The following is a 71,727-nucleotide window of genomic DNA, read 5'->3' on the forward strand; positions in this document are numbered from 1 at the left end:
AGGTCATCACCCACCAGGATCTGTCAGGACCAGCACCTGGCTGTTGGACACTAGGTCCCCTCTGAGGCAGTGTGGACCTGGAATGCTACAGGCAGGCTCTTCACGTCGGAGTCTCAGGACACACAGCCCAGGGTTTCCGCTGGGACCTTGTGGAAACCCTTGTGGTCAGTTGAGCACATCATCTTGTTGAGATACAAGATTCCTATTTCCTAGCTGTGATAGAAGTCTTTTTGCTTCGTGGGCTCATCCCCAAATTGCTTTGTGCTTCTTCTCCCCCATGCAACCTCCCATTGTTCCTTTTTCTCTGTACCATATGGAACCTCCATACCATGGCAAATACACTCCCTTCCTCCAGTTTGGTGTCTGGATTGAATCCTAGTTCCCTGATGCTTCTCTTCCAGGTGCTCATTTGCACACATAGACCTCAAGGAAGTGGGTCAGGGCACCATCCACTATCCCCCTCAATGCCACGTCCAGGTCATTGCTCCTATAACACAGAATAAGAAGCCATGCTCCTGGGAAGGCTTGTGCCATCTGGCTGTTCCTCCAACTATATGCTTGATTGCTCCACAAATGGTAGGAGGAACTAATTTTAGCACTTCTGTCATTTAACAAGCCACAGAATTTGCAGCATGAATTAATCCCATTTAATCTAGACTGGAATCCTTGCTGTGTCTCTTACTAGCTCTGTGACCTTAGAAAAAGTTATTTAACCTTTCTGAGCTTTGATATCTTCAAGAAAGTAGATGACTATGTAAATTGAGTGCCACAATATGTATGCAATCATCATAATGGCATAAAATATGAATTTAGTTTGAACAGAAAAATTTTAGTAATATGGATATAATTTACCCTAAGGTGGTTAGGGATTATTCATAGCTATTTTCTTAATATAAAAAACCCATTTGATAAAACTATTCTGGATGATATGGTGATAGTATATATGTGTCATCAAATATTTATTAAAATTCCTAGAATGTGCAAGACAAAAAGTGAGCCCAGATTTGAACTATGGACTTTGGTTAGTAATAGCGCATTACTATTAGCTTATTAATTGTAACCAATGTACTACATTGGGGAAAGATGTTATTAATAGGGGCAACTGAAGGAGAGAGGAAACACTGTACTTGCTTACTCAATGGCTCAAAATCTAGTCTATTTAAACATAGAAACAACAACAACCAAAAAAAAACCCACAACTATTTGCATGAATATGTTTGTCCATGAGTTGACACTTCTGGAAGCTGGTGGTAAGTATGTAGGGATTAACTATACTCCTAATAAATTTTTTAAATGAATTTCCTTAAACTGAGCCTCTTAGTTAATCAACCAGAATTTTAATTCCAAATAAAGGGCAGACAATGCTAAAAAGCATTCGGTAGGATCTCATCCTTACATTGAAAATACGGAAAAGCTGGAGCAATAGAAAGCAGCTTTGCAGCTGAGCCAGCCCCAGAAGTGGGCTGGATATTGTCTTTGGAGCAGAGACTAGACAACAGCAATCGAGCTGTTGATGAAATTCAGGTAGTTCAGGAATGCTACTGTGGACTCTGGGAAGCATTCAAGTAAAGGGGAGCATTTTTAAAAGACTAGCTAAACATAACATGTTTATATGCATATATGTTTTATAAATTTATTTTGACCTTTGTGAAGATCATTGAGACCTTATAGCGTAACCACAGTGAATTTTGCTTCATAGGAAAATTAAATGATGCATAAGATTGTACTGCTGATTCTCATTGTATGTGTGTATGTGTGTAAATACGTATATTTTACATATATATTATATATATGTATGGATATATATATATATATATCTCAAGTGATGTAGCAAAACAGGAACAAAAGATTTTGTATTGAGATTTTCAAAGAGAAGTGCTGAGATTACTCCGCAGGAGCCAGGACCATGCGGGACTCTGAGCAGGGCCATTTATTATTCTAAAATTTGATCTCCAAATCAGATTTCCTGAAACATAACATCAAGGGAGTTGGAAACTTCAAATCTTGGCAGCCTGTGCAGCACACAGGTATCTCTCAATGACTTCTAATTTACATCTTGGACAAGGGGAGTAGGGATTTGCGTATAATTAATCTCTCTCTCTTTAACTTGCAGTGTTTTGAATAGTAAATAATGTTTTGAGAAGAGGAGGAGGAGGGGACAGAGGAGGAAGAACAGGAGGAGAAGGAGGACAGACTATCTTCACTCTGTAATTGCTTTCTTTGGCTTCTCATGAGAGCTCTAAATCATTCCCTGTGTTTCTAAGTGCTGCCAATTCCTAGAAATTTATCTGGTTCTAAGAAATAAATCCAAGCAGCCACAGCCTCAATCTGAAGAGCAGAAAGGGAGGTATCTGTGATGAAGCCACTTTGCACAGGGGCGCAGCTGCAGGGGTCAGGGAACACGGCGTGCTGTGGTGGGTGCTCCACCTGTCCCGACCCATTTGATCCTGCCCTACTCTGCCAAGGACCAGGCTCTATTTTCGGAGGAAGGAACTGGCGCTCAGCTTGGGATGTACCGAAGGACGCACAGCTCGTACGTGGCTGAGCGTTTGAATCTGGATCTGTCTGACCCCAAGGCCCTCGCTTCCCATCATGGGGCTTTCATCTTTTACCTTGGCCTTTACACTCTGGGTCACCAAATGAAGCAGAGGGAAAAAATGAGATTCTTGTCCCATTCTCTGAAGCCAGTCAAGTTAGTATGAAAAGGAGCCTTTGTGCACACAGCAAAGATGTGAATCCCCCTTGGGATAATTTCAAGGACACCCTCTCCTGGCTTGTTTCCTTTCATTTCTCTTCTCTCCCTCAGTCTATCAAAGTGCTGCACACACACAATAGTAGACATTCCACCATTACATATTCAATCCTTTGGTTCTTCTTTTCAAAAGGAAAGCACATCCAAGTAAGAGATGGCATATGGCATATGAATCGTTAAGACTGCTGTCTTAATAGTGAGTGCACGCCTTTTCCTCCTCAGAAGAGGTTGGATCTTCAAGAGCCCAGAAAAGGAAAGAGACGCTCGGAGGGTTCTTAATGTGGGGATGTGGACGGTGAGCTGGGAAGTTAGTAACAGAGGAGAAGGAGGTTAGAAAGCCAGTCTTGATGCTGAAGCAGAAGTTGTATGTTCATCAGAAAAGGCTGTCACACTTTCGGAAAAGGCCTAGAGTTACTGTCTAGGCTTACAGTGAAATAACAGCATAAGGCAGTTGTGTCCTGGGATCCCAGGGGTGACGCCAGGCACCCACTCACTGAGGCAAGCAGGGGGCGGAAAGGCCTGCACCTGTCGTGAGCTCAGGCTGCCTGGGCACCCTGCCTGGGGCCATACAGACTCCACAGCACCCTGTCCCCCCAAGCTGCAGGAAAGAGAGGCTGCCAGACACACCGTGCCTGCATTACAAATAGGAGTCATAAACGTGCTTTGTTTCATTTTAGTTTTTAAAGATTTATTTATTTGAAAGAAAGAATTACAGAGAGAAAAAGAGGGATTTTTCCATCCACTGGGTCACTCCCAAATGGCCAGGGTTGGACCAGGCTGAAGTCAGATGGAGCTTCAGCCAGGTCTCCCACAAGGTTCCCAGGGATCCAAGCACTTGGGCCATACTCTGCTGCCTTCCCAGGTGCATTAGCAGGGAGCTGGATGGGAAGTGGAGCAACCAGGACTTGAACCAGTGTCCCTATGATTTGCTGGTGTTGCAGGTGGTGGCTTAACCCGATGCACTGCAACATTAGCTCCAACATCTTTGAAGAGACACAAAAGCTAATTATTCCTTAAGTATAGATGATTTCACAGACAAAAATAAACCCAGTGTTGGTTTGGGTTGGGAAGAGGTCAAAGCACTGGATAGTGAAAGATGCAGCCTGCTTGCAAGCCCTATATTTGCCATGAAAAAGTGTGAAATGCTCAGCAAGGCATCCTGATTGAGGCATCTGTTTACTCACCTATAAAAATGTTATTAGGGGCCGGCACCGTGGCACAGTGGATTAATCCCCCACCTGCGGTGCCAACATCTCATATGGGCACCGGTTCTAGTCCTGGCTGCTCCTCTTCCAAACCAGCTCTCTGCTGTGGCCTGGGAAGGCAGTGGAGGATGGCCCAAGTGCTTCAGCCCCTGCACCCGCATGGGAGACCAGGAAGAAGCACCTGGCTCCTGGCTTCGGATCGGCACAGCTCGGCAGTTGCGGCCATCTGGGGAATGAACCAGTTGATGGAAGACCTTTCTCTCTCTTTCTCCCTCTTACTGTCTGTAACTCTACCTCTCAAATAAATAAATAAATAAAATCTTTAAAAAAATTTTTTAAAAGTGTTATTAATAACTTATCTTCCCCCACCTCCCTGACTTGTCAAATGAATCAGTGAATGCAGTTTGTCTGGGGTAAGGACCCCAGGAGAAGAGGCAAGGAAGGGGAGGGGAAGGTGTAATGTGAAAATTGAGCCTCAAAAGAAATTCTCGGCCGGTGCCGTAGCTCAACAGGCTAATCCTCCGCCTAGTGGCGCCAGCACACCAGGTTCTAGACCCGGTCGGGGCGCCGGATTCTGTCCCGGTTGCCCCTCTTCCAGGCCAGCTCTCTGCTGTGGCCCGGGAGTGCAGTGGAGGATGGCCCAGGTGCTTGGGCCCTGCACCCCATGGGAGACCAGGAGAAGCACCTGGCTCCTGCCATCGGATCAGCCCAGAGTGCCATCGGATCAGCGGGGTGTCTCGACGGCCATTGGAGGGTGAACCAACGGCAAAGGAAGACCTTTCTCTCTGTCTCTCTCTCTCACTGTCCACTCTCCCTGTCAAAAAAAAAAAAAAAAAAAAAAGAAAGAAAAGAAAAGAAAGAAATTCTTGATCCCCTAACTGTTCTGTTCAGAGCTGCCTCCTCCCCCTGCGTTTCTTCTTTATCTTATATACAGCTTGGTCAGGTTTCTGTAAAACTGCTATCAGTTACACAATTAGAAAAAGAAGAAAAGCTTACATTCTTAGCATCAAAGATCTCTAAAGAGTGTGTGTGTCAGTTTTTATCAACAATGAGAAAATTACAGTATCTTTGGATTAGCTGCAGGGAGCATCAGGTAAATGCAAGCAAAACACCTGTGAACAGAAATCAAAACCCTTCATTTCAGTATGCTCAGTAAGTCCATTGCACTGAGTAGCTTGATTTCTTACCAAAGAAAAACTGAACAAAAAGAGATAACCAAAAAGGACATGCTGCAAGATCAGCCCAGGGCAGGATTTTCCTACAGATACTAAATGTTTGATGCTCTTTATAAGCAATGGCAAGGATTGTTTTAGCACTCCTGAGTTCTTAGAGCTTGAAGTTGGGGTAGGTATCTGACTAAAGGGTTAAGATGCCAATGATGACACCCGTATCCGGTATCGTCAGAGTGCCTGGTTTCGATTCCTGGTTCTGATTCCAGGTTCCTGCCGACGCAAACCTGGGAGGCAGCAGGTGATGGCTCAAGTAGTTGAGATCCTGTCACCTGTGAAGGAGACCTAGATTAAGTTCCTGCCTGCAGGCCTTCAGCCTGGCCCAGCCCTAGCTATTGCGGGCATTTGAGGAGTAAACCAACGGATGATCATGTTCTATCTCTATGTCTCTTTTAAAAAAAAAAAAAGTTTATAGCTAGAATCCTCTTCTCCACATCTTCCATGTGGTAAACAGAGAGGTAGATTTTTCTTGTTTCCCTACCTGCGGCTCACAACAAGCTGTTCTCAGAGGTTGGGGTGGCTGCAGTGACACGGAGTTGCCCCTTTGAAGCAGACCTGGTGATTCTAAAAGGCAGTTTAGAATGTGAGTATGTAACTCATCAGCTCCAATCCCAGTGTCAGCTGGGGCAGCAGCTACACGAGGCTTAACTAGGGCTGGCAGACCCACTCGTGTACTGAGTCACGTGATGGCTGGGTCATAGTCCAGATTCAGTATGGGCCGATTCTATTAAAAGCACCTAGGAAGGTAAGTGATTTCCCGGCTAGGCTAGGAGTTTAAAGGAAAATGGAGCTCCTGCTGCCTCTCCCGTTAGGGATCACATAATCGTGGCAGCACCGTGTCTCCTTGTGACCTTGTGTGCTCTGATGTGTGGAGGGTCTTGCAGGACTGGTGTGGGGTCTGTACATTCAGGCCTTCATGCCCTGAATGAAGGAGGCTGAATGTCTGTGTGACAAAACCTCACAGCCATCCAACAAGACTGAGGACTGTAAAACAGAACAGCACATGTGCGTCAGGTGTTCCAAGTCCTGGGAGAGAAGTGTTTCGGCAAAATGCTTCGAAGCACCAAACGGATGAGAAGCCATCTTGGGAGAAAAGAAGTGCTCACCTGGGGGTGCTAAGGCAACGCTTTTAGAAAATTACTTTTGCAGAGAGCCAAGCACCAGTCCCAGAGGTGTTAATGTGGCTGGTTTCAAGAGACTACTCAGAATTCCCACTTTTATAATCAGCAGGTTTTTGAGACACACTTTACCTGCATACCAATTTGAGCTCCTGGGAACATAGCATGTTTTGTGGGGAGGTTTTGGATAATTTGGGAATTCAGTTTGTACATGGGTCACTAAGGTGGAAAAAGCTAAGCCAGCTGTGGAATGAGAATTCCCAAGAGAAGGAGGACCTACTAGGGTTGCTTCGAACTCATCGAATACAGCTGCCTCATGACAAAATGCTGACTTCCCGGTAGCAAGAGTAGAGACTTAATTGGGGGTAAAAAGCACATATTCTTAAAATAACAAATAACTGGTTTTTTTTCCTAGTAATAAAATTAAAATTCTTGCTTTTACAAAACTAAAAAGAGAGGGTACTATTATTTATATAAAGGCAGGCTATCAATGAGTCAAATAATCAGAAGAATGGAAAACCAAACTGAAGAGACAATGGTGTCCTCCTTCTTCTAGGACTTGACCAGATCCACACAGAATTGCAAATTGCCACCTTTTCTCTTCCACACTTCTTATAAGGTGGCCTGTAGGTGTATGAAAATCAGTGTCTTATGCATATAGTTCTTCTCCTTGTTGATATTTACTTGAATTATTTATCCTGTGCATCTGTTCCTCAGTGATGGCATGTTAAAGAAAACCTATATTTTCTTAAGATTTTATTTATTTATTTGAGAGGTAGAGTTACAGACAGTGAGAGAGAGAGAGAGAGAGAAAGAAAGAAAGAAAGAAAGAAAGAAAGAAAGAAAGAAAGAAAGAAAGAAAGAAAGAAAGAAAGAAAGGTCTTCCTTCCTTTGGTTCACTTCCCAAATGGTCACAACAGCCGGAGCTGTGCCGATCCAAAGCCAGGAGCCAGGTGCTTCTTCCCAGTCTCCCACATGGGTGCAGGGGCCTAAGCACTTGTGCCATCCTCTTCTGCTTTCCCAGGCCTTAGCAGAGAGCTGGTTTGGAAGAGGAGCAGCCAGGACCAGAACCAGTGTCCACATGGGATGCCAGCACTGCAGGTGAAGGATTAACCTACTGTGCCATGTAGAGTCAACTTTATTAATAATTTGGTTCAGATTAAAATACTCTACACTTACCACTAAATAGACTCTTATTAATTCATTTTACCCCGGTAAGCTAAATAGCAAACTAATGGCATTTATTAGGCATCTAGAAAATTGGTAGTTGTCTTCTGTTAAGATGTTTGGTCTATATTGTATCCCTCTATCCACTTGGTGCCACTGAGTAGATCAAAAAGATTTTCTCATTTGTTTTAACTACCAAGCTAGACACTGAATATATTTTTGTTTTATTCAAAAATAATTTTGAAAGGTTATATGCAGAAAATATTAAACGATTTATATATTCAAATAATTTAATTTCAGATTGAACAATAATATAAAAATAAAATAACAGAAAAGCACTAGAAATAATGGAAAATAATACAAATGTAGAAAATCATTGCAAATATTATATATTGCTATTTATTATAAGAGCTAAGCATAAACGTGTTAGAAAAAATAAAGCCCTACACCCTCACTGTTCAAAGATTCACTGTCATCAAGTTGGCAGATTTCCACCTGGCCTTTGTTTCCTTCACATATTTGTAAATGGCTGAGACCACGTGTCTGAACCTTGTTTTTTCTGCATCAAACACATCGTATTTTTTCATATCATTTCTTCTTGAATATTTAACATTGTATAATATTTATTAAATGTATTTAAACTATTTTGTTTGGGGTAGGCCATGGGCAGGTTAAGCTGCCCCCTTGGGACAACTGTAAGTGCCCTGTTCAAGTCCCAGTTACTCCCTGCTGCTTTGATCCAGCTTCCTGCTGATGCACAGGCTGAGAGCAGCAAATGACAGCTCAAGTGCTTGACTCCCTGTTCCTAGCTTCCAGCATTTGGGGAGTGAGCCTATAGATAGAAGATTCATATCTCTCTCTCTCTCTCTCTCTCTCTGTCTCTCTGTCTCTCTCTCTAATACATAAATATAAATATTTTAAATAAAATAGCCTGGGGGCTGGCTCTGTGGCTTAACTAAGCCACTGCCTGGGCCATTAGCATCCCATGTGGACAATGGTTCGAGTCCCAGCTGCTCCACTTCCGATCCAGCTCTCTGCTATGGCCTGGGAAAGCAGAAGATGGTCCAAGTACTTGGGCCCCTGTACCCATGTCGGGACCCAGAGGAGGCTTTTGGCTCTTGGTTTTAGATCATCAGCCCCACTCCAGCCATTGCAGCATTTGGGGAGTGAACCAGAGGATGGTTCTTTCTCTCCGTCTCTCTGTCTGTAGCACTGCCTCTCAAAAATAATAATAATAATAATAAATAAAAATTTGTTTAACCCTTCTTTTATTGGAAGATATATGTTTTCTCTATTTAAAATAATGCTACAGTATTTAAAGTAATTCTTTTTTTATTCCCTAAATTTTCCCAGCAGTACAACTACAGAGCCAAAATACGTGATCTTTTGTAAGGTTTATAACTCACAGTGTGGCACTGCTTATTTCATCCACTGCAAGCATCAATAAGGTGAGAACTTTCCTATTCCCTTTCACAAGCAGTTTAAGGTTGTATCTTACTAAACTCATATATTCTCACCCAAATATCCTAATATTCTTCACTTTTCCTTTTTCTCTCCTTGAAATTCATTTTAAATATATAACTACTGATTTGCATTTCTTTGGTCATCATTCCAGTGAAAACATTTTTACCAGATTTACTAGTCATTTATAGTCTTCTTATGCAAAATATTTCCTCTAGTTTACTTTTGAAATAGCTTCTCTGTGACTTTTCATGTTGGCTGGTGCCAAAACCTTTCTAGAGTAAATTCCAATAAATTGATACATCCCCTTTGGATTTGGAAAAAAACTAACAAGAACCCAGAAATGATGATTTTGCAAATGTTGGGATTGTTCCAAAGGTTCACACCTGGTATTTGATTCAAAGGTGCAGGAACATTTCACAGGACCTTTGTATAGATGTGATTATAAATTCTTGTACCGCATCCTAGACCATATGCCCATGTTATAAGAAATTATTTGAAATAATACTCAAACAAGGATTAAAATCACATTTTTTTTCTTGATTCCATCTTAGGACAATGTCCTAAAATTTCTCTTGCCTGTGAATTTTTGGAAAGTCCTAGCCACAAGCCATAAAGTTCCTGTGTGCCAAGATCTCTTGGCTGAGAAATATTGGATAAGATTCAAATGTATAGGACAATACTTTTCACTTGACACAAAATTGGCTACACAAGAAAATGTGCAAGGAACATGAAGGAGGAAACTATCAATTAAGAAAGATCAATTTCTTGCTTACTAAAATAGAGTTTATGCCCCCAGATAGTGCTTACACATTCAAAATATAAGCCAAGTCATGTAACCCTTGTGCCCATGGTCCAGCACTGGCTCTATTTCACTTGCAGTAGAACTTATACCCTCTATCATTCCCTCAGAACACCCAACTCTGTCATTTCCTCCCTGCCTTCTCCCTCTATTCCATCATCTTCATTCACTATTTCCAGACACTCTGATCTCTGGACTGTTCCTGGAAGAAGCTAAGCCTTGGCATTAGCTGTTTGGTCTGCCTGGGTGTTCTTCCACTAAGACATCAATGGGGTGAACTTGCTTACTCCTTCAAATACTTAATCAAACATCACCCTTCAGTGTGGCTCCTCTGACTCCCTGACTTAAAATCATAACCTGAACACTATCCTGCCTAAAAAGTAAGAAATAACAATCGTCAGACTGTTTGCTCCTACTATAATATCAATACAGATCACTTTTTGTCACCAAAATTTATGGAGTTTCTCTCCATACCAAGCAATTCTTCAGCATATTCCAGCTGGCTATACTACAATTTAATTCAATTCTGACCCTACCTGTAGGCAGTGCAGACCTCATTGGTTAAGTGCTCAGTACCACAAGACCATTCCCCAATTCAAATGCCAATCACAAGTCTCAGATTGCGACCTGTGCCTCTGACCACTACTGGGAGTACCTGTGACCAGCTCTTGCATCTGATATTTGCTGTGGTGGCCCATAGAACTCAGAGAAATATATTACTTATGCTTATCCATTTATCATAAAGGAAATTACAAGGGTACAGATGAACAGCTGGGTGAAGAGGGCTATAGTGCAAGGTTTGTGGTAAAGGGTGTGGAGCTTCCATGCCCCCTCTCTGAACATGCCACCTTCTCAGCACCTCCTCCTCATGTTCAGCATTCCAAACCTATCTTTCAGGGATGTTTATGGAGGTGTGGTTGTTAATAACTCAATCTTCAGCCCAGCTTCTCCTTTCTGGTGATTGGGGGATAGGGATGAAAAGTTCCAGGCTTCTAACCATGACTTACTCTTTCTGGTGGCCAACTGCCATTCAGAGACATCTAAAGTAACCTCACTTGAACAAAAGATTCTCCTGGCATCCCTACTACTTAGGAAATTACAGGAGTTTTAAGAGCTTTATAGTAGATACTGGGGGGCAGATATATTATATCATATATGTACTCTATTGTTTCAGTTTCTCTGGAGAATACAGGCTAATAAACCCCTAATAATATAGATGTTTGCACTGAGTGGTTCTAGAAGAATAGAATTTTAAGTTGTTTAAATTGATCCTGAATTCGAATTACTAGAATTGGCTTTCTAACCTGTTTAGGTTTAAAAATGCTAAAGACTATTTCCTGTAGTAAAGATTCTACTGGCACAGTGGTTAAGATTCTGCCATTGGCATGTCTGGTTTGAATTCTGGCTATCCCATTTATGATCCTGCTTCTTTCTGCTATTGCACACTCTAGGAGATAGAAGATGATGGTTCAAATACTTGGGTCCCTGCCACATAGTGGGAGATTGGATTGAGTTCCAGGTTCCTGGCTTTGGCCTGGTCCTGCACTGTCTGTTGTGGGCATCTGGGGAGTGTTAGGAGACAGAAGATCCCTTTCTCTTGCTCTGCCTCTCTGTTGCTTTGCCTTTCAAGTAAATAAAAATAAATAAAGAAATAAATAAAGCTTCTTTTTGAAAAAACAATAGTCACTGAGTGATTGTTTATAGATATGCAAGCTATTGGCATTGAATAGTCCTAATCAGCCATTTAGGATCCCATGCTTTCTTATAAATCAGCCATTTATAAGAAGCAAGGAGCTAGGTAGCTGTATATGATATTGCCAAACACTTTTTTGGAAAATTAATGAATATAGTGACATTGGTCAACTGCATCTAATATTACTGGACAAATTCCCAGCACAAATACTACATCTGTGACCTAAGAGCTTCTATGTGTGCCCTAAAGGAGCCTGTGTCTCCTGGAGCTGTGGAGCTGACATTTCTGAAAATCAGATGCAGAACTTCATCTTACAACTGACCAAACTACAACACAAGCAGAATCCCCAGCCTTGCAGGGGGTTTTCTGTTGGAGTGGGAACATGGGCATGGAAAGCATGGGGTCCTATTAGTCAGAATGGGGACTTAGGGGAAGATACTTAGAGAAACTGGGGACATTGGGGTGAGGCTTCTTTGCCCAGGGGAGGAATTTCCCCCCAACTCCAGTGGTTCTGGCTGGCCTCTCCTCTCTCAGTGGTATCAGACTTTCAACCTCCTTCTGAGGGGATTAACCCCACACAGCCTGGGGAAACTGTAATGATATCCACTGAGACAGTTGCCATGCAAAATAATGCTGATCCTCTTTAGTACCTGCCAAAGGCAAAAACAGACACTAATGGACAAGAGTCAAAGCATCGATTAGAAGTCTGTGATGTTGGCTGGTTAATGACAGTATTCCTAGGAGTAAAATAGATAAAAACCCTACTAAATGCTTACTTGTTCTGTTTATGCAGGAAAAATTTAGGGTAAGTGAAAGAAAGCCTAACTCAAATCAAAAAAACTGTCACAGCCTCTTAACCAATTCCAGGAGACTCTGAATGTCACTGTGGACCACTATCAGAGGAGGACTGAATGTCACTATGGACCACTGTCAGAGGACTTCATAGGTCAGGCAGTCAAAGGCTCAGGCCCATCTGACAATGGGTCCACTGGGTCCTCAAATCTATCTTGTGGTTATTTTCCACTTCTAGAATGCATAATTTTATAAATGTACTGAGCAGCTAGCCAAAGTCCCCACACTGGTTCACCAGCCTGTGGAGTGAAAGCCATCATAGTAGGAATGGCCAAGTGGAAACCATCAGCACTATCTCTCCCTAGGAAAATAATAAATCAAAACCAATTCTGTATGCGTGGAAGGATGGCAGAGATTAGCCACAAGGACTTGAAAGATACAGGGATTGTGACTCCCACTGTGTCCCAATATAACTTTATAAATTGACCTGTACGGAAGACAGTTATACCTTGAAGAATGACAGTGTGTTATTGTAAGCTTAACCAGGTGGTGACTCCAACTGTAGCTGCTTTACCAGATCTGGTTTCATTGCTTGAGCAAATTAATGCATCCCCTGGCACCTGGTATGCAGTTATTGATCTGGAAAATGACTCTTTTCTCTATACCTGTCCATTAAAGTCCATCAGAAGCAGTTTCCTTTCAGCTAGCAATGCCAGCAATAGACTTTCACTGTCCTACCTTAGGGGTGTACCAACTTTCTAGACCTATGTTATAATTTAGCTTATAACTTAGAGATCTCGACTGTCTTTCCCTTATACGTATATGACACTGGTCCATTACACTGATAATATTACGTTGACTGGATCCACTGAGCAAGCATTAGTAGCTACTGAGCACATATTTGTAAGACATTTGCATATCAAAGAGTGGGAAATCAAATCAACTAAAATTCAGGAACCTTATACATCAGTGAAATTTCTAGCACCCCATTGGGGTGGGGCATGTGAAGACATTCCTTTGTGTACTGGAACTGTCCATCAGGAACTTGTGTTATTTGACCCCAAAAAACCATAAAGCTGGGCAAGCACAGTAGCATCCGTTCTCAAATGGAAGCGGAATGTACATGATCAGGGTCAGGCATGTCCTGAAGACACAAATAAGTTACATGAAGAAGCAGTCCAAATGTTTGCGTCTCCTCACTCCTGTGACATTGCCTTCTCTCTGCCAGCTCTTTACCTGTAGCCTCAGGGGAGTTCCCATTCATCAGTTGACAGAGAAAGTGGAGACTATGACCTAATTACAGATGGCTGTACTCAATATGCAGGTAATACCCCAAAATGGACAGCAACAGCACTACAGTCCCTCCCTGGAACATCTATGAGGAAAATCTCAATGGATAGGACTTTGGACAGTGTGCCTGATTATCCACTTTGCTTAGAAGCCAATCAACCAGATGAATTATTATTTAACAATTCAGGAGGGGCCAGTGCTGTGGCACAGTGGGTTAATGACCTGGCCTAAAGCGCAGGCATGCCATATGGGCGCTGGTTCCAGTCCCGGCTGCTCCTCACCGATCCAGCTCTCTACTATGGCCTGGAAAAGCAGTAGAAGATGGCCCAAGTCCTTGGGCCCCTGCACCTGCGTGGGAGACCCGGAGGAGACTCCTGGCTCTTGGCTTCGGATCAGAGAAGCACCGGCTATTGCGGTCATCTGGGGAGTGAACCAGCAGATGGAAGACCTCTCTCTCTCTCTCTCTCTCTCTGCCTCTCCTCTCTCTGTATGTAACTCTGACTTTCAAATAAATAAAAAAAATTCATGAGCTATAGTCCATTGTTTGACTGGATGGTCAGGGATTTTAAAGAAATTTGATTGGAAAATTGGTTACAAAACTCTTTGGGGAAGCAGCATGTGGATAGATTTCTTTGGGCAAAAAAGTGAATGTATTTATCTCATGTGACTGCTTACCAAAGTGTGACCCCAGCAGAGGAGGATTTAACAGTCAGGTGGATAGGATGACTCACTCCATGGATACCAGCCAACCTCTTTCCTCAGTCACCCATGCCATCACCCAGTAGGCCCATGAACAAAGTGGTCATCATGACAGAGATGAAGATTATGCTGTTTTCCCAGGTGCATTAACAGGGAGCTGGATGGGAAGTGGATAAGATGGGACTTGAACTGGTGCCTGGATGGAATACCAGCAGTGCAGGTGGTAGCTTTATCCTCTACGCTACAGCACCTGTGATGGTTAATTTTAGACATAAACTTGACTAGGCTAAGGGTTGTCCAAATGGCTGATGAAACATTATTTGAGAGTGTATTCGTGGAGTATTTTTTGAAATAGATGAGTATTTGAATTGGTAGAATGAGTAAAACAAAAAAATCACTAATCAATCTTTTAATTTAATCAATCATCTAATCTACTGAGGGCTCGAGTAAAACACAAAGGCAGAGGAAGGGTCCATTTGCTCTCTCTGAGCTGGGACATGTTTTCTCCAGTCTTCAGACATCAGTGCTCCTGGTTCTCAGACCGTGGCTGGGACTAAGAACTTCACCAGCCTCCAAGTGCTCAGACATTCGGGTTTGGACTGAAACTACACCTTCAGCTTTCCTAGGCCTCTCCATGGCAGATGCAAAGGAAAGGGTTTCTCAGTTTTCCTGGTTGCACCAGCAAGTCCTTCATATTACATCTCTTTCTATGTAGTTATATAAATATCCTATTGATTCTATTTCTCAGGACAGTCCTGTCTAATACAGTATCTAACGCAGTATTGCTAGTCAATGGTCAAGGCAGACTGCAGATGCAGGCGCTTCATGCCTAGACTCAAAGGATAAGTAGGAGGAGACCAGAGGATCATGGAGAGAGGAGGACCCAGTGATCCAGGGAAGGAGCTAGCACGTCCTAAGATTTTGTATGTCATGACTCCTGCTTACCCTAAATTCTATGCAAAGGAAGTTGGACTTTATTCTGAGAGCAGTGGGGATGAGCAGCTTAATATGTTATCCCTCTTAGTATTTTTTTTGTTTATTCTACTTAATACTTTTGGTTGAATACTGTAATCAATACACAATTCTTCTTAAGTGCTGAAACAACTGAAAAGTGACAGCTGTTAAATATAAGAGTGGGAATAAGAGAGGGAAGAGATGTGCAATTCTGGACATGCTCAAGCTGACTTACCTCAAACGGTAGAGTTAGAAACATACCAGGGGATTCCAATTCAATCCCATCGAGGTGGCATGTACCAATGCCATCTCACTAGTCCCAGTGATCAATTTCTGTTCACAATTGATCGTAATGATAGGACCAAGAACCAAAGGGATCACATAAACAAGAATAGTGTCTGCAAATACTAGCTGATAGAATAAAAAAGGGAGAGAATGGTCCAACATGGGAAGTGAGATACACAGCAGACCCATAGAATGGCAAATGTCCTAACAGCACTCTGGCCTCATAATCAGCCCTTAAGGCATGCGGATCTGGCTGAAATGCCCATGAAAGTATTTCAGGCATGGAAAGCCAAGACACTCTGGGGAAAAAAAAAAAAAAAAAAAAACTAAATGAAAGATCTCCGTGAGTGAGATCCCAGTGGAAAGAATGGGTCATCAAAGAAGGAGGTACCTTTCTCTGAAGGGAGGAGAGAACTTCCACTTTGACCATGGCCTTGTCTAAAAATTATCAGAGTCGGTGAACCCAGGGGGCTTCCATAGCCTTGGCAGCTCATGACAAGAGCCTAGGGTGATTACTGATGCCATAAACAAGAGTGTCAATTTGTTAAGTCAACAACAGGAGTCACTGTGCACTTACTCCTCATGTAGGATCTTTGTCCTTAGTGTGCTGTACATTGAGATTAATGCTATAACTAGTACTCAAACAGTATTTTTCACTTTATGTTTCTGTGTGGGAGCAAATTGTTGAAATCTTTACTTAATGTATGCTAAACTGATCTTCTGTATATAAAGAGAATCGAAAATGAATCTTGACATGAATGGAAGGGGAGAGGGAGTGGATAAGGGGAGGGTTGCGGGTTGGAGGGATGTTATGGGGGGGAAGTCATTGTAATCAATATTCTGTACTTTGGAAATTTATATTCATTAAATAAAAGTTAAAAATAAATAAATAAATAAATAAATAAATAAATATAAGTGTAACATGGCCAGATTTACAACCTGATTTTCAAAGTATGTGTTCAATTTAATGAGCTCTTCCTATAAGCAAAAGCTCCTCCATAGTGCTTTGGGAAAAATTAGAATGGTCTATGAAAAAAATTTTTTTTCAGATTTATTTATTTTGAAAGTCAGAGTTACACAGAGAGAGGAGAGGCAGAGAGAGAGAGGTCTCCATCTGCTGGTTCACTCCCCAGTTGGCTGCAACGGCCGGAGCTGCGCCAATCTGAAGCCAGGAGTTTCTTCTGGGTCTCCCACGCGGGTGCAGGGACCCAAGCACTTGGGCCATCTTCTACTGCTTTCTCAGGCCACAGTAGAGAGCTGGATCGGAAGAGGAGCAGCCAGGTCTCAAACTGGTGCCCATATGGGATGCCAGCGCTTCAGGCCAGGGCGTTAGCCCACTGCGCCACAGCGCCAGCCCCTATGAAAAAAAATTTTTTTTAAAGATTTTACTTATTTGACAGGTAGAGTTACAGGCAGAGAGAGAGAGAGAGACAGAGAGAACGGTCTTCCTTCCGTTGGTTGACTCCCCAAATGGTTGCAATGGCCAAAACTGTGCTAATCCAAAGCCAGGAGCCAGGAGCTTTCTCTGGGTCTCCCATGTAGGTGCAGGGACTCAAGCACTTGGGCCATCCTCCACTGCTATCCCAGGCCACAGCTGAGAGCTGGACTGGAAGAGGAGCAACCAGGACTAGAACCTGGCGCCCATATGGGATGCTGGTACCGCAAGCGTAGGATTAACCTAGTGAGCCACAGCACCAGCCCCCCCCCTCCAAATTTTTTAAAACTATATTGTTAACCTATGTTTTTAAGTATGAGTAGTATCTAAAGAGTTTTGTTTTCCTGAAGTCTATCACAATATGTTTATATTGGATGCTAAAGAAAAAAGTATTCAGTGACTTACTGAGAAGGGAAAGAAAAACATTCACAACTTACAACATTGAAAGACTTTGTTGTTGCTTCATAAACATGCAGCAGAAGCAACTTAGCATGTATTCTGAAAACACATTTGATTTTGTTACTAGAATTTTTGAAGAGGCACTGTTCTTTATGAGTTCCTGCCCAGCCTGTTGCTGGTAATCACCGCCTTCAGTTGACGTGTGAAGAGTAACCCCACACTACACTCTTCCATGTGTCCAGTGGTGTCCTTAGTGTCCTGTACTGGCTTCAGCGAAAACTTTCTAGGCAGATGATCCTTTTTCTCATGTTGCATAGTACCAGGTCATTTTTGGGATTTCCTATCAGAAAGTTGGGAATTATAGGGAGATTAAAATCATTCTTAAAAGATTTATGGTGCTTGGGATTAGATTTTTGCATTCTTGAATGGATCTATCTGTTCAAAGTTTGTCAAATTCACAACAGGTCTTTTGATTTTGCAAGTGATAGTTTTTTTATCTTGCATCTCCTGAAGAAATTTTTTTACTGTATTTCAGTAAAATTTCATAAATATATTGAGTTCTCTCTCTCTCTCCTTTCTCTCTCCCTCTCTCTCCTTTCTCTTTCTCTCTCTCTCCTTCCCTCCCTCCCTCCCTCAGTGATTACATACATAAACTGTAGAGCCAGAAAATTTGGGTCCAAGTCAAGCACTGCACCCACCTAGATTTGTGACTTTAGGTAAGCTTTTCACCTCTTCTTGTCTTGGTTTTTTCATTTGTTGATGGAGGGAATGCTCTTCCTCATAGCACTGTAGTGAGTTACTACAGGTAAAGCCTGCATAAAAATGCCCATGTGGAGTGAACACTTCAAAAATTGTCTCACAATGCTTTGGAGAAAAGTCAGCAGGTGGGCATTTGGAGAGTGAACCAGCAGATGGAGTCAGTCTCTCTCTCTCTCTCTCTCTCTCTCTCTATATATATATATATATATATATCTACCCCCCAATTCTGCCTTTCAAATAAATAAAGGAATATAAATAAATGAATAAATCTTTAGACAATTCCCTGAAATGGGTAAATGCAAACTCCAGAATTAATAACTACATTGGACAATTTATCACACCCTATTTTAACACTCTTTGATGGCTCATATCATCAACTGTGACTATATTTTAATAAATCAACAGCTGGTTTAATGTGCCCAATAGATTGTCAATTTTTTGTTTTATAATTTTTCTGCTAAAGTAGCAGGATTTTCTGTGTGCTTTTTAAGTCTTTTTTTTCCTTCAATGTTATTTTTCACAGTTCAGAAGCATGCTGCATTTAACTAACATGGCCTACAAATTGTAATATCTTAACTCATGGGAAAATATAAAACCAACTCAACAGTTAGAGATGCCACTGAATTAACAGAGTGGAACTGAGACCCAGAAACACAACCAACAGCCACAATGGTCTAAGCACAACTCCCTCAAAGGACCTTAATTAAGATACATTAGAATTCTGGATGCAGCTGATAGAAGTGAGCCAAGTCACCCTATCACTGTTGGATCCCTCACCCCTTAGTAGGACGTAACTGAAAACAGTCAACTTTTCTTTATTCCTTATAGAGGTTCCACATGTTTGGAACATAGCAACAGAGCTTAGGTAGGATAAACTAGGATTTGTGGATCATGTCCAAATAATGAAAAAAAGAAATATTTTTCATTTTTTTTGAAGATTGTGTACAAACACAATTGGAAGCATACTTTTTTTTACAGATTTGAATTTTGGAAACAGAAGAGTTTAAATTGATGGCATTTCTACCTACTTCATTTATCAAATATTTATCAAGAAACTCTATGTCCCCAGCACAGTCTGGACATTTAAAACCAGCAGTGAAATAAGAATGGCTAATTCCCTGCTCTCTGACAGTACACGTTTCAGCAGAGGGAGACAGAGAGAAAACAGGTGAGTGAAGAGGTATCCTGCAACAGGTAGTGGTAAGTACGAAGGAGAAATACAGCCAGTGTCTGAGAGGGTGGGATGCAGTTTTAAGTAGAGTGGTTGGGGAAAGCCTCACCAAGAAGGCAGCCCTCTGCAAGACCTGCAGGAAGTGAGGTCCTTCCAAGGGAAGAGCATTTCAAAGAAACCAAGGGAAGCAAAACTCTGTGGTGGGACATGTGTGGCATGTGTGAGGAGCAGCGGCAAGGCCAATGTGGCTGGGGAAAGTGAGCAAGGGAGGGTGGAGCCGGATACGGCATCAGAGAGGCAAAGGGAGAGCACAGAAACCCTACAGGAGCTTGGGCTACCTCAAGGACTTTGGCCTTGACTCTGGCAGATGGGAAACGGCTGGGCAGTGTTGAGAAGGATGACATGATCTTGGCTTGCAAAGAGATCAGCATGGTCACTGTGCAAAGGCTGTTTCTGCAATTCAAGGACGAGATGACGATGGCCGTGACGATGTGAGGGGCAGCAATGAGGAGTGGGTGGAATCTGGATATTTGTCATGTGAAATCAACAAGATTTGCATATAGATGTGAGAGAGATGCAAGAGAATAATCAAAAATGACTCCAAGTGATTGGTCAGAGTGAGAGAAAGCCTGAAGTTACTGAGAGGCTCCGGGAGGCATTTCACACATTCAGCAATGGGTAATCAAATATGAGAAGCTTGCTTCTTGGCTATCTAAGCAGTAGTGGAGAGCAAACAATTTGCTTTAAGATTCATCTCTGTCCTCTGTAGATTCCTTGTACCTGCTTGCTTCTATAGCCGAGGCATTCTTCAACTGCTGTTTTAACCAAGCTTGACTGTGAACGTCTACAAGAGGTCTAGAACCTCAATACTACTTTTAGAAAAAGCAACCAAGTAACAATAAGAATATCCTTTCTGCTTCTAATATCTACAGAGAGTCCCAAAATAGAGCTAAATCTGTCTATAGTTGTGTGGCAGGTCACTGAAGGGCAGCGCATGGCAGGTTTCATTGCAGTTAGTTCTGAAACAGGTAGTGGCTTAAGTGTCTCCACGCTCTTTGGGTCTAAGTATAAACTGACACAAGGGAAAAACAACGATTCTTGCATCAGGTATGCCTTTATGTGCAAAACTACTTCAAAAAGCATGAATATCCAGATGACAACTGAACACTGAAAACCGTGGTAGTAACACCAAGAAATGACACATAGGTGAAAAGAAAGAAGTGTAGGCATGAATGTGGAGCAACAGACTAATGGGAAGAAGGAAATTTCAAGCAATGCAAAACTCACAGTTGAGGTTAAAAAGCCAGATGTCTGCTGGAAGAAGAGTAGGCAATATCAATGGGTAACTCCCGGGCAGCACACACACAATAACAGGAAGTGGTGGGGCCTGCGGTGTCCTGCAGGGCCGGGTGGGTTGGGGGTATGGGTGTGTGTAGGGTTGCGGAATAATGGAAAGTGGCCTGTGGCTGTAACATAGAACTGGGAGGGAATACAGTGTGGCCAGATTTTTGCCTTATTTCCAGGAAAGCCAGAAATCTGGATATTTACATGAAATGGTGGCATTTAGTTCACATTTTCGAAAAGTAGTGTGTAAGCCAAACAAAACCTATCTGTAGGCTGCTTTTGGTCTATATCTTCTAACTTTGCCATTTACAACCAAACACTTAATCATTGACTAAAAGGAGCTATTATATTCCTATCTACTAGGACAATTATTTCTCTTACACAGAAAAAATTGTTCTTTTTTATACAGGACCTGAGGCTTCTGTTTGCGTAGAAAGTCAATGTTCTAATACAAAAGAATAAAATGACTATAAACTAAAAATAATTCCTTACATTTTTAGGTTTTATAAGAATGAAAGTTACCAATGTTTGTTATTGTTCTTGCATAAATCTCAACTGAAAGTTGAGTCTGCACTAAATAAGAATGATGCAGAATAAGGTAGAATTAGGCTCCGCTAATTTGACTTCATTTGACTAAGGCTGTTCATGAGGATCTTCCCTAGTAATTAAGTTTCTCAATGGTTCTATCTAGAAATCTTCACTGAAGCAGTAATGGCACTCGAAGGGATAGATTTGGTGGAACTCAATTCATTCTGATAGCCTAAGCTGACCCTTGAGCGCTGATTTAGGCTCAGTAATGTAAAGTGGCTTTGGGAAGGGCTCTGCCTCCCAGAGAACTTTCCTGTGAGTATCTTGCCCTGTGGGGGCTTTATTTCCACACATACCTGGAGACTTGTGGGAGGTGAAGTCTTCCTTTTTCTCTTCTGATATAACTGAGAGAACAGACATCCTCCAAGTGTGGATCCGTCTTGAAACTCAGACTCACCAATACCTTAGGTAGGAGAGTGAAGTTTTCCTAGCAGGGAAAGGTGCTGAGTGAGAAATACCCTAAAGTAATGGCAGAACTCCTGAAGTCTGGAAAGGGGAGGAGCTGGCAGGGTCAGGGTGTGTCAGTTCTGCCTAGAACAGGAATTCAGATAGAGCCTTCCAATCACTTTGGATAAACTCAGAAGGCAGCTGAGTGCGTTGTGGGATTTGATGTATAGTGGGTTGATGGGCTTATTGAGGACAGGGAGCTGGTTTTGAATGTCTTTTATGTTTTTGTTTTGTTTTTTTTTTTTTTTTTTGCAATGCCAAGAAGAGGGTTAGGCACACATCTTAGATGGAGTCAATACTCAAATAAATGCAGTGTATTCAGTTGGGTTTGTGACCCCCAACATCAGACTACTGTATATTATTATTTGATGTTTCAAATTCATTTATGTTCTACAGTATTGAAAGGTTCACACATACATTTCTTGTCAACATCATTCAACAGGTCTCTACATTTTTTTTTCTAGATCTATCCTAGACACATTAAATACACAGATTAAATGCCAGCAAGTGTTCCTAGATGGCATTTTCAACAGAACTGAAATATGCCCCCTTAGAAGCAGCAAATCAGTTGTTTTAAATATTTTTATGCAAACATGTTTGAGATTCCTATATTACTTTTGCTTTTTTCTTAAATCAGAGCAAATGTAAAAGAGCAAAACTGAACTATTTGTAATCTCCGCAAGTGATCACTTACTGTTGTTGTGTTAACACCTTAAGGGTACTGAAGGATCTAGGACTTCTTGGTTAATGTTCTGTGGCTTGAAACAGCCACAACTGTGCCACGACTTTGATATCCCTTTCTTGCTCTGTTAATTTCTCTGTTTCCTGTGAATTAACAGTGGACCTTTTTCTACCATCCTCCCATCTCTGTTAATTTACTAATTCTAATAAGCAGTGGCTGGGGAAATGAGATTTTTGATTTTCCTGGAAGGGCTTATCGAACAATAATAACACAGACTTATTTGGCACTTTTTGCATGCTAGGCTCTGCCTGTGCGTTTTGAATAATCTTATGTACTTCTCATCTGAGGCCTATGGTGAATATACTATTCTCTGGTTGAGGAAGCTGAGACACAGAAAGGTTGAGCAACTTGCCCAAGATCAAACTATTAGTACGCAGCAGAGCCGCCACTTATACTCTGGCCATCTGACCTTGGTATTGTGCTATGGATTGTTTTTGAGCGAACGGACGATGAATCTTTTAACAGCATGCATGGATTGCAATGCATGGATTTTGTGACAATAATTGTGCTTATCTAGAAACCTTTAAAAAAAAAGTCTCTTCTGGTCCTTGACTGTATTCTGGATTGCCAATACTGCTATGTGAATGACCTCTGAAAAAGTCAGGCTTTCGGTACTTTACATGTAAGAAAGGCATTTACATTTTCCAGCTTAGTCTCTTCTCAAGATGAGTTTTAAAAGCTGAGTGTAGGTCTTGTTTTCATATTGTCCCAGCAGTGATGATTCAAAAGTTCATCAAGGTCTCTAGGGAGTTAAAAATTTATCAGCTGCTTGAAATGAAACTAGAAAATTACTTAGAATTTAGACAGATGAACAATGTTATTTAACTTCACCCCACTGCCATCCATGCATATTCCCAAATCCTTATAGGAAAATTTAATTACCAGGGAAAAGATGCCTGGAGAGCCGTGAAGGAAAAAGTGGGGTGGAAAAGCTTGGCTCACGGGGAAGCTGACCCATGGAGCTTGGCGATCTACTCCTCAATTCAGCACATCTCACTTGGAGAACCTTGGGGGCCATTTGCTGACGTAGGCTAAGAAGTCATAAGATTGAGGTTGAAAGCCACTGTGAAGATTGGGTCCTTCTCGCAAATAAGGAAGTGTCACAAGCCCTGCTGCAGGTGCTAGCGAGCTGTGTGTGTGCGCAGTGATTTCACCGTCACTTTGTAGGACCCTGCAGGGTGTTAGGATACCAGTGCTTCCCCACGACTTAACACAGAGCCCCTCTGGATACTTTTGCTGCCACTTACCTTCACGTGAAACTCTTTTTATTTAAATAAATAAAGAGAAGGATGCCTTTCTCTTTTTGCTGCCTTACCAGACTTGGTTATTCTTGTTAAATAACTGGGTTATGGTTGTTTAGTCATCTAATTGAGCCAATTGGATTCTCAACCCACAACAGCATTAGATAAAGGGGAATATTTATCAAAAATGCCTTGTTGACTTTTTAGTTTCAAGGAAGAAAGCTCACCGAGACCATGGTGTTGATACTTTGATGCTGCTCTCTAAGATCTGAAATATACAGTCATTTCTGGGCCTTGGGTAATCTTTCTCTCCCAAGTTAGATTCTTAGTCAACACTTCTGCTTACAAATATGATGGTTTTTGACTGAAGTATATTTAAAAATGTGTCATTTTAGTCCAGTTCACATTCTTGATAGAACACTGCTTTGCATAAATCCTCTAGGCCTTCACTGGTTGCACAGATGCTGTCTTAGTAGCTCAGTAGCTAAAGGAAGCAGTTCTGTTCAACAGATAGGCTCATCAGGGCCAAGCTGCAAAACAGCACCACGAAAACAGGGCTGCAGTCAAAGAGGAAGAGGCCCTAGCTCTGTGAGGGTTAAGCATGCTGAGCCCAGACTTCCATTGAAGGAACTCTTCCATCTTTCCACTCCCTAGCTGTTGAGAGGTGGTGTACAAGTACTACCTGAGAAGCTGAAGGTGCCACTGTGTGGTCCAGTGAAAATGTGTAGACAGAGAGTGGAAGGTCAGGGTCTGGCCTGCCTCCATATCCACACAGCGTATACGCAGTCTGTGCTGAGTGGGGAAGGGTAAGCTTGGGCATCAGAGTTCCCTGAACCCATCTCCATCCATTGCCAACTACTTACAAGTGCCCTGACTATTCCGTCTCCTTGTCTCCGAAGTCAGGACAAATACCTGGGTTGTTGTGAGGACTCTAGGAGATGGTTCAGGCAGAACACTTAGCATAAGCCTGACTGAGCTCAGGAGTAAAGCAACAGGAGGAATTCTTTTCTCCAACACATACATTTATTATGTGAAAAGTTTGGCAGCTTCATCATTCCCTGGGAATGAGGCAATGGAGAAGGAATCGCAGGCATTGGCATGAGAGGAGACAGAAAGTGTACGGGATGCAACAGCTAGTGAGATGGAGAACACAGAGACAAAGAGGCAGAGAGAATGCGTAGCTGAGGCACGTTCCAGTGCAACAGTGTCGACTGTAAGACAGTAGTTTGACTCCAGCATCAGAGCTGTGTCTTTCTAGGATTTGTTTTCTAATGCAGGTCCTCACCTCATTACACATCATCATGGACCTCTTCTTCCTTATAAAGACTTCTAGAAAGTTTCTCCCATCTCCTCCTTTCTCATTCTTGCCCTTTCCTTACATCAATTTGTTGTCCCTCCCTCTCAGCAAGACCCCCACCGTGATTTACTGATCCTATCTTGTTTTCTTCAACCATCCCTCTTTTTAGCCTGCCAGTTACTTGATTTTTGCACCTCCCAGGTCATAAGGAAACTATTTTTGTTTTCTTTCTCTGGAAAGCAATCCTCTTTTTACTGGCCACTTAACAAGCCCCCTTCTAATCTCTTCTTCAGATCTATGACTATGTGCCTTACTGATAGTTCATTATTTCTTGGCTATGTTTTTTATTATTTCTGCCAGTTGGTGATGTTGACCAAGGGCCATTCAACAACACATGTGCTCAGTGTAAATGTTTGCTTTACAGATCTCTAGTTTTTGTATTTCAAAACCTTTGTTACAGAATGTTTTGTCTGAACAATAGATCTGTCCCATAGCATCTTGTGAGAGCAAAATAACACACCCAATTTGCTGTCTGTAATGATATCTAATGCAGCTTTTCATCTGTTAAGGATATTTTAGAAAATAAAAGTGTTAAAAAGTAACCAAGAGGGGCCGCCGTTATGACATAGTGGGCTAAAGCTCCACTTGTAGTGCCGGCGTCCCATTTGAGTGCTGGTTCGTGTCCCAGCTGCTCCTCTTCTGATCCAGCTCAATGTTATGGCCTGGGAAAGCAGTAAAAGATGGCCCAAGTGCTTGGTCCCCTACACCTGTGTGGGAGACCCGGAAGAAGCTCCTGGCTCCTGGCTCCTGGCTTCTGATTGGCTTAGCTCTTGCCATTATAGCCATTTGGGAAGTGAACCAGTGAATTGAAGACTTCTCTCTCTATCTGTCTCTCCCTCTCTCTGTCTGTAATTCTACCTCTTAAATAAATAAATAAAATCTTAAAAAAAAAAAAAAAAAAGCAGCCAAGAGCTATTTAACAAATTATCCAATCACCTTAAAATGATTTTTCTTGCTTTGGCTCAACTAGTTGAAGACAAAAAAAGTGGATTTTTTTTTTTTTTGCTTAGATTATTCATTGATTGTTCATTCTATCTAAATGAGCCAGCCCATTGTTTACTCAGACTTCAACTTGAATAACAGTTGTAGACAGGGAGCCTCTGCGGGGTGGCCATGTTGACAGAACACTTCCTTCTACTGCCTTAGACTCCTCCCTTGTTCCATTCACTTGAGACAGTTGGGGCAGATTTGCTTCCCTAAGACAAAGAGGAAATAATTGACTTGTGTTTGGACTTTTTGTGAATTGAACAAGGTTGAATTTTTTTTTTTTGATTGCTTATTTATTTTAGAGGTAGAGTTACAGACAGAGAGAGGGAGGAACAGAGAGAAAGGTCTTTCCTTTGCTGGTTCACTCTTCAAATGGCCGCAATGGCTGGAGCTGGGCTGATCCAGAGCCAGGAGCCATAAGCCAGGAGCCAGGAGCTTCTTCTAGGTCTCCCACATGACTGCAGGGATCCAAGGACTTGGGCCATCTTCTACTGCTTTCCCAGGCTGTAGCAGAGAGCTGGATCAGAAGAGGAGCAGCTCAGGCATGAACCAGCGCCCATATGGGATACTGGTACCTCAAGCAGATGTTTAGCCCACTATGCCACAGTGCCGGCCCCGGCAAAGTTTATTCTTAAAGAATAGACTCAAATCATTCTTGGGGCCATAGGAATTTTTTTCTGCAAAGTTCCAACATGTCAGTCTTGTCCAATTTATGGCATATGCTTTTAGGAGTACTTGGAACTAATCTCATAATAATTTGATTTGGAAAGTGGTCAAAACTTAGTTCTTACGTTACTGCCTCCTCTACTCCTACCTGTGGCTCAGTTTTGTTCATCTCACTGTTCTCACTGTTCTCATTTAGATAGGAAGCTTGCCTTGGCCAGCAGGTGACTGGAGAGCAGCAGAAAGCACATAGCCACTTAAGCATGGGAAGAGTCACTGAACTGTTCGTTTTAATAATGTTCTTAATGGTAATAATGAGATTGAGATGCTCATGGCAGCCACCTGCTCAGATCTCTACCTAGTGCTGAAAATAGCAACTGCACAGACTTAAGAGCTAGGCTATTTGCCTTTGTATTCGTTTCCTGTGTCGTAACCTGAGGAATGTTAGTTAGCTTGAGAGATGCTCAACTAGGTGAAGTATATTCAAATGTTCCCAAATTTGAAAAACTCTGAAACCTGAAATCCTTCTGGTCCCAAGCCTGTTGGATATGGGATACTCAGCCTATGCCTCATTTTCTGCCCCAGAGTGATGGGCAAATTCTTTTTATAGACCACTGGGAAAGAATATGCTAGAGCAATCTTTTTGGATTCTTAGCTTTCTCGAACTGTTATCTCTGAATTATACGTCATTCCAGCTGCCCATTTAATGAGCCTTGTTACAAGACATCTAGATAAGCAGCTTTAAAATCTGTGTATGCTTCTGAAACCTACAGGTAACAGGGAAAATGCCTGATCTTTCTATAACCTTGGCCTCTCTTTGCTTCGAAATCAGAGCCTGCTCTTGGGCTCTAGAGGAAGCTGTCCAGACTCCCTTTAGCACCACCCTTAGCTACTCCTGGAAAGCACCTTCCAGACAGCTTCTTTGCTGCAGTCTTTCTCACCCTCTGTAGCCACGTGGGTGCACATACCTGGCCTTGAACTTCCCTCGGGTCAGATCCCTGCTCGCAAGTCTCAGTGCTCTCTTGCCTCCATCTGCACCACACGTGAGCGTCTCTCTCCTGCTTTCATTGTAGCCCACAAGGTCCAGATCATAGGCCATTTTCTCCAGAAACCCCACTCTGACTCTTCCAGCAGATTCATAACCTCCTAGCCCTCTGGAGTCACAGGGCATTTAGATTCTGTCACCTGCACTCTTCAGTTCTTAGCTACAGATGTTCCTCCATGTATGATGAGTTACCTGCTCATTAATCCACACTTAGCAGGAAATAACATGAGTTGAAAAGTCACTGAAGGCCCTTAACCTGCCACCCATCACAGCTGAGCAACACAGCCCACTGCAGAGCATCTGTTGTATCCCCCTGTACCTGCAGGGCTGACGGGGAGCTGGATTCGCTGCAGCTCTTTAGCATTGCGAGAGGATCCTATTACATATTGCTAGCCCAGGATAAGATCTAAAACTCTGTATTTGGAGTATGGTTTCTACCCAATTCCTATTGCTTTTGCACTATCATAAAGTCAGGAAATCATTAAGTTGATCCCTCCTAAGTCGGGGACTCTCTGTTTATGTTACCCTCAGTATCAGTTGGGATCTGGCAGAGAAAACATGACATGGTAAGAATTTAATTAAAGGACTATGTACAATAGAATGGGACAGGTGAAGGGAAATTGACAAGGGGAAATGAAGTACCCTGGAGCTTTCAACAACAGGAAACCCTTACTACCTCTAGGTTTGAAAGGGCACCGGGACTGGGTGTTTGCCAGCGACTGCTATAGCACAGTGTTGCCCGACAGGAGCTGAGAACTTCAGGCAAGGGGCTCAGCCAATCTGTGGCAGGTGACATTCCAGGCAGACAAAGGGCCTGACCTCATTGTGCCTGGGCTCTTTGGTCTCTTGCCAGTACCTGCCATTGGCCAAATCCAGCTGGAAGCCAGTGGACAAGGAAGCCCATTGATGCTCTCTGTAAATCCTCCTGTGGCACAGGGCAGGGTAGAAAAAAGCAGGAAGCGGACCTGAGGGGCCAAAGGAAAATACTGCTGTGCAACTCATGCCCTTGGCTGTGCTGTTGAACTGGTTCCTGGCTATGACTTTGTTCTCAAGCTAGACTGAAAGCTCCTTGAGAACAGAGATCGTGGCTTGCAGCTAACTTTTGATCTTCCACAGGGTTTAATGTGATATGCATCTTATAGGGTGTAAAAATATATCGACTGCTATATTGCAGATTGTGAGAAAAGAGTCACTTGCAATCCCCCACCTTGAATTTGATATCCCTTCAAGAATCTAACCCTCAGTTTCTCAACACATGCAACACAAATCTCAAATTCCTTAGCATGGCTTGGTACCTGCCCTTGGTGCCTCTGACTTTATCTGCATGACTTCCTCTCTCACTTACTTCACTGAGTAGTGTCATGTCTTAGTCCATTCTGGCTGCTACAATATAAAGCCATAAACTGCCTAGCTCATAAGGAACAGAAATTGATTTCTCGCAGTTCTGCAAGTGGAAGGTCCAAGATCAAGGCACTGGCAGATCTGATGTGTGGTAAAGGCCCCATTTCCTGGATCACAGCTGATGCCTGCCAGCTATGTCCTCGTGTGGTGAAGACCACTCTCTCCCTGCAGGCTCTTTTGTAAAGGCACCAGACCCAATTGTGAGGGCTCTGCAAGTTTGTTCTAACCACCTTCTAATACCATCACCCTAACGACTAGGATTTCAGCATATGAATTTTAGGGGCACACACACATTCAGACCATAGCCCCACTCCAGATAGTGTCAAGAATATGTTAGCTGTCTGTTGTTTACTGCTTAATTGGATAAAATAATGAGTTCCTAGTAGACTGAAGCTGAACTGCCTACATGTGATGATCTATCTTATCTTTTAGGCCTAGCACACACTAAATTCCTTGTAACTTTCTGGGATTGAATTTTTAATTTTTAAATGCGTGAATATGTTTTGAAAGAAACATTTTCTTATTCATTTTTTTTCTATGAGCAGTAATTTTCCCAGTGACAATTTTCTTCCTTATACAAGACTCACTTTTGAGCTCCTGGTAAATCCTACCTACCTACTTTTTATTTATAAACATACAAAGCAGAATTTTTATAATGGGCAATAGCCAAAGTGCACATTCTTACAAACTGAATGGAGCCCTAGAGCAGGACAATGTTATTAAAGTCATATCTACTCTGGTTGAGTTATAAGTTATGAAAATTAAACATGCTACTGTTTGTGAAAGAATTTCATACAGAGAGCAGCATAGAGGTGCGTGTTGTGGTACAGTGGGTTAAGCCACTGCTTGCGACTCTGGCATCCCATATGCAAGTGCTGGCTTGAGTTCCAGCTGCTCCACTTCCCATCCAACTCCCTGCTAATGGGCCTGTGAAGGCAACAGATAATGGCCCAAGTACTTGGGCATCTGCCACCCATGTAGGAGACCAGGATGGAGTTTCTAGATCTTGACTTTGGCCTGGCCCACACCTGGCTATGGCAGCCTTTGGGGAGTAAACAAGTAGATGGAAGATCTATTTCTCCTTCTCTCTCTGTGTTACTCTACCTTTTAGATAAATACATAATTAAAAAAAGTACCATATAGTTATACAATATAATAGATAATGATGCATTATAATAACAAAGCCCGAGGAGAGTAACTCCCAGAATTTACCTAGCCCACTCTTTCTAAAACCTCAAGCAGTGTATTTGCCCCTCTATCTCCATGACATTCATTCAAGTTTAGGTCATCAATGCTTAACAGATGAGAGAAATACAAGCAATGGCTAATATTTATGTAGATGGCAGTAAAAATTAATATAATTTCAATGTTATACCATTTATAATCAAGACAGCTAAGGATTAGATTAACCACAAATTTTTCCTTATGTTAAGCAATCAAAAAATATAAAAATGGAATTATACTTGTCAGGTCACAAAACAATATGCTAAGTAAAGTTCCCTAAGCATTTATCTTGTTCTCATTTTGATTAATGATTCCTTGTATTCCTTTGTCAGACAAAAGCCAAAGTGTGTTAGTGCTCCTTTTTCTCTTGTTTAATGTATAAATTATTACTAATTTGGAAATTAGTTAGCATTTTTCTTATTCGTAAGTAAGCAGTATTTAGCACTTATTGAAGTACTATGTAAATAATTTAAACAAAGAATTTTCAGAGTATATTGAAGTTAAATGTTTTACCTCAGATTTTTATGTGAGCATCAGTTTTTTGGAGTACAGCTGTAGTTTGGATATTGATTGGCCCAAAGTAGAGGTTTTTGTCCTCAAGGTCTGTTATTACATGTGTGTGACGAGGGGAATTAAACCACTTAGGATGTGTTTTTTAAAAATATTATGTATGTATGTGTGTATGCTTGTATTTCTCTACTTGAAAAGCTAAGTGGCAAATCTTCCATCTTCTGGTTTACTCTCCAAATGGCTGCAACAGCTGGAACTGGGTCAGGCTGAATCCAGGTGCCAGGAACTCCACCCAGGCCTCTCACATGGATAGCAGGGACCCAAGCACTTGGACCACCTTCTGCTGCTTTCCAAGGTGCATCAGCTGGAAACTGGATGGAAAGCAGAGAGGCTGGGACTTGAACCAGTGCTCCTGTAAGGGATTGCAGTTGGCTGCTTAACCTGTTGAGCCACAACACTGGCTTCCACTGTTTTCAGGTGGGGTCTTAGGGAGGTGATTGGATAGATTTGGGTCACTAGGTCACAGGTGAATCCTGATGCCTTTAGAAGGAAATCTAGACAGATAAGCACAGTCCCCTTTGCTCCTCAGCACTCTGCCAGCAAGAACGCAGTCACCAAAGGCCAAACCAATGGGGCCCAGCGAATCTGGGACTGTGAGCTGCCAAAGCTAAACTGAAATATACACCCTTTCTTTACTAAGTTAGTTGTCTCTCACATTTTGTCATATTGATGCAGACCTAATTCACGGACTTACTTAGAAATGGGAAAATGGTATGAAAATAATTGTTTTGAAAGGAAAGGTTGGTGCAGTGGTTAAGATGCCACTTGGGACACTCACATCCCATATCAGAATGTGTGGGTTCAAGTCCAGACTCCACGTTTTTTAAGATTTATTTTATTTGTATGAAAGAGAGAAAGGGAGCGATACAGAGAGTTTAGAAAGAGAACTTCCGGGCCGGCGCTGTGGCACAGCAGGTTAACGCTCTGGCCCGAAGTGCCGGCATCCCATATGGATGCTGATTCCAGTCCTGGCTGCTCCACTTCCAATCCAGCTCTCTGCTATGGCCTGGGATAGCAGTAGAAGATGGCCCAAGTCCTTGGGCCCCTGCACCCACGTGGGAGACCTGGAAGCAGCTCCTGGCTCCTGGCTTCAGATCAGTGCAGCTCTGGCCGTTGCAGCCAATTAGGGAGTGAACCATCAGATGGAAGACCTCTCTCTCTCTCTCTCTCTCTCTCTCTCTCTCTCTCTGCCTCTCCTCTCTCTCTGCCTCTCCTCTCTCTGTGTAACTCTGAATTTCAAATAAATAATTTAAAAAAAAAAAGAAAAGAAAGAGATCTTCCATCCCCCATATGGCCACACTGCCTGGAGCTGGGTGAGGCAAAAGCCAGGAGCCTGGAACTCCATCAGGGTCACCCAAGGGGTGGCAGAGGCCCCAGCCCTGAGACCCTCATGCCCCTTCCCAGGAGCATTAGCAGGGAGCTGGAGCCAAAGCAGCGCAACTGAGCTTGGAGATGGCACTTGGAGGATGGGGGATGCCAACTTCACAGGCAGAGGCTTAACAGACCACGAAAACACCAGAGTTGCATGTCTAATGTATGTCCTGAGAGGCAGCGAGTGAAGCCTCCAGTGGCCAGGTCCCTGCCACCATGCCAGAGAGCTGGGCATTTTGGAAGTGAACCAGCAGATGCAACAAGATCGTTTATCTGTCTGTTTCTCTGTCTCTCTACCTTTCAAATACAATGAAAAATGAACAAATGAAAGGGGGAGGAAGGAAAAGAACTGTGGACTTTGGTGAAGGTACAAAGTAGTACAATAGAAAGCTGCAATCAGACTGGCAGTCCGAGATGAGTTCAGGCTTGATCTCTGCTACTTGGTAGCACTTTACTTTTGGCTAATTTTGTACTCTTAAAATGTTTCTCCCAGTTGGATTTGAAAGTGTTATTCTCTGAGAACATGCATGGGGAACTTTTTTGGTAGGCCAGTTCAAGTCATGATTCTTCTAAAGGTACAGTACTGCATTGACTATTTAACTGTGGCTCACCTTAATTAGGAGGAAGCTTCAAGAGGATTTTTTTTTTTTTTTTTTTTTTTTGGAGGAGGGGGACGTATTATCGGCCAAATCCGGATTCCCTCTGCCAGGGCTCCAACCCTGAAGCAAGACCTCTGTAGGAGAGGGTCAAGCTGTTACCTTGTCACTCTCGGATCCTGGTATCTATGTGAAGCTGAGGGTGAGCTCTGTGGGAGGTTGCTGTGACAATTGCCAACAGGAGAGGCGAGGCACTCCGCAGGAGGTGGCTCCCTCCCCCTGGGCTTTGCCTGCTAGGTCCAGCCAGGGCCGGAGATGGGGCTGGGCAGAGCAGAAAGCACCCATGTCCCCGGCAGAACCTCAGACACCTGGCATCTCTCAGGAAGGAAGTTCAGGGCGACTTTCTGCCCTCATCCGGGATTTGTCCGGTTCTGCCCCAACCTCCTCCCAGACCGGTGAAGTGGCAAAACTTGGTGACCTTTGGACAAAGGCGCACAGCGCGCCACCCAGGACGGGGGCACGGGTCCGAGGCGGGCGAGCACGTTTTCAGTCCACCAGGGAAAGGGAGGCCGCAGACGGCACAATGCAAGGGCAGACACATTCTGCACGTGCCTTGGAAGCCGGCGGGAGAGCTTGGTCTGCGAGGATGCGAGCAGAGAGGCAAGGCGCTGAAAGGAAGGTGTGTCTCTCCCAGCGGCCGCAGAGGGAAGGCTGGAGTTGCAAGGAAATGGGAGGCGTCTCTGGTGTTGATTTTTGCCTAGCAACCCACAGCCAACTGCTTCCCCGGCTGCCGTCCACGCGCGCCTCTCTGCCTCCCCCTTGTCCTAGCGACTGGAGAGCGGTCACTCGGTGTCAGTAAAGCGGGGAGGGAGAGTGTGGTGGAGGTGGAGGTGGCGGCGGGAGGGCAGCCCCCTTTGCCCGAGCTGGGGGTTCCCGGGCTCAAGGCGGCCCCGCCGCGGGGCTCGGCCATCCGCGGTGACCCGCGCACAACTAAGTTGTCCACGTGATGAACCGGGGGACGCGGGTCGTTAAGTCCCCGGGCGCGCTGCGGGGGAGACAGTATTGTTCGCGAGCAGCCATTAGGTCCGCCAAGCAGAAAATGCGGCCGTGTTTGGGGGCGCGCGGGGAAGGGGAGGGGTCTCTGCAGCGAGGTCGGTGGGTGGGGGAGGATGCGGGGGTAGGCTGCGCTCAGGGCAAAGGCGGGGCCCGGCAAGGGCTAGGGCAGCCGGGGAGGGGGCCAGGCGTCGGTGCGGGAGCGAGGGGCAAGGGGCCGATGGCGGGAGGCGGACGTGGCCGAGCTGTGCCCGGAGCCGATCCCGGCTGTGCAGGCGCCCGGGCGGCCGCGTGGGGGTGGGGAGCACGGCAGGGTGCGGGACTGGGCCGGGGGCAGCCGGGGGCGGGGCCTGCGGCGGGGGCGGGGCTGCCCTCCCGGGGCGCGCGCGGGCGCGGGCGCCTGGGCGAGAGTGCGCGGGGGCGCGCGCGCGCGCGAGCCAGGAGGAGGCTCTGGAGCTAGGCGGTCGGCGCGGCGCTGCCCGCTCCCCGCGCCCCTATGTGAGGGAATCGGGGAGGCCCGCGGCGCGCAGGGGAGGGCGAGGCATGAGCACGGGCCGGGGGGTGCTGCGGCCGCCCGAGGAAGAGGAGGACGGCGGCGGCGGCGAGGAGGAGAGCGGGGGGCTCCCGGCTGCGGGCCCGGGCCGAGGGGATGCAGCCGGCTGTGTGTGTCTGGCTGTAGCTGACGCGAGGCGGCCAGGCGGCGCCGGGGACCCGCCCGAGGGGCGACCGGGAGGCGGCGGCCGCCGCGAGAAGTAGCAGCGGGACCGGCGGCGGCGGAGACGGCAGCCCTGAGATGCATTTTCCTCTCCAGCGGCCATGTTAACCAGGAAACCTTCGGCCGCCGCTCCCGCCGCCTACCCGACCGGTAAGGAGGGCTGGGCCCCCCGCGCCGCCCCCGTCAGCCCCAGGCCAGCCCCGGAGCTCGTGCGGCCACCGCCGCGGGACCTGGAGCGAAGTGTGCGGTGGGGAGCGGGCAGCGGGCTGGCGGCCGGCGCGCCCTCGCCTCGCCTCGCCCGGCTCCGCGCATTGTTGCACGCGGCCCGCAGGCTCCTTCGCGGGAGCCCTCGGCCCCCGCCGGGCGGCGGCGCGCTGGGGGCCCGGGCGGGGTGCGCCGGGGCCGTCCCCCACCCGCGCTGTGAGCTCGGAGAGGCCGCTGCGCCCTCCTCGGCCCCGGCCGTCCGCAGCGCGGGCCGCGAATCCCCGGCCCGGCTCGCGAACTCGCGCGCCGGTGCCCGACTTAACTTTGCCGCTGTGGCGCCCCGCCCGTGGGGGCGCGCTGGGGAGCCGGGGCCCCGGCGGGTGTCTGCCACTGGAAGGAGGGGTGTTCTGCCCGGAGGGGCGGTGGGGGAGGTCGGGGTTCGGATGACTTTTTTCCGCCCCTGACCCTCTTTTGTCTCCTCCCGTGCGTGGCTCCCAGGCCGAGGAGGGGACAGCGCCGTTCGTCAGCTTCAGGCTTCCCCCGGGCTCGGCGCGGGGGCCCCCCGGAGCGGAGTGGGGACCGGCCCGCCCTCCCCCATCGCCCTGCCGCCTCTCCGGGCCAGCAACGCGGCCGCCACGGCCCACACGGTGAGACCCCGCCCGCGGGCGGCCACGGGTGGGGGGCGGCCTGGAGGGTTCCCTCGGGGCACAAGCGCCCGGGCTTCCGGGGCTCGGACGCCTCCGAGGGAAGGTCGAAGTGCGTGCGGCCCCGGTGACTTGGGCGAGCCCCAAACTGCAGCTACAAAAGGAAGATTCGTGGCGTGGGCCCCCACACTTCCCCCCGCAGAGCTCGCCCACCCCCAAGCTTGCCTTCCTCATTGTCGCTCTCCTTCTCCCTTCCTTATTTTTTCTGTCCTTGCTTCTCAGAGCTCCACGCCCTGACCCGGTAAACATCTGTCCTGCCCCCCCCCAACACACCCTCCCGTGGGTCGTGGCTATTTATAGAAACAGATATGTGTTAGGGGACAGTCAGGCTGTCCTGCTAGGAAAATCGATCCCCCCAAGAGCCTCCCAGGCCCGGCTGCAGCCAGCAGGGAGCCCCACCAATTGTCCCCCCGCGTGTGTAAGCATGTTTTATGAGTGCTACAGGTTTGAGCACAGCAGAAATTGTAATTAACATTAACAAAAATAAGCGCCACAGCAGCAGTCAAAACAAAACCAGCCACCCCGGCAGGATCCTGCAGTTGGGCATTATGGGGCCAGCCTTGCTCCGGAGGTGGGAAGACCAGGGCACCTGACAGGTGCTGTGTGCCCTCGGAGCCCCAGGAGGGAGGGGCCGGCCCAGCCTGGCCCGGCGTGGGACCAGCGGCCACCATGGTGGGCAAGCTGCCCTGGACTCCAGCATGTGCTTTCGCTTTGCTCCCAGCGAGAGCCCTCGGATGGAGACTGCCAGCTCCCAGGAGGTGATCTCAGGGTTCAGAGGTTTTGCAGCTTCCAAGCGGAACCACCTAAAATGGTTCTGCATGAGGGGTGCGATTTTGTTTGCCAAGTGAAAAGTTGAGTTCTAGCAAAGGGGAGCAGCTCTGGGGATGGTGGGTTCTGGGGAAACCTGTTTATCAGAGAATCAGAGAGGCAATCTAGGGTGCAGTTTGCACCTGTTAGAGCTAGGAAGCTGCTTTGTTATTTACCTCCCTTCTGACAACACAGCAGTTGCCTAATCAGTGTTGGATTGTTGATGTCAGGGAGAGTCTTGTTGGGAGGATGGATGATTCTGTATTTGTTAAATGTTCTTATCACACTGATGTTTTAGAATCTGCCATTGGTTTTAGGGGTTTGGGTTTTTTGTTTGTTTGGTTTGGAATCATCTGGCAATTTGGCAAATGTAACATCTAGGGTTTTTTTTTTCCCCCCTGTGTGTTGATATACTCACATGACGTGATGTGAACTGGAAAAAAAGTACTTAGTTTACAACTGGATTCCAATTTTGTCAGGGTGCACTTTGTGCCATCAGAGCCTCTTTACAATTGAAATGTGTAGTGAATGTAGGGAAGGCAGAGTCTCCCCTGGAGGAGCAGCCAGTACTGCTGCAGCCAAGACGCCCTGTGTATGTGCTTCTGAGGACTGGCCTGTTTCAGACATTATGTTGCTGCTGATTAGGTACATGCTTTCAGAACTGTGAATGTGGTTGGTCGTTGAGTTTGGATTTTATTTGTGTAACATCGCAGATTTCCTAGAACAGGAGAGTTAAAGGAATATAGAGTTTATCACGTTCTGCTCCTTTGATTTGCAGAGGAAGAAACAGACATGTTAACTGGTTTGGTCAGGATTCTCTAGTTAATTCCTATCAATAAACCCCACACCCTCCCGAGTGTGGTTTTGACATACTGTCCCACACTGGTAATCCTAGGAGATTGTATTAACTTCATTACAAGTGAAGAGCCTTTGCAGATCCGTATTCCCCTATGTCTTTCAGGTTTCTGTAAGTTTTTTAGTTTTTAGTTCCAGAGCAGTTAGGCCTGGGAGGAGTTGCTGTGGAATGACTGGGGGACAGGGGCATTAAGGAGAGAAAAATGACCTGGTCGCTGGAGCTTGCCCATGCCTTCTCTTATAAATGATGTAGTGGGCAGGTCAATATGTAATTATGCAGACTATGAACTTCAAAATTTATTTAGTCCATGTCCCTTTATTTTCTATCTTCATGCATGTCTTAATTATAGTGTATTTCTTTGTCCTAAAAATATTCCCATTTGTCCTCAAAGTGTAACTATGTTTATTTCTATCAATTTTTTTTCTTTTAGTGTTACCTGGAAGATGTTAATATATTTGTTTTCAAAATTCCAAAGTGTTGATATGCATCACTTTCATACTGTTGGAGTGTTTGAAGCAGTCTCCCATTACCAGATTCACCTTTATTAAAAAATTGGAATTAAAGAATGACTATTCACATTTAAAAAATAGTAGTGTTTTGAAGAAGAAAAAGTAGACATTTGACTCAGGGCCACACAGACTGTCAGTATGTTTGAGGAGGAGCTAAAATTCCAGTCTTTTTGGACTCAGTTCTATTCCCATAACACTACACAGCATTTCTAAGTTGACTTCGGAAAAGTTTTGAAAACGCCCAAAAATATTCACACAGTGAAAACTCTGCTGTTTGCCATTTATTGTTGGAAGACAGTGAGGCTACTCAACTGCTCGGGCTATTGTTCTTACATAATTTTTAATACGAAAATATTTCATGGTCAGAGAAAGCTTTGTAGGTCCCACCATTTTAACAGTTTCAGCATCCCTTCAGTGTATATGTTTAAATGTGGCATACACTATGCTAGACAGTGGCAAATGGTGATGAGCCACATTCTCAGACTTAAGGCGGCTGGACAGGAGTGAGAAGTTTTTAATATGTTGAAGTGAATGTTGTAGTCCTGGCATTTGTATCCTGGAAACATTCCATCTTTCCTAGCTTCTTCCTGCCTACCTTTTTTTTTTTTTTTTGGTGGGCTCATTAATTGTGCTTTTGAGTTTGGTTGCGATTTTTAGAATTCTGCAGTGCTTGCGACTGCGTGTCCTGGGGCCTCTCCGTGAGTCTCCTTAACATCTGGAACGTTTTTGAGATTCATCGCGCTGTTTTTAGATATTGAGTTGATGTGTCTGCTCTCGGCACTTGTAACCAGCTGTGCTCTGCCTGCAAGTCTCTGCTGATGCACAGCAAGTTAAGATCTTGGGACTGAGGTCCTGAGGGACGGCTCCCAGCTCCCTGGGTATTGACCAAGTGGAGTTTCCTTGTGAAGGTGCAAAATGTAGTTTTGAACAGCTCTAAAAGAAGTGAGAGTTTATAGAGCACTTACTGACCTGTGTTGCCCCCAGCAGCTATTGATCAAATGCTTACTGTGTGCCTGATAGGGCCTCACCAAGATAAGAAGTGACCCCACCCTGGAATTGCTCCCAGCCAGGTGGGTACATGTGATGTTAAAACAATTACAATGAAATGAAGTCAGTGTTACAGCAGCACTGTGTAAGTGTAGGAGGAACTGTTAAGTAGATGAGGCAAAGTTTCAAAGGAGGTGAGAATTAAACAGGCATTGAAGGGTGGTGAATAGAGAGAGAGATCACCTGGACATTGGAAGGAAGGAGATTCCCAGCAGCATTGGAAAAGGGCAGTAGTAACAGCTCTCATTTGCTAAGTGCTGTTCTGTGGCTTTGTACGTATTACCTTTTTAATCCTCCTAATAGCTCTAATGAGGTAACATTGTTACCTTCTTTTGCAGACAAGGGCACTGAGGTTCAGAGAGATTAACTACATTACCCAGGGTCACACAGTAAGTGCTGGAACTAGGGTTCATTTCGTAGGTGTCTAGCTGAACATCTGTGAGCTCCTAGTCATTATGAAATCTGACCTCACCAAACGGAGAGCAGCACAGAAGGGCATCATGTTTCCTTGATTCTTGGGGAACCCAGCTTTGTTCCTTTTGGGAAGAAGACTAACAGTGGTGGATGAGACTGGAAGGACTCAGGTCATCAGGCTCTACATTTTAGAACCTCGTGTTCGTTCTGCTAAGTTCTTTTCTGAGTCTTAGAAACAGGGTACGGCTGTGGGCCTTGAGCAACAGCACGGGCAGTTGCACCTTGGGACTTTTCAGTGGTAACTGGAGCACTGTGGAGAAGAGAGTTGAGGAGTTCTAGACTAAGCAGCAAAGGAGCATGTTCTGAGGCCGCTTCAGTTGCCTCCATGAGAGACACAGGGCCATGAGGTGAGGCAGTGTTGGTGAAAAGGGCCAGAGATGGACAGGACTGGGCTTCATGGTGATTTGGAAAGAGGAGAGAGATAATGACAGGGTTTTCCAGGTGTGCAGTGCCAACAATTCCCAGGTATAAAGCTCGAAGGACTAGGTGGAGGTGTTTATTAAAAATTGAAGATCAGGTGAAGAGGAAACCTTTTCAGAAGGAAAGTCATGCACTGAGTTTGAGTTCTGGGTGAGGAAGGCAGCCAATCAGCAGTCGGACATGTCCTTCTTGAGTGAAGGAGGCACAGATGTGGCAGATCTGAGCCACAGGAGTAGCTGTGCTGTTCGCTGAAGCCCTGGGTAGGGGTGTGGCTCAGGCAGGCAGAAGGGAGTGTTAAGGAATCAGAAACCTAGAACAGAGACTTGAATCCAACTAGGGTAGATGAGCTAATAGCTGATAGTGCAAAGGCAGTTGGAAAAACAGGAGGTAGTCTAGCTTATTGGCAGACTTTTTAGTTCTAGTCCCCAAAATGTCTGTGATCACATTTGAATTATTATGCACAATATAAAGGCTATAGCAAAAATGGAAGTGACTTTCTGATGTTCAGAAGTTTTACTTTGCTGTCTTTTTAGGAATCCTTGTAGCCCCAAGGTTGCTTTTGTCCCCAGTGAAGCTCAGGCTTTTTATAGAATGGATGCTGGTGTCGTAGGTTTTTCTTTGACATGTATCCCTTCTGCCTCCAAGAGAGTGGGTCTGTGGGGCAGATATGTTTTGAATTCCAGGTCCTTTTATTCCCTGGTGCTTGAAAGACTCAGTGGAGAGGAACACATGCAAAGAGTAAAGTTGGGAAAGTAAGGCAAAACGCAAACCCATGCTACGTGTGTACAAGGATCCTTCAGGAATTTCCTGGACAAATGAAAAGATAAAAGATTTTGAAATGCATGCATAATTTTTTATGACATGCATTTTCTGTGAACTTTTCAAAGACTGCCTGTGACTACCCAAGGCTTTCCTAATTCCTTTTTATGGATGGCACTGCTTCTGGCATCCAGCGACAATAAAATAACCTGTCCAGCCACCCTTGCCAGGATATAAGGTCACCTAGCATGGATTATCATCCTTAAGTTTAATAAAAGAGCTCAACTAGAAGTCTCCTAAAACTCTTTCTAATAAAATCCCTGAATCTATGAAATCGTGGTAAGACAGGCCCAAGCACTACCTTCCCTTTCATTTCAGAAGGGAGCAGAGAGAGAGTATGCGCCATAAATGGTCATTGTCCATGTCACATGTCAGTTAACAAAAATGTGAAGGTCTTGGTCTGCCAATAGGAAGGACTTGAAATTTCTTTTTATAACCAGGGTGTTCCCAGACCGTCTCCACAGATGCTGTGTTACATATACACAGCACTGAGAGCAGTTCTATGACTCTCATAAGGTAGGATTTAGAAGGGGAAAATAGAGAAAATGCTGATGGCCAAAGACTTCAGAGCATAAGTTCCTGGAGAGCAGGGACTCTGCCACTTCTGTGGCCAGATTCCTTTGAAACCAGTTGAATGAATGAGGTGAGTTGTGAATGAAAAATTGATCTTGAGAATTTCATATAAAAATCACCCAGCAGTCTGCTTTAAGATTTGTGGTTGGGGCTGGCATTTGGTGCAGCAGTTAAGATCCCACTAGGGATGCATGTCTCCCATATCAGAGTGCCTGGGTTCGAGTCCTGGCTCTGCATCTGATCCAGCTTCCAGCCATGCTGGAAGGCAGCAAATGATAGTTCAAGTACTTGAATCCCTGTCAGACTTGTGGAGACCTGCATTGAGTTCCTGGCTCCTGGCCTTGACCTGGCCCAGCCCTAGCATTTGTGGAGTGAAATGGATGGGAAATCTGTCTGCCTTTCAAATAAATTAAATGAAAAATAAATGAATAATGACATCTTAATTGTTTAATTTTAAAAAAAGCTCATGGTTGACTAAGGCTGGAGCTGGAGGAACCCCTAAGTGGTTGGGGGTGGTGTGGGCAGGGCAGGATCCTGGCTGTGAATCTTCTCCCACCTGCTACCAGTGGTGACACTGAAAATCTCAAGTGGATTCTCAGTAAAAGCCAGGGCCTCATGAGTCTATACCATCAGTTTTGTTTAGACAGTCATGTGTGCCAGAAATAGAAACTGCTACTTTGTTTTCCTTGTTGGAATGCTGAGTATCCCAGCAGCTCATAGAAATACATGTCTTAAGAGAGCCCAGCCATTGACCAAAGGAAGGCCCCAGACAGTGTGGTGGATGCTTATTTGTTGGGCTGAATGGCCTTAAATGGTCATCACAGTCAGACCTTTTAAAAATAGGGTAGAGGTTTACAAGATACTGCAGCACATATCTGTGTGAGAATCTTCTGAGCCTAAAAGCACAGTTTTCTTTGTTGCTGGATCATGCGTGTTCCTAGGTTTAACCAGATTGCCAAAGAAAGGGGAAATATGGGGGCTGAAGTGTTTTTGGACTAGAGCTCAATATTGGGGAAAGAGTGGTAAACAAGACCAGGCATGATCCCTGTGCTCCCACTAATGAAGAACTGCTAACTGAAGTTGGAAAGGTGCAGGTGTGGATTGGGTATAACACCTGTGACGTGTCAGCCCCTGTGCTAAACATTCTGGATAGAATAATAATAGAGAGAGAGCATCTCTGCCTGCGCTGGGAACTCACATTCAAGACTACGAGTGTGTCCAGCAAAGTTTTCCTTTCTTAGGTGTGGCATTTATGGGCTCCTCTTTTCAGAATCCTGTGTTTCATAGCCTTATGCAGCCCACTAAACCCTCTTTCTTTTGGGTTGTCACAGCCTGTCTACATTAAACTCACTGTCCTTGCCAATGTGACCCTGGGGCCCCCTTCTTTGTGTCCAGCTTTTTTTGTTCCTGATTCTGGTCATGGATTCGAGCCAAATTGGGTTTCGTGAGGGTCAGGGATGGGGGCTGGCTTAGGAAGTGTCCTATGTGAACAGCCCCCTTCCGTGCTGGTGATGTTTCCCGTCTGCCTTCCAGATTGGCGGCAGTAAGCACACCATGAATGATCACCTGCACATCAGCAGCCACAGCCACGGACAGATCCAGGTTCAGCAGCTGTTTGAGGACAACAGTAACAAGCGGACCGTGCTCACGACACAACCAAATGGGCTTACAACAGTGGGTAAAACAAGCTTGCCAGTGGTGCCAGAGCGGCAGCTGGAGAGCATTCATAGACGGCAGGGGAGCTCCACCTCTCTCAAGTCCATCGAAGGCATGGGAAAGGTGAAAGCCACACCCATGACACCCGAACAAGCAATGAAGCAATACATGCAAAAACTCACAGCCTTCGAACACCATGAGATTTTCAGCTACCCTGAAATATATTTCTTGGGTCCAAACGCAAAGAAGCGCCAGGGCATGACGGGCGGGCCCAACAACGGTGGCTACGATGATGACCAGGGATCGTATGTGCAGGTGCCCCATGACCATGTGGCTTACAGGTACGAGGTCCTCAAGGTCATTGGGAAGGGGAGCTTTGGGCAGGTGGTCAAGGCGTACGATCACAAAGTCCACCAGCACGTGGCCCTAAAGATGGTGCGGAACGAGAAGCGCTTTCACCGGCAGGCGGCCGAGGAGATCCGCATCCTGGAGCACCTGCGCAAGCAGGACAAAGACAACGCCATGAACGTCATCCACATGCTGGAGAACTTCACCTTCCGCAACCACATCTGCATGACCTTTGAGCTGCTGAGCATGAACCTCTATGAGCTCATCAAGAAGAACAAATTCCAGGGCTTCAGCCTGCCCTTGGTCCGCAAGTTTGCCCACTCGATTCTGCAGTGCTTGGATGCTTTGCACAAAAACAGGATCATTCACTGTGACCTTAAGCCCGAGAATATTTTGTTAAAGCAGCAGGGTAGAAGTGGCATCAAAGTGATCGATTTTGGCTCCAGCTGCTACGAGCATCAGCGTGTCTACACGTACATCCAGTCGCGCTTTTACCGGGCTCCCGAGGTGATTCTGGGGGCCAGGTACGGCATGCCCATCGACATGTGGAGCCTGGGCTGCATTCTGGCAGAGCTCCTGACGGGCTACCCCCTCTTGCCTGGGGAAGACGAAGGGGACCAGCTGGCTTGTATGATTGAGCTGTTGGGCATGCCCTCCCAGAAACTGCTGGATGCATCCAAACGAGCCAAAAATTTCGTGAGCTCCAAGGGTTATCCCCGTTACTGCACTGTCACGACTCTCTCTGACGGCAACGTGGTCCTCAATGGAGGCCGTTCCCGGAGAGGGAAGCTGAGGGGTCCACCCGAGAGCAGAGAGTGGGGGAATGCACTGAAAGGGTGTGACGATCCCCTCTTCCTTGACTTCTTAAAACAGTGTTTGGAGTGGGATCCTGCCGTGCGCATGACCCCGGGCCAGGCTTTGCGGCACCCCTGGCTGAGAAGGCGGTTGCCCAAGCCTCCGACCGGGGAGAAGACCTCAGTGAAGCGGATAACCGAGAGCTCTGGTGCTATCACGTCGATTTCCAAGTTACCTCCACCTTCCAGCTCAGCGTCCAAACTGAGGACTAATTTGGCACAGATGACAGATGCCAATGGGAATATTCAGCAGAGGACAGTGTTGCCAAAACTCGTGAGCTGAGCTCCAGTCCCCTGATGCTGGTAATCTGAAAGATACGAAGTTGCTGAGCCTTACTGGGTTGAAGAGGAGTAGCTCAGACCTGTTTTTATTTGTTCAATAACTATTCATTTGTATCTTTTCAGCACTTAATTTTAATGTAAGAAAGTTGTCTGTTTTGTTTTTATAAAAATACATGGGGACAATGCTTTAAGTTTTTATACTTTCTGAAACTGTTTTTTTCTTTTGTGTGTGTTTTCCAAGTACGATGAGCCTTACTGTATTTCGTGTGGCAGAGGAATCACATCAGTGGCAGGCCATTGATTAATTCATGACTGCCGCGCATCTGCAGATCGGTGGCACAGACATTGACCATGCTGTTTTTGGTTCATAACATATTCTCCCCAAGGTGATGGCTCCAAAGGCCCTCTTCCTCTCCCCGTGCCCAGAGACAGCACGTCCTGCTTCCGTTTTCCATATATCTGGGTGGCAGCGGTGGTGGGGGGAGGTGGGTGGGTCAGGACAGAAATGATACTGTTTTTTAAGAGTGCACCTTAGAGATTTATTTTTGCCCCCCTGAGGTGGCTCCCAGATACAAAACCAGATCCCCCAGGTTTAAATTTCCCAGTTAGCAGTCTGACACTCAGAAAGCCAGCAGAGCAGCCTTTACTGCATGAACAGAAATGGAAATGCCTGTTCCTCCCAGTTCACTGGTGTGATTGGCGTGCTGTTTGGTCAAGAAGCCTCGTGTCACAGAATTTGTCTGGCACCTAAATTTAGACATGTATCCCACGACCGTCCCCCACTTCCCTTTTTGATTTTCTCCTCTCTGTTCCTCTTTCACTACACATCTGTCGCCTGCATCTAGTTGGGTCTTCTTCCCTCAACTGTATGCCCTACAGTACAGGAGAGACATTTCAGCTGTGAGGACGGCCATCATTTCATTTGTAAAAAGAACAGCAGCCTAGCTACTTAGGGTGGGGATTTGCGCGGTTGCAAAGGAGATTGGGCAGATTAGGGTGAGTTCACACTGTTCAGGTGCCACAGTCAGGTTCTCTTAGCCTGGGAAAATATCAGCTCATTCTTCAAAAAGAGAGTTGGAAATCCTCTTGATGAACAGAAGTCACTGTGGCTGTCCAGGGAGGCCAATTTTAACAACACATTTCACGGAGGAAAAGTTCAACCTCAAGTTAAATGGTTTGACTTGCTCTTTGCGTCACTAGAAGAACCACAGAGATGGCATTCCTCTCTTTTTATTTTGCTTTCGTTTGGATTGCACTGATTGCTTTTGTGGGAATGACACTTTACCTGGAAAAGTAACTGAGAGCTAGGGAAAAGAATATTTTCTTCTCTGAATAATAATTATTTTCACAGTGAAAATTTCAGTATTTTATCACTAATGTATGAGCAGTGATATATATATATATATCAATTTCAAGGCACGTGGACAAAATTTTTTAGTATGTGCAATTTAATCTAGAAAGATTTCTGCCTGTTTGGACAATAGGTTTTGGGTAGTATAAATTAGGGTAAGTAATATTTTATATGCACAGATATTATTGTATTGCCTGTAAATTGACTAATAAGTACTTAAAGCATGGTCCCCAGTGAGGCCAAGAAAGTTTCCGGTTAAGTTCTTTCCTGATCTTATTCCTACATTTTCTCTTTTTTAAAAAAGAAAAGTAGTTTTGAATGAAACACTTTACTTATCTTGAGGCTTTGTTGGTTAATGGTGGGGAAAAAAATGCTCAGGAAATATTTCAGATATTTGCCAAAAAAACAATAATATTAGCTTATTAATAAGATGATATTGATACTTGCTTTACTATTTAAAGGTGTCACAGATAAATTAATTTGTACCCCAGTATTTAGAAATGATTGCTTCTTTCCCTTTGTCAAATTCTTTAGCATATTGTACTCATTTCTGTGTGACCTGTGGAAGTGCAATAATATGTTACGAAGTCGCATTTTAACTGATGCTCACATCAGGATACCCCCCAGTCAGTGGCTACAGAATTTCAAGATCTGTGTATTTATTACTTAAAAGGTATAAGAAGTGTTAAGAATTGGTTTGGTGGCTTTGTAAAACCAGGAGCCTCTTAATGATTATTAGTTTCTTTAGGTCATTAAAATACATAAAACCATATCAAAGGCCATTTCCCCCTCACAGTGCTCCTCTTCCATTTCCATATTTAGGTTTAAATGCGTGAACTTGAGCTGCCATTATTAATTTCCCTGTAAAGTGATTCTACATGTGCACACACTTGTCTTTCCCCTGCCACCTGGAATGTTCTTAAGATGCCAGCAGTGCATTTCTGTCTGCATTCACAGATGCAACCGGAAACTTTTAAGCCAAACTACGATGTGCAGCGCTATGGGGCTTTTTTTTTTCTTTTTTTTTTCTTTTTTGGTCCAAATACAGTGAGATTTCCTCTATTCACAAGAGCTGCCACATTTCGGTATCTAGTAATAGAGCTGCTTAAAGGAAAAATTCTAGCTTGATTGTAATGTCAATAAAGGAAAGATGTTGCATCTTATGTGATTTTAAACCATAAATAGATGAAGGGCTCTGATAGGCTACTAGGAGTTGGCTTGGAAACAGTCCTTGGTCTCACAGGTTACCATTGTCTAGGGATGTCTGAGCTGTTTTCAGATTTAGGACTAGCACAGTGTTGTCTTGTCTTTGGTTGCAGTCTCATTTGGCTCTGTTTCTTGCACCACCAGAGTGTTCATTATCACTTTAAAGTGTATTGCTACAACGGTGGAACAACAGCGTGATGCAAGACAGTGCAGATTAACAGTAGAGGAGAAATCGTGCCCTTAGTGTTAACAATGTGCCTTTTGTTCTGAATGCCATGTTGTAGGGCATGCATTTTTTGGCCTCTTTAACTCTTTGAATACTAGGCAGTAAGGATGGGACCCACCTCTGCAAAGATACATCTGTCTTAAATATCTAGTTCCAGGCCTTAATAGAAACCATAAGGCATGAATCATCATCAGGCACTGAAAAGATAACCATCGGTTAGTTACACAGGGAATTCCTATGTTTTAAGGGGTTAAAGATGGTCTTTGTTGTATCTTAACATCAAACTGATTTTTTAAATGATATTTTTTTTGTTATGCTAACACTAGACAAAAATCAACTGTATTTGTAAAAATTTACCTCAAATGATTTAATTTTATAGTCTGATTAATCCCAGGGCATTTGGTATGAACCAAAGTGCATTCCTTTTCTATGTGCCTGGCTCTAGTAAGGGTGGCCAGGGATTTTTACAATTTGGGTGCAAGGCACTTAAGCCACTTTTAAACTTAATGGGTGGTTTGGAGTCACATTAAATGACTCCATTGGAATGTTAGGAAACACTTTAGGCATCAGTAGCATTGGGCCATATTGGAATCTTAAAATAAAAGTGTGAATTATTTTAAAGAGAGCATTCATTTTTGTAATTTTTTTCATCAAGAATATTTCTGGTAAGCAGAAGACTTTTTAAAAACCTGATTTGGTTGGTAAAGGTTTTAATATTGCCCAACATAATGCTGTGGTAGCATTTAAAAAAAAGTATTCGTGAACTCTTTGTTTCTTAGGGGCTTGTACATCTCTCTGCTATGGACATATATAAAATTCATTGTAATTATACTCAGCTCAACTGCTACAGTTATGTCTAGGCAGGGGCTTGGGTTTTTATCGAGCAACAACTTAGACATGTGACTGTAATATGCTGCAACTGTGTGTACTGAAAACATGTGAAAATGGTCGAATGTGGACTGTGTACATATGTATGTAAACATTTCTGTGAGATGCTGCTGTCGCCACTTAACATGGAATATGTTCTAGTGGATTTCAATCCTAGTGGCCAGTTCTATGATACTGTATGTATTGTACAGCTGATGACAGGAGTAAGACTGTTTAGTGAATATTTGTTAAAATTTATTGTTGTGGCCAGAGATAATTTCAGAATAAAATTTTAATGTCCTACCTTACTTTTCTCCCCTTTTCTAACTGTAATTTACCTCCTGATCTATTTCTGGTATTATTCTTGCTCTGTGAGCCTCAAGAAGGTTTAGAAAGCCAAATAGATCAGTTCTCTGTCAGTGCCTTGACAACTTAGGTCATCCTACTAATTTGTTCATTGCAAGAATTTATGTATTAGGTCACCTATAAGCAACGCAAACTCCAAGTAAGGAGTAAAGATTGAGGAGGTAGCTCCTTTCTCAGGATACGCTGTTCCTTTCCTCTTATCATTTCACGTTTCCTTCATGCCATCCCTGTCCTGTTCACTATCATTCTAGAGCTCCCAGTCTAGTTTTTTAGCCTTCGAAGGGTACTTAAGCTGTGGGCCGTCTATGCACACCAATCTTCCTTTTTCTTAGTGTTCTCACCAGCTGCCCCTTATGCTTTCCAACACTTGGGTATTTTTGCAGTCTTTGTACTTGGTGGTGTCTAGGGGCCTCTTGTTGGGGGTTTTCATGTCTCCTGTCATGGCTGGGTGAGGAAATAAGGCCTTTGAAACTGCAGCTAACTCCAGATTTGTCAAGGACACTAAATACCAAGCTCAGAGTTTACTCACAGACAACAGCAAGCCCATGATCTGGTAATTTGTCAGACATTGCAGGGATGGTACACGGACATATATTTCCCTCGTGTGGAAAGAACTACCTCATATTCTTATTTACATCCCTCCTGCCACCAATGGCCCAGAAATGACTGTGGCTTCAGGTGTCAACAATGCGATTTGTTAAAACGAGGAAATGCTATGTAAGAATTCCCAAGCCCACCCTTTGTCTTAGCATTGCCTATGCCATAGCCCTCAGGGTTGCTCATCTAGCTTCTCAAAGGTTGCTCCCAGTGCAAAATATATACAGAGTTTTAAAGATGTGCATTGTATGTAGCATTCAAAAGCGGTACTAAAAGGAGCAATTTAGATTTAAAAATATATTGTTCAGATCTGATTTAGAGCAGCTTATAATTCCCACTCACTCTCTTCTCATCAGATCTTTGAAAGCTCTTAAATTGATTAATACTGTATTCTGTTTGAATCTCTAATAATCTTTTCCCTTTTGGAATCAACAGCTATATGATATTCTTGGCACTTCAAAGTTGCCTGTAAGCTAGCACTAGAGAATGTTCCTAGCTGACCTTGATACTGGTCTTTTAAAGAAGGGAAAATTGGCTTGATTACTTTGTTTTAGAAAGAGAGCATGAAGAGGGATTTGAAGAAAGGGTATTTGTGGTTTTGCTTCATTGTTTTCTTTTTTGAAAGTTTGAATTACATTGCATTTCCTTTGGGCCATTAGACAAATACATACTTGTCATTGGTGATACTTAACATTGTCCAAAATGAAAAATGACTGCCAATGTGTTGCACACACAGAAGAAAATTGCATCTTACTGCAGAGTCTTTGGTTTGTTTATTTGGTTTGACTTTGACTTACTGTTCTGCTATAGTCACATCCTTAATGTCAGTGGACATTTCACACATAATTGGAGGAGGAGATAATTGCCATTCTCTTATATCTCAAATAAGTTTAATTAATTTTAGTTTAAATTAAGTTTATTTAAAATAATTTAAGTTTAAATGAATTTTTACTCTTCCAAAGAAAGCCAGCATTTTGAGAGCATTAACCGGTCATGTGTAATAAGTAAGAAGTATCTGTTTCCTCTGTGTCATGTGTTCCAGAAAAATCTCCTTCACATACCTCATGGTATCTTAGGAAGCTCATGATGTTCATCTTTATACATCCCTAGGAGCTATAATTATCGGTGGATATTTGAAGAAGCTGAAGTGACTTTGTAAAAACGCTGCAAAATTGGGGGTTTAGGTTGTAATCAGATAGTTTTGGTCTCGGACAGCCAACGCAAATCCTTAACCACACAGCACATGCACACGTTTAGAAAGGGGAAGGAAATTTGTGCTATCAATGGGCATTTCTATGGAATATTTTTCAAATGAGAGAAATTACAAAAAAACCGAGGAGTGTGGCATCTGACCATCTTAGTCTCTTAGGTGCATTGAATAACTTCAAACACGTGCACACCCCTCCATTAGTTGTTGAAGAGTGACCTCATTTTGCCCTTTGTGGGGAGGTTCATTTTTGTAGCTTTACTCTCTACTCTGTTCTTAAATTGCTTTTTACATTTGAATGTATGAAAATATTTTTGACACTTTACTAATTCTCAGGGATGAAAAACTAAATTTTACTGACTGTAGCAGCAGGTAAATCTCTTCAATTTCAACGTCCTCAGGTTTCCTATCCTTTTCTTCTATATTTAAGAAAATCTAGAGTGCCTGCCAAGCAAATATATAAAAATTAAAATTTCAAATACAATTTTAAAATACCAAATTGTAAATAAACCATTTTACAAACTAAAATATTGTGTCTTTCCTTGCTTTTTATCCCAAATTATTCCCCCTCCTAAGTTTGAGGAGTCTTAAATATCTAGACTTCATTTTCAAAAATAGAGTGTGTTGTTTATAAAATAAAAATCCACAGAGAAGTCCAGCACATTCAACTAAAAGTTTAGTGAATTGTATCAGTTGCATTTTTCAGGAGGGGGGGAAGGATTGCGATTAATTGCAAATTTATGTAGACCTACAGTAAATAAATGTATAGGTAAATTTGAACATTAATCTGAATACGCTACTTTCCTAGAATTCAATTCATTGAAATTGTGACTTAGGGAGGCTAAAATTACAAAAGGGGAAAAAAATCCAAGTGATAATGCATCAATTGCATGTGACATTCAAATATCAAATATCTATTAAATGCCTACTACCTGCTACTAAATGCTGCTACCTTTTACAGTATGTTCTATTGTAGGCAAGTGGTAAGCAACACAGCCATAGCTACTGTGTCTAGGAGTGTTTTAGACTGGTTAGGAAGGCAAGCATTATGTAAATGATTGCGTGAACACATAATTGTAAATGTACAAATTGCTTGTGAACGAAAGGCATGTGATTTTGAGTGTGTATGTGTGGCAGAGGGAATTGTCTTGTATGGATAAAGGGTGGCTTCCTAGGGAAAATAGCTATTCAGCTGAGAAAAGAACAAAGGCAGAGAACCAGGAGCTGGAGGGAACCAGGTTCCCCTGGTTGGAGCCCAGAGAAGGGGTCCGTCGGTGTGAAATGAAGCTGGTAGGTGGTTGGGCATCAGACCACAGCAAGCCTTACAGATGCCGCTAAAGATTTTGATCTTGAGGTGCCAGGCGGTGACTGAGATTTTTAGGTAAGAAAATGCCATGAGCAGATGGGCTGTCCCTGGCTATTTGTGTAGAATGCTCTTAAGAGGGTAAGAGTAGCTCAGGGAAGACCAATGACAAATGTTTGCAAGAAATGGCAAACTGGACCTCAGAGTGGGCATAGACACTGAGAGAAGAGGGATTTGAAGGCTCTTTTTAGGATGTATAAATGTTCAGGTAGAAAGAATAGTGGTGTTACATTGTGTATCAAAAGTAGCTGTTGCTATTTGAGTGCTTTGCTACAGTGCATCAAAGGGAATGGCAGAATCTGATTTGTTGAAGAAAAGAGAAGATTGCAAATTATTGCCTTTGGTTACAGAGCATGAGGTGCTGGTGAGCTATTTCTTTTGCTGAAAATTTGAGGCCTTTGAGTAAAATCTCATTCATTTATAAAATCACAACTTTTTTTTTTTTCAGGCAAGTTTAGATTCATAAGAGATTGTTTAAAAAAGGGGGGGGGGGAGATTCAGATTAAGCCAAATTCTACCCAAAGACACAATCCCCTTTGGCAAGTTGCCTTACCCTTCCCTCTTCTCCTTCCCATCCTCCCTTGCTTCCATAGAAAGTAAACATCTGCTTTATAAGCACATGTGGATATTTTTTACCCATGGGGGATACATTTGAAGACTCCTAGTGGATGTCTACAACACTGGATACTGAATCCATTCAGACCTATGTAAATAATGTGTGTGTGTGTGTGTGTGTGTGTGTAATATATACAGATATAATATACAGATATAATGTATATAATATTTATACAATGTTTTTCCCTATGCAAACACTACTTTAATAAAGTTTATAAAGTAGGCACTGTAAGAATTTAACAATTAATAGTAGAATAGAACAATTATAGCAATATACTGTAATAAAGTTGCCAGCATTGCTACTCTTGCATTTTGGGGTCATTGTTCAGTAAAATAAATGTTACACCAGCACTGTGATACTGGGACAGCTGATCTGGTAACCGAGATGGCTCCTAAGTGACTGGCGGGCTGAGAGTGTCTACGGTGTGGAGACAATGAACAAAAGGAATGATCTGCACCCTAGGCCAGGTGGAGCAGGGACACTGCATGATTCCATCCTGTTACCCGGAATGGCATGCAGTTTAGAACTTAGGAATCGGGCCGGCACCACGGCTCAATAGGCTAATCCTCCGCCTAGCGGCACCGGCACACCAGGTTCTAGTCCCGGTCGGGGCACCGGATTCTGTCCCGGTTGCCCCTCTTCCAGTCCAGTTCTCTGCTGTGGCCCGGGAGTGCAGTGGAGGATGGCCCAAGTGCTTGGGCCCTGCACCCCATGGGAGACCAGGAGAAGCACCTGGCTCCTGCCTTCAGATCAGTGTGGTGCGCCAACCACGGCGGCCATTGGAGGGTGAACCAACAGCAAAGGAAGACCTTTCTCTCTGTCTCTCTCTCTCACTGTCCACTCTGCCTATAAAAAAAAAAACAACTTAGGAATCGTTTCTTTCTGGAAGTTTTCATTTAATATTTCTTGACCATGATTGACCAAGGATTACAGAAATCACAGAAAAGTGAAACTGGAAGGGAAGGGTGTATGTTTGCCAAAATGAAACAAAAAAATAAATTGCAGCAGAAAAAGGAGGTGGATAGACATCCCTGCCATTGAGGCCTGTATGTTTAATTGGAAGGCAAACTTAGAAAACATTAAACAACTTGAGAACAATAGGAGACAAAATTCGAGTACGTGAAGGCCACAGGTGTTGCTGTCACGTAAGGCCAGGTTCAAGGAGGTGGGTCTCCCATCAGGTCTCCATGGAATTCAACCTGATAGCCAGGAGAAAGGCTTTGTAGGAAATGAGAATTGCTGTGAGTCAGGTCACAGACCGTCCTGTTGTCTGGTCATCTAATATTGATTGGCATACTACAAGGCATGGACAAAGAGACTGGAGTTGCTGCAGGGTGAGGAAGTGGAGAGTAATTCTTCCATAAAGGTAAGCTTTGTCCTGTGGTTTCCCTAGATGGGCTGTGTTGCATCCACTGCATGCGTGCTGTCTGTCTTGAATGCTTTGCCAATCTGTGAGAATCAACCCCAACCACACAGCCTTCCTTAACCTGAGCCTGGGCAAAGTGGCCCATACCAAAAGCTGACAAGGACCACCTTCTCCTTGATGTCTGGAGAGGGTGGGGTGGGGATTGCCACAGTTCCTCGATTTAAGGTGGGTGAGCTGGAGCTGACAATGGCAGTGAATCCCGTGCCTCCCCCATGCTTCCCTCCCAGCTTATGCCAGCTAACAAAACACAAGCTGTGTGTCTGGAGAGAACATTGTAATCAGAGAGGCGCGTGTTGAACAGACAGTCACAAAACATCAGTTAGGAGCTGTGACAGGTGCCAGGGCAAGTACTGGAGGCCCTGAGAACAGCACTAGACCAGGAGGAGGTCCAGGCCTCTGTGCGGTGGTGTGAAGCATGCGGAGGCGGCCAGCCCGGGAAGGGCAGTCCAGAGCCTGGGCTCTAGGACCCAAAAGAGGCCAGTGTGCTGGGACTCTGTGATGAGGGCCAGGTGAGCGGGGTGCAGAGGGAGAGGAAAGCAAGCTCAGCCTTGGAGAAAGCCACAAAAACCATGCAGAGGAGGAGGGGCCAGGGCACAGCATTAAACCTCTGCTTTCACTCCAGCTCCCTGCTCATGCTCCTGGGAAAGCAGTGCAAGATGGCCCATGTGCTTGGGCCTCTGCACCCACCTGAAGAACCTGGATGGAGTTCCAGGCTCTTGGCTTCAGCCTGGCCCAGCCCTGGCTGTTGCAGCCTTTAGGGAGTGACTGAACCACTGGATAAAAACTATCTCTCTCTCTCTCTCGCTCTCCCTTTCCCTCTCTCCTCCCAACCCCTTTCTCTGTCACTCTGTCTTTCAAATAAATAAAGATTTTTAAAAAAAGAAAAGTGATGAGGAATTGGGAACCTGTTCTGTTCTGATGACACCAGGAAGCTATTGATGCCTTGTGAGTAGCTAGCTCGCTCTCTCTCTCTCTCTCTCTCTCTCTTTTTCCTGGTTTTCAGCAGAGAAGCCAAATGGAAAAGTGATACTTTCCCAAACAGGGCAGTAGTCCTAAGTAACTGGAAGTTAGGGAGGGACAATTTGACAGGAGTAGTGATGGTCCCAGAGGGTCCTGTTTAGGAAGAGAGTGAAGCGGGTGAGTCCACGCAGGGTGCCATTTATGTTGTTAATTTATAACTAAAATAACAGTCGCTGAAGCCTGTTTTTTAATAAGACTACATAAAAGTTATAAGCAAGCCTTAAAGGTTTTTTGTTTGTTTGTTTGTTTGAGATTTGTTTATTTATTTGAAAGGCAGAGCCACAGGGAGAGAAAGGGCAAGACATAGAGAGCAGGGAGTGAAAGAGAGAGAGAGAGAGAATTTTCCATCCGCTGGTTCACTCCCTAAATGGCCACAAGAGCTAGAGCTGGGCTGGTCCAAAGCCAGTAGCCAGGAGCTTCTTCTGGGTCTCCCATGTGGGTGGCAGGGACCTAAGTACTGGGCCATTTTCCATTGCTGTCCCAGGTGCATTGGCAGGGAGCTGGATAGGAAGTGAAATAGCCCGGACTCAAACTGGCACCCATATGGGATGCCAGGCATTGCAGGGGGCAGCTTTACCTGCTATGCCACAATGCTGGCCCTACCTTAAAGGTTTTTAATTGACAAATTTGTGAAGACTGATCTCAAGTTTTGCAGATGCGATTTAATCAGTAAGGAAGATTTTAAATCATTTAGAAAAACGAATAAGCCAGTGAAAAATCTGACAATAATATGTTCAAAAAATTTACATGAGAAACTTAAGTAGATGAAGTAAAGTAATGTAAATTAAAACTTAAGTAGATGAACCGAAGTAATGTAAATTAAAGCAATTTAAAGTTTTCAACCCATGAACTATTAACAATAATGAAGCAATGGTGCTCAGTGCTAGCCAGGGTATACAATGGCACAAAACTTCATGTTACTGGGGCGTAATTAGCAGCACCCATTTGTTTCACCTAACAACTCTCTTTATAGGGGTCTATATCAGAGATAATCTATGATGTAAACACATATTTGTGGACAAGGATAAACAGACCTACTAGCACAAATGTAGGCAATCTTATATTCATCAAGGACATTGCTTAATAAGTTATGATGGGCCGGCGCCGCGGCTCACTAGGCTAATCCTCCGCCTAGCGGCGCCGGCACACCGGGTTCTAGTCCCGGTCGGGGCGCCGGATTCTGTCCCGGTTGCCCCTCTTCCAGGCCAGCCCTCTGCTGTGGCCAGGGAGTGCAGTGGAGGATGGCCCAGGTGCTTGGGCCCTGCACCCCATGGGAGACCAGGAAAAGCACCTGGCTCCTGGCTCCTGCCATCGGATCAGCGCGGTGCGCCGGCAGCAGCGCGCCGGCCGCGGCGGCCATTGGAGGGTGAACCAACGGCAAAGGAAGACCTTTCTCTCTGTCTCTCTCTCTCACTGTCCACTCTGCCTGTCAAAAAAAAAAAAAAATTAAAAAAAAAATTAAAAAAAAAATTAAAATAAGTTATGATGTTTATGTTTTCATGGAAAAAATGTTCATGGTATAACATTAAGCAACAAAATTCAAAAGATAGTACACAGGACTTAATACCCTACCTGCCAATACAAACAGGCAGAGGCAGGCACAGAGAGATGGTTGAGGAAAAAATGCACCTATGTGTTAACAGGTAGCTGATTTTAATTTCAAGTTTCATAACGAGGATTCACATTTTAATAATACAGTAGTACACAGATATGTATTTGGAAGGGAAGACATAAAAGTAAATTTCTAAGGATCAAATGAGCACAGCACTTTAATAATGGGGATGGAATTGCTTCCTGTTCTAGGCCAGGTTAAACCATTTCACCTCCTACCACTCGCTGTGTACTTTCTCATCTCCCATTTTTGGCACCTAGAATAGGGTCCTCTCTTAGCCTGGTTAGCTCCTGCTGTCTTTGGCCTTTGGTAGCCAGTACTCCCTCTGCCCTGCCTATGCCCACCTCACTCAGCCTTCCTCACACGGATGCACCTGCTGTGGTCTCCCACATTCATAAGGACACCTGCTTACACAGACCTGAACCTTCAGCATTCAGGCTGGTTTACCTGTGAACCTTTGGATTCCATGAGGGGTGTCTTTCCTGCTTATTAAGATGTTCCTAGTGGCTGCCATCGAGTTTGGGACAAAACAGAGTCTCTAGAAAAATTGTTGAGAGAAGTGCTTGGTAGATCCCTCAGTGCTTTTTCAGAAGATTCAGGAGTGATGGCACTGTGGTGGCTTAAAAGGAGGCGACGGTGTGGTGACTGCAGATCCTCTACTGATATCGACAATGAACGTGGGTGGATAGGTGGAGAAAAAGACACCTGCAATGGTGACTCGAGTGATTTTTTTTCTAGGTAGGCAAAAGTACATGAGTCTGGCACCTTCTGCTTAAACCTTCAGGGGCAAATGGGCAATTTCCCAAACGTGGCCTGCAAAGTCCTCTGTGGTCTGGCTCAGGTTTCTTTGCAACTTCCTGTCTCTCCCGCTTGGTATGTTCCAGCCATGACTGCCTTCTGTGTGTTCCCTTAGTAGTTCAACCTCATTCCTGCCTTGAGACCTTTGTACTTCCTGCTCCCTTCACGGAAGCACTTCTTCCTCTCTGAGTGGCTGACGTCTTACCATTTAAGACTTGGATTCAACAGATAGCCCCTCCCTGACCACTCCATCAATGTCCATTTCCCCCACCCCAGTTCCTTCTCTCACAATACTCTTACTTGCTTTAAAGCACGGAGCAGAATCTGGGAAAAATCTTGTTTACCTGTTTCCTGATTGCCCATTGCTTGTCTCCCTCTTCCCATGTAATATATATGTGTGAGTTCATAATATATGTGAGTTCTTGTTGGCCCTGTGTTTCCTATGACCTTAAATCTTACAGGCATAGAGTAGGTGCTTTGAAACCACTTGTAACTGCCACAGGTGTTTGGAGGAAGTAAAGAAGAAGTCAGTGACAGGAAGAAACTAGAAATGTTACCTTCTAGGAAAGCATCGCTTCCAATGCCAACCTTGACTGCTTGGTAGTGTGTCAGACTGCTTTCTTGGAATGATGAAGTTTCCTCAGAGTTCAGTAGGAAATAATACCATGACCGACTAGCAAGCTCAGCCATGGGCAAAGGGTGGCGCAGATTAGTGGCTGAATAGATCTCTCTGTGTGAGAGTACTTCGAACAGTTTCTGGGAAATAAATAAGTCTATTTTGTTACAAGCATTTTTGAAATCCATGTGTACTTTGTCATAATCCCATGACGACCCTGTGTGTCTTGCTTTAGGGCTGGTTTTGGCACCTGGAACTTGCTCAGCATGGGGCTGAGACTAGATCTTCGCTAATGTGTAGGTAGCTTTTTTGTACTTTATCTTTGGGAGTCAATCCCACAAGAGGAGCATAAATGCTTTAGTATCAATACATGCTAATTTCTTCTCTAATATGCTAATTTATTCTCTAACACATAAATGTGTGTGTGTGTGTGGGTGTGTGTGTGTGTCTTCTTAAGGGTAGAAGAAGGGCAAGAATGTATAAATGTACTCGTTTGTGGAAAATGAAATTTACAAAATGGTTTATATCTTGGTACAAAATTGTTTTTGAAATCAATGCATAGTTTTCTTTATAATAAACATTTTTCATTAACTGTTTGCAGACCTCTTACATGCATGGATTTTAAAAATTCTTGTCGCTCCCCCTCTTCACGGAGGAATGACACAGGACCCTGCGCTGTTCTTTTGTCTGCTCGGCCCTTCCCGGATTTGCTGCTGGTTCTTCCCGGGTTGGCTGCCGTCCTTCCACCTCTGTGGAAGGGCGGGCCCCCCTGCCACTTTCCCCACTTCCACGGGGGAGCGCGGCACACCGCCGGCCAGCTCTCTCGGGGCCTGCTCAGATGTTCCTCAGGTGTTCCCCTTAGATGTTCCTGGTGCATGTTGTCTCTCTCCTCCTTTATAGTCCTCTTCCACCAATCCCAACTCTGCTACCCACACGCCGAGTACGCTGCTCTCCTCCAATCAGGAGCAAGATCAGCTCCTGCAGCTCAGTCAATCAAATTGGCAAGAGGCAGCTGTGTAGAAGCTGTTTACTCCCTTCTCAGCGCCATATTGTGGGAGAGCAGATGCATAGAATAAGTCTTAATTCGAGTAACTTAGTCTAATCCGAGTTGCTCCCCACAATTCTGTACCAAAAATAAACTTATCTTTTATCCCATTTGCCATGACATTTTTGGAGTACCCTTGTATTTCCTTCATCTCCTTTCTTGTACACTTCCTGTGCCTGATGTTTTGAGTGATATCGGAATGGTAGGTAATTTTGAGTGGCCAGCACCTAGAGGTGGCCTTGTGGAGACCGTAAGGAGTGTGGGAGTAGCAGCTGAGTTGTCTTTTGTCGGATCCTTAGCTGCCACCTTTCAGGCTTGGACTCAGCAAGTCTTCTGCTCTCAGAGCCAATTATTTCCTCTTGAGAGCAGTACAGCCTTTTCTGAAGATGGCCACATTCTTGTGTGTCCTGACACACTAATGACGATTAATGGGACTGGATAACCCAGTGACCTCCATGAATGATAAAAGAAAAGAAAAAGAAATATAAAGATGAGTGTATGGCATAGACCCAGCCTTGAGGAGCAACTTCTCTCTAGATTTTTTTTCAAGACCTACTCCTTTATCACAAATAGGGCGCTGTGTTTGTTTCCTGTCTCTTTCAGGCCTCCTGCTAACTTGGAATGAAAACTCTTAAAACCCAGAACAGAGGGCTTGACCCATGAGCCCATGGCTGGGATCTCCTCTGCACACAAGGTTGAGCAGTGTTCCACGCTCCAGGCACCTGCCATTTGCCGTGCTGTTGAAACTATCATGGTCCCATGGTTTAGAGGGCATGATGCTGCGGTCACTCCTGCCTTCTACTCTGAATAAATGCTCACAATGAGTTTCCCCTGAACTAGTGCCCAACAGGAAGGTTGGACTCTTTCTGGACGTGTCCCAAGCTCCTGTTACAACCATGTTAAGAAGCAAAGGCAGACAGAACTCTCCTTCACAGTGTCACCCCTCCTTCTATTGCTCCTGTCTGAGCTCAGTCTCACCAGTGTTCCCTCCTGTGACCCAGGAACCAATCGCTGTCGAGGGCCTGCAATTCAGAGTACAGCGTGGTGGCAGGCAGAGTAATGGCTCTGCCAAAGAGGCCCAGGTCCTAACCCCATAATCTGTGAACATGTCAGACTTTTAGATGTACACACATATTTTAAATCCATTCCTCCCTGAAAGAGAAATTGACATGGAGAGCAATAAGGTGGCAAAATGTATTCTGTCAGTCACCATTAAAGCAGCAGTGGGTAAATGGAATCAAAGAGCACGTAACTTACACTTTCACTTAAATTTTTTTTTTGCCAAAACCAAAATTCGAAAAGAGCAAAAATATTAAAAAACTCTGTATTTAAATTTAATTTACTACTTAATTTTAAAAATTATTTATATTCATTTTCATTTTATTTGGGGATGGGGGCGAAGAGAGAGAGAGAGCTGGTTCATTTCCCAAATGCCCACAGCAGCCACGTATCCCGCATGTGTGTTTGGCAGTGATCCAAGTAGTGGAACCACCATCTGCTGCCTTCCAGGGTGTGCATTAGCAGGAAGCTGCATTGGAAGTCGAGTAGCTGGACCAAATCAGATCCTCTGATATGCAATGTGGTGTCCCAAGCAGTGACTTAATTGCTGTACCATATACCTGCCCACAATGCACTATTTAAAAAGGGCAAAATAATTGCCTGCAAAGCAGCTTTTGAATAATAATATCAATCATGAGTTTTGAGAGGGAGAGAGGGGAGAGAGGAGTGTGCTTTGTGCTGTGTGTGTCTGTGTGTGCACTGTGCATGGTTGGTATGGTATTTGTTGTACATGCGCATGTCGGGGTGCGTGTGTGTCATGCAGGGATTTTCACCTGTGTTTCAGGGCTGCCGGCCACTGAAAGCAGCTTTCCTTTACCGTATTTTGAAGAATGGCTCTGACGTATCTATTGTGTCTCCCCAGTAGTCTGTTTTTCTCAGCTCTTAAACCAATCCTGCTTTCCTTCACAGTGAAGAAAATATATATGCTGATTTTGGAAAAGGGCTTTCTCCATAATGCTCCCCCTCCTAAGTACTCAACAGTTCCTGATTTTGGGAAAAATCAAGCAGGAGACCTCACGGTCCTCCGCACACATTCTCCTGTTCTCAGCCCGGGTGCTGCCTCTGAGCAGTGTCATCCCCTTGTGTCCACTCTTTAGGAGCTCCAGGTCGGATCGCCTGCCCTGCAAATGTGAATGCTGTCGAAATTCCCCAGGGTCACAGACTACACTGACCACACCTCTCAAAGAACTTGAAAAGTGAATATCAGTCGGTATTTGTACTGGAGACTGGATGACCATGTTCTCTCATTCTCTCGGCAGATGTAAATGTAGTTACACTCTCCCGAGGGTGTTTTAGTAGCATTCAAACTTTCAGCAATCGTTAAAACTGGGTTGTGTGGCAAACAGTTTTAATGATGGTATCCTGAAATGCCTTTACTCTGTACTCATTACATGGAGGGGGTAGTGTAATACAATGATCCAATTCAGAATACACCCTCCTCTAGTTTTTACATCCCACTTATCCAATCTGGAGACAGAATTTGACCTGACGTGTTTAAGATTTTCTTACAGTTTTGAGTTGTTTAAATGTTGATACATATATTTCCAAACATGACCTCATTGGAGAGTCAGTAGATTTGGCTAACAATTAAACATGGCTTATAAGTGTGTATAAAAAAAAGATTTACACTACAGCCAAGTTCAAAAAACAATGTTTGTGCAGAGTTCCTTGGCTTACTTTCATTAAGCTTGTCTTTTGTGACACAAAATAATATAATTCTCTCTCTTTCTCTCCCTCCCTCTCTCCTTTCTTCTTTCTTTCTTTCTTTCTTTCTTTCTTTCTTTCTTTCTTTCTTTCTTTCTTTCTTTCTGTTTCTTTTTTGGGGCAAGTGAGAGTGTTATTGAGGCTTAATCATATGAATGTTTAGATTTTTGTTCTCTGACATCAGCCATTCATGGAAACCACCTGGGTGTCCAGAATCTATGTTTGTGGCTTCCCTCTACCATGGTTTAGCATTATTCATCTACTAAATATTCGTTGGGTGCCTTTGCTCACCATTACATCTCTGTGCCTTGAATAGAATGACATTTGGCAACAATAGTCCCTAATAATTAGGAGCACTAATTATGTACAGGGCGCTGCTCCCTCCGGTCTCATGATGTGTGTGCTATTGTTATCCCCATTTTATAGATGTGGAAGCTGAGCCACAGGCAGTGTCTTAGTCACTGGGGCTGCTGCAACAAAATGCCATAGGCTGAATGATTGCAACCTCTGTTTGCTTCTCATATTTCTGGGAGGCAAGAAATCCAAGCTCAAGGTGATGACAGGATTGGTTTTCTTTGTAGGGTTTTCTCCCCAGCTTTCAGACAACTGCCTACCTGCTGTGTCCTCCTGTGGGAGGGAGGGAGGGAGAGAGGGAGAGAGATGAAGAGGGAGTAAGGGAGAGAGGGAGAGGGAGGGAGGGAGGGAGAGAGAGAGAAAGAGAGAGAAAGGGAGAGTGCTTTGATCTATCTTCACCCCCACCCCCACCCTGGCCTCATCTAAACATAGTGTTCTCCCAAATGCCCCACCCAGTAGTCCCATCACTTGGTTCTAAGGCGTCAGTACATGAACCTTGATGATACAAGCATTCAATCCACAACAGAGCAAGTAACTCACCCAAGGTCTCAGAGTTAGTAGCAGAATTGAAATTTGAACTCAGGCTTCACACTCCAGATTCTGTGCTTTTAATCACTGTTGTATATAAATAGCTGGTGAGTAAGGCACTGATGATTCCCAAATTTTCCAAAACAGAGTGAAAATTTGACCAAAAAAAGAGAAACTGTAGCTTGTAGGGAACAAGCGCCACTTGGAAAGGCATGGGCATTGCTGGTTGTTTAGGGGTACTCCATGTTTTTCACTCTGCTATTCAAACTTACCCATCCTCTTTGCTGTACTGATGTGCACGGACCTCTCACACGGTCCTGGGAGCTGAGTCTCCTAACAGAACCCACACCACAGAGGAGGGTGTGCTGTGGCATAGTGAATGCTTGTAGGACGTTGAAGACATGAGTGAAAGTCTTGGAATGCAGATTCTTATTAAATATCATCGTCGAGGATTTTATAACATTATTGTCCTTTGGAAACCTTTTCTGTCAATGCCCTGTGTTGTTTTTGACTGACTTCTGTGTTTCTCAGTTAGGTATAAGAGCAGATGTGACTGCTAAGAATATAGCACTGACCTCTATGTAAAATTTATTGGTTGTAGCACACAGGGATGAGGCTTTTGATCAGGATCTTTGAAAATATTTCATGAGCACACTTCAAGAAAAGATCGTTCTAATTACTATATGGTCATTCTTTATAGGAAGGAGCTTTGTAGGTAATCAAAAATCTTGAACAAGCTATGATTTACAGCATTGGTTTTAAAATTAAACTTCACATGATTGTTATCTAGCTCGTTGTCATAATAGGGACCATGGTGGATCTAGCTGTGAGATTATAAGTTCAGGCCACTCAGAGATGTGATGACAGAAGAGGAGGATGGAAAACCTTTCCTGAGTGCTGTCTGGATGCCAAGCTCTCTGTTTAGGGACTTTGCCTTCACCATTATATTTAATCCTCAAAACATCCCTGCACGGCAAGCATCCATATTTTATACACAGGAGAAATTAAAGTTCAGAAAGTTTACATAACTACACATCTGCAAGAGGCCAGAACGAGCCCCAGTTCCTGGTCAGTCTTTTCCCACAGTTGTCCCTACCACTCGGCAGAGCTGACTCAGCACGCAGCCCTGGGAGTCTCACAGCCATGTTTGAACGGAGCCTTGAAACCTGAGAAGATCTCCAGGTGACAAAGGAGAGCAGGGGCATTTCAGGCAAAGAAAAGGAAATGGGAAGGAGCATGCTATGCGCGGTGAACTAAACATAGCTGTCCAGGGCAAGCGCCTGCGACTTAGGAAGCCTGTAGGAGGTCTAGTTGTAAAGGAAGGAGATCCCCAAGGATCCCCAGACTGGGTGTGCAGGTGTCACCATCAACTTCAGAAGTTGGTATGTCTTATCTCTGACTTGTCACTGATCAGAAGGAAATAAGGACAGGAGGATTAAGTCATTTTTCCTGAGATGGTTTCTTAACTTTCAGCTAATGTTTCATTTCTGAATCTTCTTAGTCAACATTCCACAAATGTTAGTGACGTTGGTCATTTGGCCCAGAGGGTGGAAAAAATGCTTGGCCTTTGCTTTCTAGAGGGTGGCACACATTTGGTTGGCTTCTGGATCTATTTCCTTGGACTCATGTAGAAAAAAGGTGCCTTAACAAGTTTGAATCTACAGAATGTATTTTTCACCCAGGCATAACATCTGTATTATTTTTAGATAAATAGAATAACTGGGCCAGTCTGAATCCAGGAGCCAGGCATGCAATGCAAGTCTCCCATGTGGGTGGCAGAGACCCAATTACTTGAACCATCACTTGCTGCTTCCTGGGGACTGCACTAATAGGAAGCTGGAATCAAGGGCCAGAGCGGTAATCAAAACTAGGTACTCTGAGAATTGGATGTGTGCATCTTAAACAGCATCATAACTGCTAGGTTAAACACACGCTCCCTCTTACCTGCTCATTGATTTTTAAGTATTTTACATACTTTAATTAGTACTGAGTTTTGAAGTTGGATTTCAAATTTTTTTTTTATTATTTTTTTGACAGGCAGAGTGGACAGTGAGAGAGAGAGACAGAGAGAAAGGTCTTCCTTTTGCCGTTGGTTCACCCTTCAATGGCCGCCGCGGCCGATGCGCTGGGGCTGGCACACCGTTCTGATCCGAAGGCAGGAGCCAGATGCTTCTCCTGGTCTCCCATGGGGTGCAGGGCCCAAGCACTTGGGCCATCGTCCACTACACTCCCGGGCCACAGCAGAGAGCTGGCCTGGAAGAGGGGCAATCGGGACAGAAACCAGCACCCCAACCGGGACTAGAACCCGGTGTGCCAGTGCCGCTAGGTGGAGGATTAGCCTACTGAGTCACGGCGCCGACCTCAAATTATTTTTAAAAATGCAATGAGTTTCATTGCATGCTTCAATCATTTTAGAAACAAGGCATTACACATTTTTTCCTCAAACTATAGCATCACTGTTTCACCAAATGAATAAAATCAAGAGTTTTAAAGTAACTTATTTAGGCGATAAAATAATTTTGCACAAATCAGTAGCTATGCTAGAGAGCCTGAGAATTGTATTTTCCCATCATCTCACAGCTTTTATGTTATGTGGCCACTGTACAGTTTTCGAGACGTGGTAGAGAATAGGATCAGCTGCATTTGCCTAGGGTAGGGGACAAGAGTGATGAGACGATGTGGAGAGAAGATGTTGCAGAGAGAACTATGCTGCTGTGAAACAGTTGCCAGCATTATTGCCCCAGCCGTTAAGTTGAATTTGGAAGGTGGAGGAAGTTCAGAAGCAAGTGATTAGAATGCTAGGATTAAAAGTTCAGTGAGGCGTGGTGCGTGGAACTGGAAATATTTAATCTGGAAAGGAGAGGAGGATGTAAAACTGTATTCAAATATTTGGAGAGCTAACAAGTAAAGGAGGAACAGGGAGGTTGTATGGTCCTTTGGCCCTAAGTGGAAGCTATAAGGAGTCTTCTTGTCCTAAAATAAGGAGGAAATCACAAAGACATCGAAAGATGCAGTGGGGATTCTTGTTCGAGATGGGAGGAGGGATACATATATCTCCCTTCTGCTCGCAAATCCAAAGAAGTGTCAGAAAAGACTAAGGGTAATAAATGGAAACTACCACTGGGTTTAACAGGAAGGACATCAGTGAACTAGAGATAAGGGCAGATGTCTTGAAAGTGGAAAACACTTGGAATTGTATTATCTGATTAAATCACATTCACAGGAGAGGGCTGCCGTGAGGGCCAGAACTATTTTTCCTGGCAGCAGACCCAGAGAGAGGCTCAAAGCTTTGAGTATGAGACTCGGAGAGCTGGACAGAAATCAATAGCCGAGAGCTGAGTGAGTCACAGCCACACTCCCCTTCCCTGGGTCACATGTTCAGGCTTAAACCAGAGCACGGTCTATGTTTTTACTTTGGTTTTTGTTTATCTATTTTATTCATTTGAAAGCTAGAGAGAGAGAGAGAGAGAAAGGGAGAGAAAGATATTTCCCATCAACTGGCTCACTCCCCAAATGCTTGCAACAGCTAGGGCTGCACCAAGCTGAGGAGCCTGGAACTGGGTCCAGATCCCCCACATGGGTGGCAGGAATCCAATGACGTGAACCATTACTACAGCCTCCCAGAGTGCACATTAGTAGGAAGTTGGGATCAAAAGCAGAGCCAGAGTCAAACTCAGGCACTCTGATATGGGAGTTGGGTGTCTCTAGTGGTATCCTAATTGCTACACCAGACATTTGCTCCAGGCTTGGTCTTTAGAATAATTGAAATAACTGATGAAGAAGCCTTATTAAGAGTAATGCCCCATCTGAATACAATTTTCTTCATTCTTGCTGTAAAGGCAAAGAGTTAGGGAAGGGAGATGCTACTTCTGCCTCTTTTACCACAAGGTCAAAAGAAGAGGCCGCTTGTGAAGGCCCAGCTGCACAGACAGCAGAGCAAGTTCACATGCATTAAACAAGCTGTTTGGGGCTGGTATTGCAGCACACCACTTGCAATGCTGACAGCCCATATCAGAGCACTGATTTGAGTCCCAGATTCTCTGCTGGTGATCTAGCTCCCCACTAATGTGCCTGGGAAGCAGTGGATGATAGCTCAGGTTCTTGGATCCTTGCCACTCATGTGGGTGACCAGATGGAGTTCTGGGCTTCTGGTTTCTGCCTGACCCAGCCCTGGCAGTTGTGGCCATTTGGGGAATGAACCAGCAGATAAGGGATTCTCTCTCAATCTCTCTCTCTCTCTCTCTTTTTCCATTTCTCTCTGTCACTCTACCTTTCAATTATAATACATAAATAAATAAATCTTGAACAACATAATCAAGCTGATCTCAATTGTTAAGTATGAATTGACAGCGAATAATCATAAAAATCTGTAGAAAAACAAAAGCAAAATGAGCAGGTTGAAAGAAATGCACTGGCCCTGGAGGAAATAGATAATTCAGGAAATAGAAAATGTCTTCAAAGTGATTCTATTTAGTATCCTCATAGAAGAAAAATGCAAGGAGAAACATTTTTATAGCAAAAATATATTGCTAATAAAAATAACAATCAAAACCCAAGGCATTGTTAGAATAAAAAGGTAATTGCCCAGTTTAAAAGTTCAAGGAAATCCTGGGAGAAAAAAATGGAGGCCATTCTGCTGAATATAGTGCAAAAAGGTAAAGAGAATCTGGGAGGAAATGAGGAGATTGGGGAAGAATAGCACCCAAATCCTAACATCACAAAGATGTATAAAATGAGAACACAGACAAAACAGAGAACAGGAGATAATTTTCATGATATGAAGAAATAGAAATTCAGATTATAATAGCCCAGAACATGCAAACTAAGATGAATGAACAAACATATTCCATCTGTGATGGATGATATTGTGTTTCTTCATCAAACATAAAGGAACTTCACAGGATTTAAAAAAAAAAGATTTTTTTATTTCATTTATTTGAAAGGCAGAGTTACAGAAAGAGAGAGACAGACACAGAGAGAGATACAGAGAGACGGAGACAGAAAGAGATGCAAAGAGACAGAAACAGAGAGATACGCTTCACCTATTGGTTTATTTTCCAAATGGCTGCATCAGCCAACACTGGACCAGGTGGAAGCCAGGAGTCAGGAACCCATCCAGGTCTCCTAGATGGGTGGCAAGGATCCAAGAACTTGGGCCATCTTCCACTACTTTCCCAGGTGCCTTAGCAGAGAGCTGGATAGGAAGTGGAGCAGCCAGTGCTCAAACTAGAGCCCATATAGGATGCTGGCATCACAGGTGGCAGTTCCACCAGCTATGTCACATCACTGACCCTGTAAAATTATTTTCTACTTCAAGGAACAGAGATTCATGATAAGAGTTGTGTGTCCACTTCTGGCTTGATACCACTACTTGATTTTGCACTGAATATTTCTATTAAAATATTATTGTGAATACTAATTTTCAGTTTTCAATTAAAATCAATTTGCAGTCAATGCATTAAACATTTATTTTAGTTATAGACAATTGTGAAAACAATACTGTGGGGCCGGCGCCGCGGCTCATTAGGCTAATCCTCCACCTTGTGGCACCGGCACACCGGGTTCTAGTCCCTGTTGGGGCGCTGGATTCTGTCCCGGTTGCCCCTCTTCCAGTCCAGCTCTCTGCTGTGGCCTGGGAAGGCAGTGGAGGATGGCCCAAGTACTTGGGCCCTGCACCCCACGGGAGACCAGGATAAGTACCTGGCTCCTGCCATCGGATCAGCGTGGTGCACCGGCCACAGCACGCCGGCCGCGGCGGCCATTGGAGGGTGAACCAATGGCAAAAGGAAGACCTTTCTCTCTGTCTCTTTCTCTCACTGTCCACTCTGCCTGTCAAAACAAACAAACAAACAAACAAATACAATAGTGTGTTGCATGGAAGTTTGGAGAAATGGGAAAAGGAATGAAAGAAAATGTGATGATGCATGTTTTCATCAAACGTAAAGGAAGTTAAGAGATATTTTACGTACAACTGAGAGGTCAAACGAGTTTTAAGTGCATTATTTAAAATCATTAATGATAAAACAGCACACTGAGGTAGGATAGCATAGTTGTTGAGAGCGTAGTTCCTAGAGCCAGACACCTAGGTTTATATTGTTGCTCCACACTTCAACTTGGACACAATGTTAATTTGTGCCTTTCTTATCAAAACAAGGGAAAAAAAAGTAGTTAATATTTCACAAAGTTATTCTGACAGTAAAAGAATTTAATGTGTGCATAAATAAGTGCTTAGAACAGTGTCACATTGAAAGTATGACATGAGTGTTTTCAATGATGATGACAAAATAAAGAAACAATAACAAAAATACTAAACATTAAAATTTTGGTGGACAGAGATTGAGAGGGGTGGAAAGAGTTTGAGAAAATACATTTTCTCACATTTAAAAAAATGAGGGTTCAATAGATACTGTTAGAAATGGTCAAATCAAGAAACAGAGGCATAAACATATTCAGAGTTATAGAGGAAATCCTCAGTAAAAAAATAAAAAAACAGTCATGATTAAAAGCAGCCATCACTGGCCAGTGGAACTCTGGGGGAGTTTTGTCCTATTTTTGGGAATTGTTTTTTACTGCATGTGTTACTTTTACTTACGTTTCACCAATTTTATTGAAGGGTAATTGACATACAATAAACTGCATATATTTAGGGTGTACAATTTAGCCAGCTTTGGAGATAAACGAACGTGTGGAACTGTCTTCATAATCAAGATACTGAAGCTAATCATCATGCCCCAAAGCTTTCTCATGCACCTTGGGACTCCCTTCTTCCTGCCCTTGGCCCCTCAGTTGGTCCTGAGTTGCAAGTGACTATTCTTGAGCCCTCTGTGACAATAAATTAGTTTGCATTTTAAAAGAATTTTATATAAATAAAAGCATAAATAAGTACTCTTATGTCTGGCTTCTTCCATTCAGCTTACTTATTTTGAGGTGAACCCACATGATTGTGTGTATCAGTACATTCCTTGTGTGGATAAACTACAGCTAACAAATTTACCTGCCTATGGACTTTCTTCCCTTAGTTTTTGGAGCTGCTGTGAACCTTGCCATTCAAGTCTTTGTATGGACATGAACTTTCATTTCTCTTGGTTAAATCCTTAGAAGTGGAATGTCTGGATCAAATGTTAGCCCTATGTCTAAATCTTAAAGAAACTGCCCAATTGTTCTCTCCAAAGTGTTTTTACAGTCCCACCAGCAGCAAATGACAATTCTAGGTTCTCTGCATCCTTGTCTTGACATAAGCAGTCTTGTTTGAGGCATTCCAATAAGTGCATAGTAATATCTCACTCTGTTTTTTCTTAAAGATTTGTTTATTGATTTATTTTAAAGGCAGAGAGAGAGAGAGAGAGAGAGAGAATATTTTTCATCAAATAGCTCCATTCCCCAACAGCCAGGTCTGGGCCAGGCAAAGCCAGGAACCAGAAACCAGGAATTCCATCCTGGTCTCTGACATGAGGGGTAGGGGCACAAGTACTTGGGCCATCTTCAGCTGACTTCCAAGACACGTTAACAAGAAGCTGGATCAGAAGCAGAGCATCTGAGGCTTGAACCAACACTCCGCTATAGGAAGCCGCTGTTGCAAGTGATGGCTTAACCTGATGCCCCATAGCACCAGCCCCTCTCACTATGTTTTTAATGTGAATCTCCCTAGTGGGGAGATCTTCTCATGTTTTTGCTTGTTATCTATATATCTTCATGTAAAAGTGTGTGCTCAATTATTTTAGCCATTTTAAAGGTGGAATGATTGTTATTTTTGAGATTTGAGTTTTCCTTATATATTCTGAACACAAAGCCTTTATCAAATAAGTGATTTAATATTTTCTCCCAATCTGTGGCTCATCTTTTTAGTCTCTTCTCAGCGTTGTCTGAAGAACAGACATTGTTAGTTTTGATTAATTCCAGTCTTTGCCTTGTCTTCTTTTATAGATCATGTTCTGGTGCTATGTTTACAAAAATCTTTGCATAACCTGTGATCATAGAGATTTCTTCATAGGTTGCTGGTTTTGTATTTAGGTCTATATGCACTTTAAAGTTCATCCTGGAATATGGTCAGATATATGGAACAAAACTAATTTTTTGACATAAATACATTTAATTGTCCCATTACCACTTGTTAAAAATTATCCTTTCTTCACTGAATTACCTTTGTACATCTGTCAAATATCAATTTTTCAAATATGTGTGACTCTATTTATAGATTCTCTATTATGAGCCATTTATCTATGTTTGTCTTGATTTTAATATTATAGTTTGATAAGTTAAAAACAGATGGTATTAGCCCAACTTTGTTCCTCTTTTTCCAAGTTATTTCAGCTATTATAGGTCCTTGGCATTTCCATATGAATTTTAAAATCGATTAGTCAATTTCTACACAAAGCCCTCCTGGGATTTTTGTGAGAATTGCATTAGATCTGTAGATTTTACTCCCTTTCCAGTATGTAGAACATCAATGCCAATTTTCAGGATGGAGAGGGAAGGTGCTGGCAGTTTTTGTGCAAACTTTGAATGCCTAATTGGAAATGATCGGTGGCCTTTTCTTTTCTCCTGAGATACACCACTGTTTACAGTAGAGATGTTTCTTTTCTTATATTTCATTTGATTATCTTTCAACTGAATCTCCAGAATGAATATATTTTACTTTTGTGTTAGGAACATTTTAAAAACAATAAGAACAAAACTACACCCAGAACACCATCATTTACATGACTTCGTTTTTCTGGCTGTTGGCCTGTGGATCTTTGGGAAGCATGGCTGGGGCAAAGCCATGAGGACTGTAGAAGCTTGTGCCTCCTGGGCAGTGAGGTCCTTTGAAACAAGGCATTCTGGAGTTTGTTCTTGCCAGGTGCCTGACAAGCCTGACCTAAACGTCAACAAGCAAAATAAAAGCACTTGTAAATCTAAAAATTCACACTTAATAGCGAATCAAGATTTTCAGATACTTTTTTTTTTTTTTTTTTTGACAGGCAGAGTGGACAGTGAGAGAGAGAGAGACAGAGAGAAAGGTCTTCCTTTGCCATTGGTTCACCCTCCAATGGCCGCCACGGCCAGCACGATGCAGCCGACACACCATGCTGATCCAAAGCCAGGAGCCAGGTACTTCTCCTGGTCTCCCATGGGGTGCAGGGCCCAAGGACTTGGGCCATCCTCCACTGCACTCCCTGGCCATAGCAGAGAGCTGGCCTGGAAGAGGGGCAACCGGGACAGAATCCAGTGCCCCGACCGGGACTAGAACCTGGTGTGCCGGCGCCACTAGGCGGAGGATTAGCCTAGTGAGCTGCGGCACCGGCCAGATACTTTTAATAAGCAGCAAATCATCAAGCTTTAAGAGAATAAAACTATAACTTTCACATTGAAATTATGAGGCTAGAGTTATCAGATTCTCTAATATATTATTTATTTCTTAAATATCACTAACACTTTAAAGACACAAATTATAGCCTCTGTTCCCAAATCCATTAAACAATATTAATACTGTGAGTCCAATTTACTGCATGTTCAATTCTGCCTTCCTATAGCTGTGAAATCATTTCCCCATGGAGTGGAGCAGGCAGATGGAGGTTACTGAGTTTAAAGACTGGGGACCAGAGCCCCAGTGTTGTGGTGCAGTGGGTTAATCTGCTGCTTGTGGTGCTGGTGTCTCAGGTTAGGGTGCAGGTTCGTA

At 43.9% G+C, this 71,727-nt stretch overlaps 1 protein-coding gene across 7 annotated transcripts; it reads left to right on the forward strand.

Annotated features, from left to right (window-relative positions):
• The first annotated feature begins 5,783 nt into the window (after positions 1–5,783).
• DYRK2 (dual specificity tyrosine phosphorylation regulated kinase 2) lies at positions 5,784–50,456 on the forward strand. Of its 7 annotated transcripts, none has more exons than XM_070052582.1 (5): positions 5,784–5,931; positions 8,825–8,919; positions 19,019–19,208; positions 35,258–35,406; positions 42,502–50,456. In XM_070052582.1, the coding sequence occupies exon 5, from the start codon at positions 42,523–42,525 to the stop codon at positions 44,107–44,109; it is 1,587 nt and encodes a 528-aa protein (XP_069908683.1). In that variant the 5' UTR covers positions 5,784–5,931; positions 8,825–8,919; positions 19,019–19,208; positions 35,258–35,406; positions 42,502–42,522; the 3' UTR covers positions 44,110–50,456. The 7 variants fall into 7 exon arrangements, with proteins under 7 accessions (XP_069908683.1, XP_069908686.1, XP_069908684.1 ...); XM_070052583.1 differs by having other exon boundaries at positions 5,791–5,931; positions 8,828–8,919; XM_070052585.1 differs by lacking the exon at positions 35,258–35,406.
• Positions 50,457–71,727: the final 21,271 nt, after the last annotated feature.

Source organism: Oryctolagus cuniculus, chromosome 11 (genome assembly GCF_964237555.1).
Source record: "Oryctolagus cuniculus chromosome 11, mOryCun1.1, whole genome shotgun sequence".
NCBI classification, from domain to species: Eukaryota; Metazoa; Chordata; class Mammalia; order Lagomorpha; family Leporidae; genus Oryctolagus; species Oryctolagus cuniculus.

Excerpts from the sequence above, each read along its gene's own strand:
- DYRK2 (XM_070052580.1), top strand. The coding sequence starts at position 34,657 with ATGTTAACCAGGAAACCTTCGGCCGCCGCTCCCGCCGCCTACCCGACC. Across the intron at positions 34,706-35,257 it reads TCCCGCCGCCTACCCGACCG|GCCGAGGAGGGGACAGCGCC; the intron begins GTAAGGAGGGCT and ends CGTGGCTCCCAG. Across the intron at positions 35,407-42,501 it reads CGGCCGCCACGGCCCACACG|ATTGGCGGCAGTAAGCACAC; the intron begins GTGAGACCCCGC and ends TCTGCCTTCCAG.